The sequence below is a fragment of the Puntigrus tetrazona genome, chromosome 4 (genome assembly GCF_018831695.1).
Source record: "Puntigrus tetrazona isolate hp1 chromosome 4, ASM1883169v1, whole genome shotgun sequence".
Taxonomy (NCBI): domain Eukaryota; kingdom Metazoa; phylum Chordata; class Actinopteri; order Cypriniformes; family Cyprinidae; genus Puntigrus; species Puntigrus tetrazona.
Genome location: NC_056702.1, coordinates 16,666,118 through 16,732,119, shown reverse-complemented (window position 1 = coordinate 16,732,119; position 66,002 = coordinate 16,666,118). Strand labels below are relative to the sequence as shown.

At 36.2% G+C, this 66,002-nt stretch overlaps 2 protein-coding genes and 1 long non-coding RNA gene across 5 annotated transcripts; 1 reads left to right on the top strand and 2 right to left on the bottom strand.

Annotated features, from left to right (window-relative positions):
* The first annotated feature begins 7,325 nt into the window (after nt 1-7,325).
* LOC122343211 (protein-tyrosine kinase 2-beta-like) lies at nt 7,326-21,596 on the top strand. Of its 2 annotated transcripts, none has more exons than XM_043237521.1 (31): nt 7,326-7,450; nt 9,433-9,665; nt 9,924-10,102; nt 10,186-10,273; nt 10,361-10,440; nt 10,680-10,742; nt 10,841-10,895; nt 11,206-11,346; nt 11,449-11,523; nt 11,624-11,725; nt 11,826-11,958; nt 12,222-12,261; nt 12,451-12,479; nt 12,562-12,609; nt 12,713-12,807; nt 12,973-13,054; nt 13,848-13,948; nt 14,507-14,622; nt 15,285-15,385; nt 15,589-15,678; nt 16,648-16,852; nt 16,957-17,065; nt 17,157-17,216; nt 18,282-18,404; nt 18,602-18,751; nt 18,853-18,888; nt 19,103-19,127; nt 19,268-19,314; nt 19,871-20,005; nt 20,106-20,186; nt 20,355-21,596. In XM_043237521.1, the coding sequence occupies exons 2-31, from the start codon at nt 9,474-9,476 to the stop codon at nt 20,589-20,591; spliced, it is 3,018 nt and encodes a 1,005-aa protein (XP_043093456.1). In that variant the 5' UTR covers nt 7,326-7,450; nt 9,433-9,473; the 3' UTR covers nt 20,592-21,596. The 2 variants fall into 2 exon arrangements, with proteins under 2 accessions (XP_043093456.1, XP_043093455.1); XM_043237520.1 differs by lacking the exon at nt 7,326-7,450 and adding an exon at nt 7,750-7,935.
* Nucleotides 21,597-21,963: 367 nt separating this feature from the next.
* Nucleotides 21,964-31,077, bottom strand: chrna2b (cholinergic receptor, nicotinic, alpha 2b (neuronal)). Of its 2 annotated transcripts, none has more exons than XM_043237522.1 (6): nt 30,474-31,077; nt 26,498-26,649; nt 26,046-26,090; nt 25,810-25,919; nt 23,159-24,302; nt 21,964-22,404 (listed from the first exon to the last, which is right to left on the bottom strand). In XM_043237522.1, exons 1-6 carry the CDS (start codon nt 30,544-30,546, stop codon nt 22,279-22,281), a joined length of 1,650 nt encoding a protein of 549 aa, XP_043093457.1. In that variant the 5' UTR covers nt 30,547-31,077; the 3' UTR covers nt 21,964-22,278. The 2 variants fall into 2 exon arrangements, with proteins under 2 accessions (XP_043093457.1, XP_043093458.1); XM_043237523.1 differs by having other exon boundaries at nt 30,483-31,077.
* Nucleotides 31,078-31,901: 824 nt separating this feature from the next.
* Nucleotides 31,902-33,599, bottom strand: LOC122343214. Its single transcript, XR_006250728.1, has 2 exons — nt 33,525-33,599; nt 31,902-32,671 (listed from the first exon to the last, which is right to left on the bottom strand). It is a non-coding gene; the product is annotated as an uncharacterized LOC122343214 (long non-coding RNA).
* Nucleotides 33,600-66,002: the final 32,403 nt, after the last annotated feature.

Genomic DNA, 66,002 nt, shown 5'->3' with positions numbered 1-66,002 from the left:
TTTTTTCCCCCCACAGTTAATCAAAAACCAACTAAAGAGACCTTCAACAAAATACTACAAGTGAAAAATAGCTAAATTCTTGGTGATTATTTATTTATTTAGGACCAACGTGTAAAACAAAGCTCATAGGAGTTAGTTTAAATTTAAGCCAGTTTTACTGGACAGTGTGGTGAATTCATTTAGATACAAAGATCATGGAAGTGCTAAGACAAATATTTGGATCTCACACTATATTTCTAATCAGGTGGATTCCAACTGAAATGGCTGGAGCCAAGGAGAATCTCTGAAGAGTGGTGAATGGGACCACACTATAAAGTTTTTTTGTTGTCCTCAGTTTTAAAGAACACAAGAGTTCATTCTACAGCTATAATCATAAAGGCACGGAGAAAGTATTTAGGTAAAACCTCTACAGCATTTACTAATCTTAGTTAATGCTAATTTCAGCACTTATTAATGCATTATTAAAATCTCAAGTTTTGTTTTTTAACATTAGTTAATGCACTGTGAGCTAACATGAATTTTATTAACTAATGTTAACAAAGATAAATTATGTTAACAAATGACACCTTATTGTAAAGTGCTACCACGATATCATTAAAAATCCCTTTCAAATGAGCGATAAAAACATTGACACCCAATCAGAATCAATCCTGCTTTCACAAACTTGGTATGCACAAAAAAGTATATACTTAAGAATAAACAGACAATAACGTCCACTAGTGTGGACACTACTATAGTTATCTTTATAGTTATTCTTGGTGTAAACAGGCCTTTATGCGTCCTTCTGTTGCTAAGGTTACCAAGAACCACTATTTAGTTCCAAGAAGAAATACGAAAGTTGTGATCCTTTCCCATTGCTTAAATGTATATAGCCCCAATTAAAAAATACTTTACATAAATTTACTTTTAAGCCCTCTCAAACATTTTGACTTCCTTTGAGACCTCTTAATTAAAACTCATTTTTAATAATGCAGAAAAGAAATAAAATGGCACAATGGGGCTTGAAACTAAAAAAAGCTGATGTCTGAAACTTGTCCAAGCTTGATGTAATTACCTTGCGTAATTGCCATGGTGTTGTTATGGGGGTATTGAATGTCAAGGCAACAAGGAATGAAAAAGATGAACAGACATGCTGTCATCATTATCAAGTGATTCAAATTCATCATTCATTATTGTCTTTAGAAATAAATGAACAGCTGTCATTTCAGAAGTTTGACATCCTTAAACAAAGACATGATACACAGATATTTGAAAGTGGCAAAAACAAAAATGCTAGTAAGGTCACCTTGTAAAATACATACGAATTGGTCATGAGATAGCAGAGAAAAGAAGACAAGACACCAACAAGTTACTTCTGGTAAGAACAAGGTCTTTTCTTTCAAATTTTGTCTTTTTGTAAGAAATTCAAGCAATAAATACCTTTTTGTGGCTCAAATGTGTCGTGACAGATCCCTGTAGTGCCTCAATTCAAGTGGCATGTGAACTGGTCATCTTTTTGTATTTACTTTAAAGGTAACATATCATGAAAATCTACATTTTCCTGGTTTAAATGCTAAAATCCGGTCCCCGGTGCATCTACCAACCAAGGAAACATGAAAAAGATTAACCCAATAACTGCTGTAGTAAGCCTTTTTCTGCAAGATTTCTGTCTGATCCCCTTGTGACGTAGCAAAGTGACTTCATTATAATATTACGAATATGAATATGAATTAATCTTAATCTGTAAAATAACATAGGCTACATGTGGATTTATTGATTTATTTACTGTAATTTATATCGCTGCTGCCATAAGTATGCATTTTTTTTTACAAATCATACAACATAAAGTGGACACAGATCTAATATAAATGAGCTATTTATTTCCCAGCTGTTTACTTTCACAGCCATAATTAACTCCTGTGTTCTTAATGTAAACTTGTGTGTGTGAATGAGAACTTAGTTTAGTACACACATGCCCTTGACAGCCATTTTCTGTCTGTGTCCTTCACACGTGTACACTCAGAAAACCATGAAATATCAGAAGTTTAAACTAATACGCTTTAAAATGCATGATTTAGATTTTGTGTGAACTACCCTTTGAATTAACATGTTATTACTCCAGTTCTGATTCTAAGCAAAGACACTGTTGCTTTATTTCATTCATAGTTTCACTGTTACATTCACCGCGGTAAGAGAAGACAGCATTATTCCCACAGCAAGCATCGACTCAATCCAAACAGTGGTTTGTACAATCTGAAATCCAAACGGTGACTTTTTTTTTAGGCTGGGCAGTGATCAATGCTATTGTTGTTAAGATAACTGTACTGAATGTCTGTTATTGATCAAGACAATGTCACGATTCCTCAGGCTCAAATGTTTTTTTTTTTTGTTGTAATTATACTGCTTGTAATAAATACTGTCTATAAGACCACCTGTCTGTCAAAAACTAAAAATGTTATTGTCATGTACTATGCAAATAACACACTGAAACAATTAAATCTTTACTCACAAAACAAACATATACACACACACGTATGTGTGTGGCATTCTTAAAATGTTTTAGAAACTTGACTTTCTTGAAAACACTGTTTACTCTATAAGTTTCTTATGTAAAACAGATGCTGGCAGCTTAGAAAAAGACACCAAGTGATTGCATGTGTGGATCTTTCTCTTGCGTTTGTGGATTTGTGTGATACTGTTTTCTCTGCATAATCGTCTGTCAATCAAGCTCTTTGCGAAGGGTCAATTTTAAGAAGCAGTCCTGTGTATTGATTTAAATTACAACGGACAATTAAAAATACACGCATAAGACAATATTCTGTTGCTTAAACAGTGAAGTAATTTCTTTGTCGAGTTGTTAAAGAACTGCGCTAACGATGATCATTATACCAATTTTTTTTTTTTTTATTGTAATCTCAATTAAATGTACTAATCTGTCAACATTTATGATCAACAACACAGAAACAGATTGTTCGTTAGCTTGTTTTAGACTAGAGACATATTCTCAGCGAAAAAAAAAGTCACATGCTCCCATAGTATAAGGAGTGAAATTCACAGAAGTACACTTTGGTGAGAAGTGCGCCTCCAGGCATGCACACACTTGGGCCCTTGTGTTTTGAAGGGAGGAGCATTCTAAGCTGATATACATCAGTGAATTTCAGGTCCCCTGAGTATGTATGTGTGTGTGTGTGTGTGTGTGTCTCAAGGCATGACTGTGACGGGAGTCACTGAATCTCTCAGCCATATTCCCTCCGCCGTCTCTGAGTCCCCTGTCCCAGAAGTCCTACTGTCTAATCCGTCCAGACAGCCACCAGGACATAGAGAAATAAACCCGTTTTATATCTAAAAATTGGCCTGGTAACTTTATCCAAATGTTTGTTTTAGCCTTTGTCTTTGCGATACCAGCTCAGGGCAGTGCAGTTCCTTGCAAGCCTTGCTGCAAATTCAAGTAAGGGCCTGTCTCTTTCTTTCAGTTATGCCTGGTTTGAATACTTTCTGCATATAAAATACTTTCAACTAAAGTTTTTACCTTCTCCCTCTCTCTATCTCTGCCGTCAATCTCTGTCTGTCCTTTTCTTTCTCGCACTAGCCGTTGTGCCAAGTGCAGTTGTGTCTCTGTGCAGTGAAGCGACATCTGTAGAATTACTTTAAATGTGCAAAACAGCAACACACATAATCGGCCGCGATCAACAGTGACTTCACCCTGTGACTCCTTTCTGCGTTAATACGTTAATACGGCTCGATGTGCTAAATTAACTGTGCAGCGTGAACCGTCTGTCCATAGACATCATTAATGATGGCAACCTGTCAGCACCTCTTTTTGCCATGGAGTTTTTCTCTGTTTTGTTTGAGGGTGGTGTAATGAACGGTGAACACGTGCTGCAATAGCTGCTACATTCTTGTATGCATTTAGTCCAAGACTAATATTGAAATGTTTTTGCTCACCAAGACCAAGTATTTATTCAATGCAAAATACAGTAAAATGAGAAATGTAGAAAATAGTATTGCAATTTAAAATAAGTGTTTCATTGTTGAATAATATATTTCCAGACGTAATTTATTTGTGTGGATTTTCATTAGTCATCACTCCAGTCTTCAGTGTCAAATGATCTTTCTGAAATCATTCCCATGTGCTGATTAGGTGCTTAAGAAACATTTATTAATGTTGAAATAATTTGTGCATATCTGCTACACAACTGTTACACAAGGTTTGTGGTAATTATATATTTAGTAAAATATATCACACATAGAGAATTTATTTATCAAAACAGTACAAGAAAAAAGTGAACAGTATGTTCTAATTGATATTATTAATTTGGTTGCCTTTTAATGTACTTACCTGAGAAAGTACTGGTAATAAAAGCTAACTAGATTGAGTGGGGTTAGGTTTACCTACCAAGTACCTACTTTGTACCTAGCTACTGTAATTATTAAAAAAAGGTATACACACGAGTAACAGGACTGTAAAATATTTATTATTAATTTTTATGAATATAAACTGTCCCCCTCTATTTTAGGGAGGTTTATACGTAACACATATGGCAGATGTGATGCAGCTCTCATTATTCCAGCGATGCTTGACATTTAAGTGCACGTATGTGTGTTTGCTCAGCTCAATGTCACTGTAATAAAGTCTAATTTAATTATGACACAGAAGACCCAGCACAGCCCACTTTGCCCTCATGGTACAGTGGGAAGCAGCAGTAATAGCCGGCCTGTACTCTGATAAGCAGCGAAGCAGTAATTGGGGTGTCATGAGCCACAGGTGTGATGTCCTCCCACATGTTTCTCTGAGCAATGCAGGAAGAGCTATACCTGACTCTAATTAAAATGAGCCACATCAGGAAGAGCTGTTTGCTTGTGAATCAGTGCGTTTACTACTTTTACACGAGCAGTATCTAATGTACTGTCCTGGGCGCATGTCTTTGTATTTTATTAGAAATTAAATAAACTTTAACTAAAAAAAAAAAAGGACTGAATTTTCTAGTTTAGTTCAGTTCATGTAGCTTAACTTGGCATAAACAGACGGAAAATAAAATGGAGAAACTAAAACTGAAATAAAACTAATAAGAAGTTTATAAACATTTAAAATAATAATAATAATAATGATAAAATTATGGCACAAAATTAACAATAAAAACTGTCTTAAAGTACAGTTATCTATATAATACTTAACACCAGTTTTAATCACTGACTTTTAAGCTGTGAGAAAAATGGCAATATTTAACTGTAATATGTTACAATAAAATTCAGGCTTGACATTTATAGTATAATATAATACGATATAATATTAATATTATATTATATTGTATTATATTATACTATAAATGCCAAGCCTGAATTGATTTCACTGTAAACTCCTAAAATACACTTTAGAATAGGTAACATTTGTTACCAAAGCCTTCAACACAGCACCTTAAACACAACACAATGCATGATGCAGTGCATATTTCATCTATATCACACCTGTGAAAAACAATGCAGAAAATCGTTCAATGCATTGGGCTCTGTTCGTTATTTTTCTCCGAGTGTGTTCCCTCTGAAGTTGCTCTGTGCAGCTGCCTGTAGTAAACCGCAGAACCACTACTACAAAAATACTGTAAAGGTATACGCTGTAAATCCATGTCATCTTACCACCTTTAGAGAGAGAGTGTTTGCGTAGTTAAATGACTGCTCGACCCACTTCTGCCAATGTGGTGACAGAATGACAGCAAAAAGAGCAATAGGTGTGACCATCAGTATAATGAGCATTTAAACGTATCCCATTAAAGCTTAACAGTCGGAGTTCTTCTTGGTTGAGCTACCTCAGAACAGAACAGGCACAACCTCTGATTCAAGAACAGCTCTAATTTCACATTCATTATATAGTCGGACACGTATCAAAGGCCCAAGAACGAAACTGACAGATGAGAGCCTAATTGTGGTTCAAAAATATTGTTCATGCACAATAGAGAGTCCGCTTACCCAACACAAGCAGCGAGCTCTGTAATACCGAGTCTGCTCTTGATGTGCGTGTCTACATTGTGATTCTTCTGCACATTAAACATTATTAAGGACCGATCAGTGTGACTTCGGTCTGCCCACAGCGCCGGAGTCCCTCACGCGTGCTGCATTCATCCTGAAGGGGTCAAGCTGTCAGAGATGAGTTTAAGGTCCACGCAGTGTATGCATGTGACCAGGAAATCAACCATATTGTCGTTTTCTAGACACTGCACAAAGAATTGCATTCAGCTATATCTTCATCAGAGGATGGAGGGATGTTTTTCCATTGTTGTTGTGAATATACTGCCATCTACCGAGGCAGACAGTTTATGGTTCAGTCACTATTTGTTACAGACCTTTTTGTGGTGTTCTTCACAGACATTAGACAGTAATACACTAACATATAACCCCAAACGGTTTCAGTGCTTTAACTCCTTCTTTAAGCCAAAAATGCTGATAAAGAACAGGACCATGGCAGTGCTGCTGTAGTATGATAAACTATTTATTAATATTTTGTATTTTTTTAGCATTGATCTATTTTTTGTCCTTTTTTTTGTTGCTAATTTTATGTGCTTCTGCTATTTTTTTTATTATGTTTAGAATATCTGTATAATTATTTCATTTTTATTTAAAATGTAGTACTTTCATTTATATCACGTGCCTGACAAAGCAACATTTTAAACGTTTAGAATTAATTTTATTGTTTTTCAACAATATTGTAACATTTATTTCAAACAGCAAAGGTAACTTGAAACAGTTTTAAGTTTTATCAGTAGCCTGTCAAGCGGCGTTTAAGGGAATAGATTAACGTGAATGGGAGGCCAAAAAAAGCCGATGTTTATTTCATGTCACTCAAACCTAATAATGTTACGAGCTAAAGTTGTAGCATTGTACCTCACTGCCCCTCGCTTATTCAAACGCATTGCGTAAAATTGCAAAATGATTATTTTAAAGCAATGTAAGCATTATAAAGCAACACTGTAATTCTTGATCGTGACATTTTAATTAGCCGTATGACTTTTTGCGTCACTTTACAATTGAGGGGCAAAGTCTAAAATGGTTGTTTCTAAAGGTGGCCAGTAGATGTCAGTCGTGTCTTAAAAAAAAACAGAATAGTGATTAACGAAGGTGAGTGTGGAAAAATCTTTTAGTTGGAAAAGTTCAAAATTGAGGAAAACTTTATTATTATTATTTATTTATTTTTATTTCTTTATTTTTTTTTGCCATTAAATGTCTGTTAAAGCATATGACTTGTGTATTGCAAGTGCAATACATACATTATTACAATATGACAGAAGTGCTGTTATCAGTGGCGACCGTTTGCTCTCACCTATAACGGGAGTGGGAAAAATAGGAAGTACTCCCAAGCTCTCAAGGGAGTGGCCTGAGCAGCAGTCTCTCCGTCTGTCTACCTGAGAGTCTGAGAGCTGGACTTTGACTCAGGAACTTTAAGGAAATAGGAAAAAACCTAGAGCAACAACTTCGCAAGGTCAGTGAGCAACTTACATGAATACATGGTTGACGGCGGCGGGCGAAACATCGCACTAGCTTTTATTTTACAGCAATAGTCGCTTAATAATTCTTAATAATTCACTCATTAAAATTTCAACACAAATTTTGCCGATTGGGTCGATCCCAAAGTGTCGTGATATATGGCTTAAAACAGGCTTAAAAGGCGCAATTGTATATTAAAACACTTTAAACACGCAGATGTGTAGGCTATATGTGTTTTGGCAGGGCAAGTCTGCGCAGGTACAGTTATGTGCACGCGCATTCCTTTATGGAGAGTCTGTCTGAGAAACCTGCTATCGACGATTTAATAGTGAGATCTGCCTCGGCGTTTGTTTAGTGTTTAGAAGAAGTTTAAGGCAGTCTAACTAAGTTTTTCCACCCTAAACTATAAGTGCAAGGCAATACAGGACCTCCGTATTCGGCTCTTTTGGGTGAGATAGATTATGTTCCAGTAAACCATATGTAAGTATATAATTAAAAGCTTAGTATTATAAAGGTGCATGTGTACTTTTTTTGTCGTAGAGATGATAGTGAGAAGTGAACAAACTTGTGAACAACAGAACTTGAGAGTCTGTCCATATTGATGTGTTTATTTGCTTCCTGCTCTCAGTCAGTGCATATACGTTTAAAAAAAAAAAAAAAAAAAAAAAAACAACAACACAGAACTGCGTAATTCAATTACTAATAAATGGATAATAAAACGTTAGACATGTTAAACCAGCTTCTTAAAATCATCTTTGGTGTTTTAGAATTTAATATCGAAATACTCTCCCACCCTGCAGGTAAATATAGATGTGTTTTCTCTTTGTGCTCTTTGTAGCTGGGAGCTGGTGTTAGCTTGCAAAAACTATAGCCTCTAGAGGTCAAATCCCACATACTTGTTATCTGTGCTAGATTAACCGTTTCAGAACAAGTCAATACTTTCTGGTTGCTACACCGATGATCATTTTGTTAAACTAACCAAACTTTAAAAACAATGCCAGCTTTCCTCGAGTGTGACACTGACATTTTAGCCCTGCGTAAGACTTAAAACCAACACCAAATAAAACTAACATTAATTCCTGGCGTTCATGACACGGTTTAAAATAGTAGCAATGAGGGATTATAATTAATCTCACATTATTTAACGCACAGGTTTCGTCACATGCAGGCATTGCACAAGGTGGAATTATGCTTGAGTGAGTAAAAAAAAGACATATAGCCTTACTTCTAGGAATTCATTGCCTCAGGCAAACAACACAGCAAGACAAGCCCTAAAAGGGAATACACACACAGAAACATGGACTCACATGCATACATTCATAAACTAGCATCTTGCTGCGCCTTTAGATTTTATGTCGGACACCATTTCACCAGTATGAAACCACACTGCAAATCAATCCATATTGTATTATCTCCGCATTCCAGTAAATACAATCACACGGGCGTGAGAGAGATAATTATTTGAGCACGGAAACACTACCACTGTGAGCAAACATAGCAAAGCAAACTTTGTAACTTTGTCCCAGTGGATGCACTGAACTAGGTATGTGAAGGCTTTTTAATCTGGTAAGGTTTTAGGTTGTCTAATAGCTATTCACATTATACGGCTTCGTATATTAAAGTTTTTAAATGTATTATATTTGTATGCATCTTGATTGCTCGAGTTTTTATGTCTAGATCTCTGCCATTATCTAATGCTCACTTAAAGTTAATCTTAAAAAAAAAAAAAATGTTTTAGAAATCTCCTAATGAATATCTATTTTTATGTTGTCATTTATGTTGCGATGCATGAATCAATTTTTCACTTTTAAAAATGACTGCTTTTTGTTATATTTTTAATTTATTTAGACAAAATAATATGTGTGTATATAAACATTATTGTATTGCCATTCATGAAAAATGCCTTAGCACGTGCCGCACGTGGCTCAATTAACAGTTAACCCTGTTTTTGTGTTCCCGAACCGGTCTTTCTCCCAGATGAGATGATTATGTAATGGTGTGTGGATATCTTTGAGGACATGGCGAGCGATGCAAGCACCCTTTCCTGGAAGGTACCCACGCAGGACTGGGATGGGGGCATCAAAAGCCCTGACCTGGGTCCTGTTGGAGATGGCGGTCCCGTGAAGATCATCAAAGTGTGCTTCAGCAGCAGCAACAACCTCAGCAAAAACTTCAAACTGGTCAAATGTGACAGCTCATGGCAGATGAAGGTATACGTACACTTCTGCTCCAAATGTTAATATATTTTAGAATTAATTTACCACAGATGTGATGCTTAATATATATGTTGAGTTCAAAAATTACATAATTTATGTGAATCTTTTGCTACATAGAAAAATCGTACTACCCCCAAATGTTTGATTGGTTATCTGCATGAATACAAAAACTGAATCATGGTATTTATAGTAATAATATGCCAAACGATGGAACGCCATGTCTTAAAACCTGTGTTTTTGCTTATTCATCAGACAATAATTCAGTCTATTCTGATCAGTGGGCGTTTGGGCCCAAATGTGCAAAACCCCGGATGCTTTGGGCTGAGGCTTAAACACCTCAAATCTGAGGAGCTCCACTGGCTTCATCCAGACCTGACTGTAGGAGAGGTTGAGCAGCGCTACGAAAGCCATCACGCCGAGGCGGAGTGGAGGTGAGGGAGAATGAAAGCGGTCACCGTTGACTCATCTCACCATTATTTGAACTTTTCATAAACGTGTGTGTGTTTTATTACAGATATGATCTTAGGATTCGCTACATTCCCACTGATTTCATGAAGAGGTTAAAAGAGGACAGGACATTCCTTTTGTATTTCTATCAACAGGTCAGCAAACATCTCCAGATATCCTTTCTGTCTCTGCTCGTATGTTTTGTTTGTCAGTTGATGTAAACACTGTTCCTTTTCTGGCAGGTGCGTTGTGACTACATGCAGCATCATGCTAGCAAAGTTAGCGACGGCATGGCACTCCAGCTGGGCTGTTTGGAGATCAGGTAAAAAGCACAGGCTGTTACTCATATTGTCTGATTATCCAGCGCAAATGCAGGACTTCATGGCAGGACAAATGCAGTATACCTTTTCAATGTTATAACCAGAGCTTTCCCAGAAGTAAAATGAGCAATGTTCAATTATTCACTAATTCAATTTACATTACTCTAGTTATGAATTATTATTGAATTGTGAGGTAATTCCAGAGCGTTGCATCACATATATGGCTTGTTCTGTGTTTCAGGAGGTTTTACAAAGACATGAATGCCAAAGGTCTAGAGAAAAAGTCCAATTTTGACTTGTTAGAGTAAGTTTAGTTTTTATTTATTATTATTTTCTTTAAAAGGTGATATATTTTTTTTTTTTTACTGTTTGCTAACTGTTTGCTGGTGATTATTTATTTAGAAAAGATGTTGGTCTGGACCTGTTCTTTCCTAAGGGACTTATTGACAGTATGAAGGTTAGATTTGTTTTCCACTTTTCTTCTGTTTGTCATTATTTTATTATTGGAGAACTTTGCTTCCAGAATGAACATTTCCTGATAATTAAATCGCTTTCATCCACGGGTCCACAATATTTGTGTCTTTCTTATTTCTGTCGAACAAAAAATTCCTCCACTGGATGACATTCGGGTGAATAAATTATCAGGAAATTTTCATTCTGGAAACGAATAACGAATGAGGGAAAATGCAGGGATTATAAGTGGCAGCTTATACAGACTTAACACAGAGAAATTCTACATCTAAACGGTCAAATTTTGGTTTTACCAGCCCAAGCCGCTGAGGAAACTCATCCAGCAAACGTTTCAGCAGTATGCATTACTAAAGGAGGACGAGTGTATGATCAAGTTCTTCGAGACCTATGGGGAATTCTCCAACTTTGACGAGGAAATATTTCCTTGCGAGCTAGTGGTAAGTTCTTCAGCTTAGGTGTTAAAAATGTGGGGGTTTATTCAAAGTGGAAGAGTTAATGCGCTAAATTGAATTTACTAAAGTCCCTCTTAATCTACACAGCAAGGTTGGAGTTTAGCAGTGGATTTAGTCATTGGTCCCAAAGGCATTCGGCAGCGTACCAAAGCAGACTCCACCGTGAGCAACTTTGCACTTAATTTCCAATCAAGTATTATTTTCATGCCAGTTGTCATTGTCCAAATGTTGTTTCAAGTTCATGCTCGTTTATTCTCCCCAGGCTGTTTGCCTTGCTGAATTTAAACAGATCCGATGTATCAAGTATAACACACAGAGTGATGGCAGAACGTTGTTGCTTATCGAAATTGAGGGTGCCAAACAGGTGAGAACGTTCTCGCTGCAGTATTAGGCTGTTAAACTTTATATGCACAGTGCCACTCTCGTGGTAAACTAGCCGTGACCTTTTTTCTCCCCATTCCTAGCCTCTTTCCATCAGTGTGGCGTCTCTGGCCATTGCGGAGAACATGGCTGATCTGATCGATGGCTACTGTCGGTTGCTTAACCACACAGACTCATCTTTGATAGCTGGTCCAAATAAAAGTAAATCTCCTAAAGGTAAGCCCCAATTAACGTATGTCTGCGAATGTCAATAGTCATTTTAAAAAGAGTCATTTAAAAGAGTTAGAGATTGTGTGAACTACTTCCAGGGAATTAATCGTTATGTATTTTTAGATAAATTACTAGGATTTTTTCTGAGTTCATGGCAGCTCTCCTCTGAATTTTGTGCATTTTGAATTATGTCTTTTGTGATTAATGTGGGTTTGGGGATTGCCATATTTCTCTGTATTGAAAATTGAGATTTATATTTGCTGTCTTAGGTGTGCAGTTGCGCAACTCTCTCCCTGAAATTCCCTCCAGGTGAGTACATCAACATTCCTCTGTCTCGGTTTTCTTCTCCTCAGGACTACAACACAGAATGAATATTAATTGCTATAACTCTAAAGTGATCTCTTATGGAATAATTTACGGACTGAAATGGATTTGTACATACATTTTAGATAATTTATTTGACTGTCCTTATTGCTATTCACTCATTCCTGCTGTTAGTAAGAAGACAGAAAGCTTCAGATACAGCAGTGAGTATCATACCCTTAAGTTGATCTTCACTGTATTATGATAAGTTCATGACAACGTGACAACATCAATTCTATCTTTCAGACTCTGATATATACTGTGAAATCCCGGATGAAAAGCCGCCACCACCTGGTATGCATGGGAATTGTTTTATATATTTCAGTATTAAAATTGTGCATTTAGTGTTGTTTATTATTGTTCGCACTGATGTGCTCTTTGTGTGTTTTCACTTTAGCTAAGGTTGGACTCAACAGGAAAGATATTATCCTGAAATGTATGCTGGGCGAAGGTTTCTTTGGGGAGGTTCATGAAGGAGTTTACCATAAAAAGGCAAGCAATACTAGGCACTTTAGTCATGTGATGATGCAATGACAATTAAAATGTTTTTGCAGGTCAAACCTGGATTTGTCTTTTACAATAAATGTGGCATGATGGAGTTAGATGTCTTACAATACAGCAAATCTCATTATTGATGACTTGGTGTTATTTGTACAGAATGGGGAGAAGATCAGTGTTGCGGTGAAGACCTGTAAAGAATGTGCACCTGACGTCAGAGAGAAGTTTGTGGGTGAAGCTGGTACGTAAATGAAAACTCAGGGTACTTGTTATAGCCTATTAAATCCAATAGTTTCTTCAACTACAGACATTTTTGGATCTGTGGAATTTTAGATGATAAATTATCACAACATATTAAATTGGTGTGTACACAACGAGTGTGTATACTCATCAATCACCAGATAATTCATTTTCATCGTCACTGTCATTGTTTTCTAAAATGTCAGTTTTTTTCTGACATATCTCAAATGATATATTGGGTTTAATAACATTCCATGGTGGAAATAACATTTTAAATATTTTTGGATTTCTTTGATTTGCTAAGGATAAAATTATAAGCGTAGGTTTGTGTATTTTACATAAACACAATAAATATGATTGTATAATTTCACAAAATCACAGCCTGAATAGAAGTGATGTGCAAGAAAAACAATATTTCCACAGTATTGTTATATGATATATGAGGAAGCCTGAATTCAAAAGTTTAATTGCTACTTCTTTTTCTAGATATTCCAGGTGCAGCTAAAATGTTTTATTTTGTATAAAATGTGAGATTTGTTTTTGCTTATCCTTATTCAATCAACTGTTATAAAGGTTTAAATGGGAATGAATGTAGGTACGGACAGTTTCAAAGGTTGAGAACCACTGCTGTTGTCTCTGACAGTGAACTTTTGAAAAACCCGATCAGTTCTTTTTTATATATTTTAAGAAAATGTGCGTTCCATATTTTGAAACAATATTATACATTTGAAATGCAGCAAAAATAAACAATAAAATCTAATAATGAGTAACTACATTCTTTCCCCTGAAATCAGTAATCATGAAGAACCTGGACCATCCGCACATAGTGCGACTGATTGGAGTGATTGAGGAAGACCCGGTATGGATCGTCATGGAGCTGTGTCAGCACGGGGAGGTAAACAACAGCCCAGATGCTGGATGTTATCACTCTTGTTTGTATTACACGTCAAAACACGTCCTTTGGAAAATCGCAGGACTAATAATGTTGTCACTATGAGTGATTATTTTGGGGAGGGCGGTAATAAATTGTATGAGATAGAGGGGTTTACGTAACTTTAAAATTAAATCAATAAAATTCCCTTTCAATCCACAGTGTAATCCCATTTGCCAGGACCCCGTGATTGATTTGGCAATCTCAATTAAGTGAATGCCATAGATATGACTCTATTAACATTTACAGTCTCTGTAAAAGAGCCATAAACTGTTTACAAACTCACAGGAAGTTCAGCATTGAACGGATCCACAACACTGCGTCTCGTCAAGTACAGAATGACTGACTTGAGCAGTCGACTTACGGCCAACTCAGATGTGTGCATGATTTAATAAGCCAACCACCGTAGGGTCTGAAAAAAACATCTCAGGGCATCATAAAGCCTAGCTTTATTTCCTTCACTTTAATACAATTTATTGTTTTGCTATACTAATCCTTGAAATGCATGTTTTGTGTTTATAGCTGGGGAAGTACTTGACAAAATGTCAGCAGAGTTTGACCAGTATAACTCTGGTACTCTTCAGCCTACAGATCTGCAAAGCGCTTGTTTACCTACAGGGAATGAACATGGTCCACAGGTGCAGTATTTTTCATTCCTTTTTATCCATCTGATTTATACTGTCATTTAAAGGTTTGGGGTCAGGACAGTTTATGTTTTTCTCGTTTATTTGATTTGTGAAATTTAAATAACTGATTTCTATTAATGTAGTGTAAAATGTAATTATGGCAAAGCCGAAATTGTAACATTATTACTCCAGTCAATCTGATTTGATGCTCAAGAAACATTTCTTATTATTATGTTGAAAGCTGATGTGCTGCGTAATATATCTGTGCAAACATTCATATATTTTGCAGGTTTCTTTGAATGAAAGTTCGAAAGAGTAGCATTAAATGAACATTTTGTACCATTACTGTAACATTATATTTACTGTAACTTTTCATCAATTGAATAAAATATTAATTTGTTTAAGAATAAAATGTCTGTTAATGTATCAAAACATATTTACATTTTAACATGCACTTGCGTACGGTGGAAAGAAAAGCCTGAGACCATCCCTGGAAATAAATTGTTTTTTTAATGATGTTTTTTTTAGTGATGATGTTAAATGCACCACCTTTTCACTCGCATTTTTATGCTGATGACATCAATTTAATATAGACAAAGCTACAAAACAGAATCATTTTCGCTGGTGGTGTAGTGAATTCAATTTTTATTGTCATTTGTGGATCTGCTTGACAGAGACATAGCTGTACGAAATATACTTGTTGCCACACCTGACTCGGTGAAGCTGGGTGACTTTGGCCTTTCCAGATACATAGAGGATGAAGAATATTACAAAGGTTAGCTCAGCTGTGTTACACACTCATAAACGTTATGATTTGTTTAATCATTTTATGATTCATCATTTCATTCTCTGCTGCAACTGTAATCATCCTAACTCCTCTGTCACGTTATAAAATCTTCTAAAATATCATTTGTTGTGTTGTTTATATTCCACTTAACAAGCACGGAAATTCCTCATTACCTTGCATTATGTCTTCAGCATCTGTTACTCGTTTACCGATCAAATGGATGGCTCCTGAATCTATTAACTTCAGACGCTTCACCGCAGCCAGTGACGTGTGGATGTACGGTGAGTTTCTAGAAGACAATCAACAGATTTCAACATGTCTATGGTACCAAACAAATTTAGACAGACACTCGCTTGTTTAATTAATCAATATTGCCAACATTTTGAGTATATATTTAATATATGAGTCTGAAAGGGTATTCGGAAACCAGTATTTCTAAAATTGCCTTCGTGCCTCTATATTAGTCATCGTAAAATTCTCACAGGGTACATAATTCATTTTTATGAATCCAATTTCCAGTTTTGGCACGCTTAACCGCCCTGTGCTTACAAACATTATTCAGCACTCCAGGGCCACTATTAAACTTAATTTATACAAATTTCATTTCCTTCACAACTTTTTACAATTTGCCAGTTCGTTTTAATCAAATTTCTTGGTGCAAGAATTACGTTGACGTAAAAACACAACTGTAAAATTTTCTGTACTGTAATTTATATTTCTTTTCAATGAGTATTATTCATAATGCCAGGCTAAGCCCCTAACTAAAACACCGGTTAAATAACACACGACTAGCCAGACAGCGAACCCTGTTTGTGGAGCTCAGCTGCCATGTTCTGTGAATCTTGAGCTTTCACTTACTTTTTTCTGATTGATGGCTTCACATAAGAGTGCTGCCCCACCATTAGTACTGAAGCAAGGAGAAAGTCGTGGATCCCAGCAAAGTTACTTAAGCCTACTTAGCCTTTTTTCAGAGAAGAGCAACTCGACTATCATTCGCCCTCATGTCATTCCAAACCTGCATGACTTTTTTTTCTGTGGAAAATCATAGAAGATATTTCAAAGACTGGCATAGACGCATCTTGCATTGTAGGAAATGCAGACCGGTTTAAAATGACCTGAAGGTGATTACACAATGACGATTTTAATTTTGGGTGAACTTGCCTTTTAGCATTTACTTATCCTTATGGGATGATATGATGTTCCTAAACCCCTCACTTCTGTTTTCTACCCCTCGTGTTGTTCCTGTCCAGCTGTGTGTGTGTGGGAGATTATGAGCCGGGGTAAACAGCCGTTCCACTGGCTGGACAACCGAGATGTGATTAACCAGCTGGAGCAGGGCAACCGGTTGCCCAAACCTGAGCAGTGCCCTCCTGCCCTGTACTCTCTCATGACCCGCTGCTGGAGCTACGACCCCCGCGAGAGACCCACCTTCACCGAACTGGCCTGCAACATCAGGTTTCTCCCTTCGTGCTCTGTAATAATGTAGCCCTGTATCATTTGCATTGATGATCCTGATTAAAAATCAATGTTTTCAATATGTAATCATGTAATTTGTACAGTGATGTCCACCAAATGGAGAAGGAGTTAGAGGTGGAGAGAGAGAGAGACAAATCCCGTAACACCCGGGTCCTGGATCCCAAGCTTAACATTAGTGAACCTCCACCAAAAGTAGCTGTCAGCTTTCATACACTGTTTGTTTGCTCTCGCACCCAGCAGCACATTGGACCTAACGGTCAGTGTATTTTGTTTATACCTCCAGCCTTCCAGAGTCAATACCAGCCGTTTCGGAAATACCCTTGGTGTCGGCCTACATCTTCAGGTACCGTAGTGTGTTCATTTTGTTTAAAATATCAAGACACAAAGCAATAAATTGTTTCTATATAGAAATACTGATATTTAATTGTATATCCATTTATCAATAGTATTTAATGAATAATATACTTACTAATTACTAATGCCCCTAGAGTTTACGACACGGAGAAACGAAACCTGGCAAAAAAGAGGAAGTGGTCTTGTGAAAGAAAAATGTATCTTACACTGAAAACACCAGTTAACCGTGTAATTGCAACCAATAACGCTACATTCATTTATATAGTATACTATATATATATTAAAATATTAGTAAATATAAACATTATAGCCTCTTTCGCTCACTCTATAACAAATATTTAAAATTTACCAGTATTCAGAACAGATTAAGAATGAAAAATAAGTAGGCTAGTTATAAAATTGTATATTTAACTATAAAATAAAACACAAATTAGGCCATTGGCAGTCATTATAAACAGCATACAAATGGTTTTCATAACAGCATATGTAGTCTTTACTTCTCTTATGTTCTAATATCTGTAAAATCCGTCAAAATGTTTGTTTGAGCACTGCACTCTGATTTTACAGCAAGTGGACCTTAAAATATAGCGTTTGGTTGACTGCATTTTAGTTTTATGATGAATAGCAGAAATATCAGGCAGCACTAGAACTAATGTTGTTTGTGTGCATGAGGCAACTGTGTATCAGATGGATTCAATAAAATAAAGACATAAAATGCACAAAAACGAGTGTAGCCTATACTTCACAGATTTTGTTTTGTTATGTTAACTGTATAGCCTATTATATGGTCCTATTTATATGCTAAAAGCTAAATATAAAGCTAAAACCCTTCAAAACGATTGACTTTGGTTTACGGTCAGGAAAATAACCTACAAAATTCTGTTCCAAATCTCCAGTAGATTTAAATGCTACTCAGATAATTCAAAAACTTGCGTAGACGAGACCAGATGTGAGATTCCAATTTTTTGTTGTACGTTCGTTTTGTAAATGAAGCCCATTATGTTTTAGGTATATGCTGTATTCATTTGATTTGTTCTACTTTTATTTTCACCAGCTTAATGAGGCTTTATGTGCCAGTTCACCAGACCTGGCCAGCCCATGTGATTACCAGTCACCTGTGGACTCAACTAGCATCCTCGCCATAACCACATCCCCACCTCGTCGCCGCAGTCTTGGGGTAAAATTAGGCCTATTATTACATTGTATTATTATTACGGTTTACTAATAATTTATTTTTAGCATTTAAGATTTCTATTATTTATTTTTTTTATTTTAAAATTAGAAAATAATTGGCTTTCACAGGAGTTTTTTTTTAAGTTTTAATAACTGATATTATATTAGAAGCTATCTAATATCTGTGTGTGCATGGGGTAGGAGGCTGAGTTCAGTTTCGGGCCGACCAGTAAGGAAGATGCTCAGCGGCTGTGGCAGGTAGAGAAGGAGCGCATGCAGGATACTTTGAAGATGCAGAAAGAACAGATGGAGGAGGACACAAAATGGTTAAAAAAGGAGGAGAAGCTTCTGGTAAGGACGACAGACTATTTACCAATATCTTATGTATGATAATATAGGTTTTCCTTTATTATTATCATTATACACATTGCAAACTTGTTTTTCTGCATCAGGACCCAATGGTTCAGGAAAACACAAGCATTCCTGAGGTTTGTTTGTTTAGTTTTTGTTGTTTTTTTACATACATTACATTCCATTAATAACATTTTCAGGTAACACTTACTGCAATAATGCTCATTGGTTAACGTTGGTTATCATTAGTTAACATTGCTACCCATTTTCATTTGATATATTTTATGTATTTTTTATTTTATATATTTTTTATTGTAAAATGTAATGATTTTATTTGTATTGTATTATCAGACACCTGAACCACCACTTAGTTACGGTAAGTCTTCTGCATTCTACAGGAGTAGACAACAAAATTTAAATAATTAGTTGCATAATAAAGTTCAAATTAACACTATTATTAATATTTAATATTAATGTGTTTCCTGCTATACTGACTCTGTCATGTATCATTTAAAGCCGAACTCCGTCAACCTCCTTCAAAACCACCTAGAATTGCAGTGCAGGTAAGGACTCGTTTGACACGTACATACAATATGCAGGTCGTACATGTTAAAGTGCCCCTATTATGAGTAATGAAAGGTTTATATTTTGGTTTTGGAAGTCCCAAACAACAGGTTGACATGCATGCAAGGTCAAAAAACAATTAGTCTTCTTCTATGCATTTAATTTTACCTTGTTTTTTCAACAGCTCCCAAATGATTCATGAAGCGATTCATTTTTCCAAACCCCTTGGTCAATTTCATTTAAAGCACTGTTTGTGAGCTTTTAACGCCCCAATGCAGAAAGACAGGCAAGGGCGGGGGATATGCTAATATTTCGTATTAATGCCGACATTAAATGGCATGGGACTTGTTTCGAAAACGACTCGTTTCAATGATTCAGAGTCAACTCAAATTTATACACGTGCACTTTCAGCCTTTTAAAACTTTGCAGGATGTTTTCATTCGTTTAGAGCTGTGTTACACACTGCATGAAAGGTCATTTTCAAAAATCCATAATAGGAGCACTTTGACTCTACTTTCTTGATAAGAAGCATAATTCAGTGTCATGTGTCTTCAGCCTGCGCCTACAGCTGAGCTGGACCGCTCAGAGGACAGTGTGTACCAGTGTGTCATGGACGTAGTGAAAGTGGTAGTGCAGCTAAAAAACGACATCAACACACTGACATCTACTGATTACATATCCCCAGTCAAGGTGACAGAAACCAAAGCCTTTATTTAAATCTGATTCCGTTTATGAGCAATATTTCCATTAATACCTCCGCTTACTGTCATTTTAACATTTTTGTCTACAGACTGTGGGACTCTCGTTAAGAAATCTGATCAACAGTGTGGGTGATATACTACCAACCCTGCATGATTCCTGTAGAACAGAGGTAGTATTGACCTTGTTTGAAGGTTCTGCAATCATATAATGTCTGTACGTTTTTGTAAAATATGAAATACTTGGTACAAATCAATGCATTCAAATGTGGTGCTGAAAGTGAATTTAATCTTCTCCGTTCCGGACGAGATTATAATAAGAGTATAAATGTTTCTCTCAGATCGAAGGCACTCAGAAGTTGTTGAATAAGGACCTGGCTGAGCTCATCAGTAAAATGCGTCTGGCCCAGCAGAACGCCATCACCTCTCTGAAGGAAGAGTGTAAGAAACAGATGCTGGCAGCAGCCCACACTTTGGCCATGGATGCCAAGAACCTGCTAGATGCTGTAGACCAGGCCCGAGTGCGCTCAAACTTGGCCAAACCCAAACCTGATGACCCAAACTCACCGACGGACTAGAAGAGCATCTTGGGACATGCCGACTCACAGCTTCAGTATAGGACACTCTGATACATCCATATAAGTTTGAAATGCAGTAACAGGACAAAACCAACACCAGTGACAGACATGAAACAGCCAATAGAAATTGAGGCAGCTCTTGCACTGCAGTTATATCATGTAAAGTGCTTCGTGCAAACATTTAAGATTTAGAACACCGATCAAGCCGGAGGGGGTATTCCAGAAAGCAGGGGTTATCTTACAGTCACCTATATCCAGAACTGGTTGATTTAAATTGTGCTTGCAGTTTGCTTTTAGCCGTTTTTCTTCAATGTTGGAGTAATGTGTTGTATTTTTATAATAAAAATACATTACAAAAATGTCCTGTAGAAAAAAACACTCACATTTTGAACACATTCAAAATGTGTGTCATGGGAATAAATTTGATTTAACTAAATGTTGATTTGTTATAATAGTGCTTTAAAACATTTGTCACTGAAGCCTCATCAAAAGCGAACTTGCATGTAAGTGCTGAATACCTCTGAAATTATAACCTTTCCTTATATAATGAGCTCCACACCAGATAATGTTCAGAGAATTTGTTATAGCTACCTGAAAGTTTTTGGTTTTGGAGATGAAAGTTGAGGTTATTCATGTACTTATCCATGAACTATACTTAAGCTACCCCCAAGCATTTTTGGTTACTTTGATTCTAAATCTTCTTTTAAGAAAAGTCTTGTACAAATGTTAATAACGTAGCTTGCTGAATCCTCCACAGTACACGACCCAACATTCATCTGGACATCTTGTCTTATTAAATATGTGTTTATATTGTAGACCAAAACAATGCAAGAGAGATTCACGTCATGCACAAATATTCTTTTTTATTCTTTGAAAACAACATTAAAAGGTGCCGTTACTTGTAAACGTGACTTTTACGAGACAGAACAGAACAAGAGACACGTAAGATAACGGATGTAAGTCTTTATATCCGTGTCTTTATTAAAGGGAACATTTCCTCCAAAATGAGTATTCTGTCATCATTCAGTTTCCCTCATGAAATTCCACTCGTGTATTAATGATTTTCTTCTTTGGTATGTAAAAGAGGTTTTAAAGAACATGTCCACTGTATGAAAAAAAAAGTAAAGATACCTTGATCATGTTTTACAGAAGACAGACATGCATACCATTCTGTAACTACATGAGCAATTACTTTAAATTAACTTTTTTTTTTTGGGAAAACATGCCCTGTCATGTCTTGTGCCCTATGAATTGTATCAGGAGGTTAGTACCAAGACAGACTCCACACACACACACACACACGTACCCAAAGCACTTTTGTCTAATTTCTTCAGTGTGCACTTTTTAGATATGAAGAGTAACAAGACATGAGGAAATAGCCACCTCAGAGCTTTTATTTGTGTAATCAGTTAAATTAACGTAGTCCTTTCCAGTTGGCACTTTTAATTTTTACAATAATATTTAGGGTTATACATTCAAATACAAGCATAGACAAGCTTCCTTTAATATGTGACTTTCCTTTCAGTAACTGACCTAAGAAAATGTCAGGTATTTGAGGCCGCGTTCCTTGTCAAACATGCATCTGACCCCATGCGTGACGTTCCCTGCTAGAAGGGGCGTTCTTCCAGTGGAAGCCTAAACGTTAGAAGTCCTTATTGTTCATACAGTATACTCACTAAGGTGTTTTTTAGATCATGCCCGCGAGCCAGGGCGGAAGAAAAAGTCCGATTGTGCCCAGCAAACAAACTATGATGAACATCCACAGGAAGATTCTGTCTATTACCATAGCAACATACTTCCAGTCCTCTTTTACCTGTGAGAAGAGAAGACAAATGAGCGGATTACTACAGCAGTAACAACACACGTGACCAGAAACTCCCTTTAAGTCATATCAGGAGGGTGGTACTACACACAGGCTACACACAAACCATCTGTTTAGTGTGCACTTTAACTATAATATTTATGGTTACACTCATATAAGTGCTTTTATGGAAAAACTTTTGCTCAAAGGTACAGCATAGTTCTGAAAAGGCTGTATGTCTGGGAAAAAAATATGTACTGTAGATCAAAGCCATTGAAGTTATAATTATATTATAAATAAATATAGTGAATAAAAATATTTAAAAAAATATTTAACAATATAATTAAAAATATAATTTATAATTTAAAAGTCATTTGTGTTTTTTAATAAATTAAATTTTGGCAAAAAAATCAGTTTGCTATATAAATGGATTAACCTGCAGTAAAGACTTTTCAACAATAATAATAAAACATTTATTGATCATTAAATCAGCATATCAGAATGATTAATGAAGGAAAATAGTAATTACTGCTGAAAAGCTAGTTTTGCTATAACAATAAATGTTTTTATTGATTAAATATATAAATATATTTTCATTTTTAAGGATATTTTAGAATACTGCTGTTTTCACTTTATTTTGATAGTAAAAGTGCTTTAAAATATGAAAATATTTTCAATTTATTGCATATACTTTAGACAGCACTAGTGACTAGCACATTTATTTTTCTATTTATTTTTCATGTTGGAGAATCTGAAATAAACTTACGCTAAAGTCAGCATCTTCTGCTCTCAGGTGGTCTGCTATGTAGTGAACCCCCTCCAGAGCTTGCAGGACACTGGGGGACAGGGGGAATCCCGGGTTGTCTGGCATCATGTTGTCAGGCCGCTTTGTGACATTAACTCTTCCACCAAGCTGCCTGGAAGCCAGGCCCAACTCCAGTCTAGAGGAAGGGCCGAATTTCTGCAGAGTAGGCGGAGTCGTGGCTAGAGGGCAGGGCGAAGGGGTCTGGAGTGAAAGCGAGATCGCAGAGGACAGCGTTCCCAGTTCTAAGTCCTTATAACAGAAGCGTCTGCGGGACTCTTCCTCCCCTCTGAACCAGCTGGTAGATGTACTGAGGGTCGCGTTTGCCGGTCCAAGCACCCGTGACGTCATTCCTTGGCCCTGCCGCTGCAGGAGGAGGAGTTTCTGCCTGCGACGGCTGTCCGGTGCAGGTCTCCGCATAAACAACCACCGCGGGATCAAATCCAAGAAGACTGAGTGAACCCAACGGGGCATCTTATGAGTGCTGGGCGAGCGGTGGTGGACGTTAAGCACGAAGACGGTGATGACGATGGACAGGGTGACAAAGATCATAGTGAAGAGGAGGTATTCGCCAATGAGCGGGATCACGAGCGAGGTGGAGGGGATTATTTCAGTGATGAGCAGCAGGAAGACGGTGAGCGAGAGGAGGACCGAGATGCACAGCGTGATCTTCTCACCGCAATCTGACGGGAGGTAGAAGACCAGCACGGTCAGGCAGGAGATGAGCAGGCAGGGGATGATGAGGTTTATGGTGTAGAAGAGCGGCAGACGGCGGATGATGAAGAAGTAGGTGATGTCTGGGTAGATCTCGTGGCAGCAGTCGTACTTCTTGGTGTTGTAGGTGCCCACGGCATTGATGATGGCCCACTCGCCGCTCTCCCAGTAGTCTTTTAAGTCCACCGTGTTCTCGATGCGCTCCAGGTCGATCTTGGCTTTGTCGTAAGTCCACGAGCCGAATTTCATCTTGCAGTTCTGCTGGTCAAAGGGGAAGAAGGTGACATCGATGCTGCATGAGCTCTTGTAGATGGCAGGTGGTACCCAGCGCACTTTACCTGTGTGGAAGAGGTGGGCTTTGGTCATGTGGGTCACCGCAAACTCTCCGTCTGCACTGAAGGAGACAACAACATTTGATCAGATGCCATTTTGTTAAGATAAGCAGAAATAATTTGAAATAATTGTAATATTTTTCATGTTCGCTGTTTCAATGGCTGTAACAATGAATATGATGTTTTATATTTTTAGTGCTGGACAATGATAAATCATGATTAATTGCACCCAAAATAAAAGTTTTTCTTTATATAATCCATGTGTGTACTGATCATATTTACTATGATAAACAATATATATACACAGTACACACACACATTTATTATGCACACAAAAACTTTGGATATGATTAATTGCAATTAAGGAGCCTAACCCCACTACTATTTTTATGCATTATATAATATAGTTTAGATGTTATAATATTACATAAAAGGAGCATAGATTGGATATACACAATTTGGATATAAACGAAAAGTAAATAAAAATAATAATGAAGCCTTAGGAGTGAGTATTTTGACACTCTCTTTTTGATCTCTTTTCAAAATATGAGTAATTTTATTTCCTGCTAACAATATAAATCACAAACAACGGAGTTATTTATTATAACTAAACTTTTGACATCATAGAAATTTCAAATTCTGTTCACCAGTGTCAATATTACAAAAAGCTCTGCATATTTTTCCTATATATATATATATATATATATATATATATATATATATATATATATATATATATATATATATATATTCTTATACTTACAAAGTGATTCATTCAAAAGCAGTGAGATTTTCTAATTTCTCTTCAACAGCCATTAATGAAAGACAGCAGGAATATTAGATTGCTGTCACTTTAAGTGCTGCCTGCAATATACACGTGTTTTCTTTTTTGCTTTTTGCTTTAACACACCTAAATTACTGTGTTTAGGAGGATACTTGTAAAGACAGCATTTGACACGCAAGTGTTTTTAAACCACAATACTTAAAAATGCATGCAAATTATACATTTCTGTGTCCACGTAGCACAGCAACGTCACGTGAAGTGACCACGATGACAGTCCAACTCTACCGGGTTGACAAATTTGTACCAGTTAATGACATCTACCTGTATATCTGTATATCTACTGGTCTAATTGGATTCAAGCTAAAAGTGCTAAGCTATGCTAAAAGTGCTATCACCAGGTCCAGAGATCGGCTGAATGGGTTCAAAAACAGTAAAACTCAACTTATTAACTCTGGGGGAGTTTCCAAAAAAAGCGGAGTGTTCCTTTAAACAGTATGAACTGAAATCTATGATGGTGTAGTGCCTCATTCAAACAGTGGGTGGCAGTCTAAATAAGTGTCAATAAGTTCATCTCAGTACACTTCAGTGCATCTCTAATGGTATGGTATTGCATACAGTACACACGTATAGATCATGTCACTGCTTGTGCATAAAAACGAACTCTGCATTTAAAACAGTCCACGCAGCACTGCACAGATAACATCTCACGCTCTCTAGCTGATTTCCTTGCATTTAACTTGTGGGAATTTATGAGTGTTGTTTAGCTCAGATAAATTGTTACTCACTTGTTGTACAAAACTATATCCGGGACCCAGATTAGTTCTGACGGAACCCTGATGGAAGTCACATTGTCGAAGTCTGAAGGTTTCCAGCGTAGTTTATAGTCGTTCCACTCCTGAGTGAAAGGCCACAAATGTTCAGGAAATTAAAAACTAAATCACTACAAACAAGTCTGCCGACTTTGCTCTTATTTTGCCGTGCCAGATTCTTAACATTTTTTCAACTTTCCTGCTGCACGCACCTGCTTTAGCCAGACATTTGTTGTCATCATCTGATTCTTCTCGTCCTGTGGAGGAGAAAAAGAAGGTAGGACGGTGAGTATTAGATGAGTCAGGATGCTGGGTTTGCTCCAGCAGAAAGCTCTTGGTTCAGAGAGGTCACAAACACCTTATGATTTTAATCTTCTGATGGACTTGGAGCCTTCAAGGACCATGTACCCTAATTCATCAAAGATTCTAAGGGGTTTTTTATAATTACTGCCATTATTTATTGCTATTGACACTCTAGACACTGATCTGATCTTCCACTATAAACATTAAGCAGCACAACAGTTTTCAACATTGATAATAATATGTTTCTTGAGCAGCAAATCAGCTTATTGGAATGGTTTTCTGAAGGGTCTTGTGACATTGAAAATAGGAGTAATTGAGCTGAAACTCAACAAAATTAAATTAAATAGAAAATGTAACTTACCACATCAATCAGCTGGGCAATAGACAAACCAAACTTGACAATGACAACATCAGAGGTGTTTGGTACGGGCCTTGACCACTTGTTGTATCCATCAAACAGCTTTTTAAAGAGTTCATCTTCAGCGTGTGAATGAGTCTTCTCACAACAAGAGACTGCAAATGGAAAAGAAGATGTTAAATTCAAACAGTTAATACTTAGACATGACAAATGATATGTTTCAAGAGATCACCATCGAATGCTGCTACTGTTTGATGGACAGAACTTGGAGTTAAATGTTTAGACTTGGCATATACTGAAAAGATTTTTTAACCTGTACATCGTCTATATTGACGTCTATATTACAACATACGATGATAATAATAAAGTGGAGGCATTTTAAATTATTGTTCATCTGTCGTATCCACAATTTGGCATATAAATGGCAGCCATAAAGTAAATTACATAAGCTTGAACTTGGTTCATTACTGAAGCTATGCTTGGCTTATTTCTTATAGATTTGAGTATAGCAATGCAAATGATTAAGAAAGTGTGTGAATGTGCAGAGCTGAAGTTTAAATATCTAAATGAACTAATGGGACAGAGAGTCTATTAATTTATCTAGGGCTCACTGACCGGAATATTTGCATGTTAAATAACTAAAACATATAGTATTAAAGCGCTTCATCAGGGGATTAACTCCCATTCATTTCTTTAATCATATATAATTACACGCATCATCACTTCTCATCCGTCGACTGTAATAGATTTGCTCAAAAATATTTCCATACGGTTAAACTTCAGCAATATCACGTGAGCAGAGAGCCGCGTTTCCAAATATCAGCTGCAGTGTCGACTGCCTCAGGTGATTACAGCCGAAAACAGCATCGTTTGTGAGTGTTATCCTGCTTGTACACAGCAGTTTAAGAAGTTAATACCGATTAACTCGAGTTTCAAGCTAAAATTTTGCCTGTTGGTCGGTCTGTTGTTGATCTGAGCGTCGCGCGTGCGCGTCTCAGAGCGAGCACGTGCTTTCGCGTTTGATCGCGTGTGACGACTCCGTTGTGAATGAGCTGCTGAACTTGAAATATCACACCAAAAACACAGGCCTATATATAAGATATATTATTTTAGACTATTTGTAGCTCACACAGGGAAAAACGTTTATTCCACTCCCTCGCTTTTACACTGTTTTGTATTTAGGTGTACGGTAAACGTGCGTTCTTGTTGATCCTCTTTTAACGCAGTGTTCAAAGCTATATTATGCAAGTTTTCTATGAAAAAGAACAAAATTTGAGAGTGCAAAAAGAGAGTAGCTATGCTGTGGGTGAAGCTCAAGCAAACAACAAATACCATGCGTCATTCAAAATGCCATGTCTGTTTATTTTGAGCAAAGATCACACAAAGGTGTGTGTGTGGATCAAAAATATATAATAATATGTATTCCATAAAAGATAAAAATTGTAATTTTGAACTCTCTTTGAAAGTGGTTTATTTAAAAATAAATAAATATAACAAAATTGCATGCATATGATACACGCTTTGTTGGTGTCCATATAACCCATTTTTTGTAGTAGCCTATATATTACAGTCGCCTACCCCATACCCTTAACCTACCAATTGTGTATCATACTGCATGCATGTCAAGGTCCATTTTTGGAGTTTAAGTACGCCAAATAGAAACAATTGTGTCGATTGTACCACACAATCGAAATTTCTGAGATTGAGGCCAATGCTATCTTTTCTTTTAGCATACTGTTTTTCTCAAACTAATAAGTAAGCATGTTCAGATGCAGTGAGTACTAGTATGTTCGTAACCATGTGACAGCAACTACATGCAAAAAAAAAAAAATGTTTTTATACTGCTAATATGTTCTCTATTTAAGTTTTATTTGGACCTTAAAAATGCTCTGAAGAACATTACTTCAAACACCTGATGTGTGAGAAGCCGATAATGTTTAATGATACGCGGGCCAGTGTGGCTAACTGAATGATGACTGATTCTCTTCTTTTTCTAAGAGGAGATCTCCTGTAATCTCTGCACCTTTGCTTGACACCTCTGCAGGATAGTGGCTAGACACCATTAAGCCGGCCCACTCAGGTCTCATCTCTGAGCTGAGGAGGCATTAACACAGAACCCTGAGGACAGTGTTTGCACATAGTCTGTGTCAGGCCTGCTATTTGAGTGCTGCGGCGTGGCTGGAGCTGCTCTCTGAGAGCAGTCATTTGCTGTGTGGAGAACTGAGCTCCCTCGGGTCATGCTTGGCACAATGAGTCACACTCTGAGCGAGTGACAACATGTCATTAACAAGTCAGATTTAGGGTCTGCACCCCACAGGGCATTAGCACAGTGGGACATGATATGAAACCCAAAGCACAGCACCGACTACAGTCAGCGGAGGGAAATATTTTCTCACCTCTGGCACATTTCTTGCTTTTTTAAGCATATTATGGACAGGCCGTGCAGTTCAAAGTTATTATTACTCTGAGGCTAGGAATTTGGTATTTTTAGAAAAAAAAAGAAAAGAAAGAAAACAAAAACTGTAACGATGATGTAATATATAGTATAGCTTAAAGTTAAAAAAAAAAACTTTTAATATGCCCGCTAGAAATATTGTTTAATTAGAAGAATGTGTTTTTAATTTAAATTTCATTTGAATAAAATAAAATAAAACATAGAAATAAACAAATTAAACTTTTTTTAAACTGGTGCAAAAGCGGCGTTTTCTTGAAGAGTTAGCATATTATTATTATTATCTATATTAATTCATCAGAAATAAATGAAATTATTTAGAAAAAAATAGGTAATTAATTAATTAATAGTTTTCACTAAAACAAGGTAAACTGCGTTGACTTGGTATTTTTTATCTTTGTCAAAAAATAAACAAAATGATGGAAGGTTGATAAAACTTTTACACTGCAAAAATGTTTACAGTTGTTTTATTTTTAAAGTTAATTAAGGCTAATGAACTTATAGCCTAGCCCTGGATATAGCTAATGCACCACAATTTTACTTTTCACGTTATTTTATATAATAAAAGTTGTATTCTAAAAAAATAATACTTTACTTGTATTACTGTAGACTATATTTTTTAGTTCATATGAATATGAATTAAGTGATTTTTCTACAGCACGCACTAGGCTACAACAGAACCTGCTGATATGATGGTTTTTGTATTCAGAGTAAAAGAACATCAGAATTCTAGGCTCGTTCTCAGTTCGGCTTTGGAACGTTGAAGCGCGCGCGCGTCCGTTCTCCAGCCTGCGAGGAGCGCAGCAGGTCTCAAAGCCTCGGACCTGAAATCGGATGGCGACCTTCTTCTTCGCGTATCTCCGTTCAAACTCTGGAAACTTTCCAGAGCTCGGGATGTTCTTGAGCAAATCCGATGCAAATAGCGGCGGTAAAGCGCGTCCAGCGGCAGGCTCGCCGGATGCCCGCAGTGATATTCATTCATCAGGAGTCCGGCGGCTGCTGACAGCGAGCGGGCGCATAAATGAAGAGACGCTCGTGGAGAGTGCGAGCGTAAACGCGGAGTGATGAGCAAGACCAATAAATCTGCCTTGATTTAAGCGGCAGCTTGGCCGTGGAGAGCACATTTCATTTTACTGGCAATCGTGCGCGCCATCCTAATGCCTGCGCGTCTCTCACTGTGGATTGGTGAAAGCATCTGCATCCTAAACCAGCTCGTGGTGGACTGCTGGTTTAGGATAAACTGGTCTCCCATTGTTTGAGCTGGATGTTTTGACATTTTCGACCCAACCAGACCGATCGAAATGATCAATGCGCGTTGAGGATATATCAAATGCACAATCAAAACAATCTAATATAAACTTTGTCCTATTTTTAAGGCTCCTTCCTAGAGGAGATTCTGGTTTAGGGGGACCAGAGCTGGTTTAAGTTGACCAGCTGCTATAGCAAGATTAATGTGGTCAGTAGATGTGCCAATAGTCAGTTTGAACGAAACTAGATACCAAAAAAAAAAACTGAAGTGAAACTTACTTGACTCACATAGGATAATGCAGAGAAGAGAAATCCTCAGGAAGAACCGCTGATTCTCAAAGCGCTCCATCATACAGCCAATTACTTTCAGTACATTTCTACGCTTTCATCTGCATTTCCGTACAATTCAGTGCTTTCTGTGTTTTTCTGTCATGCTCTGCATCCTCTGCCGGTCGTGGTTAGGTGCTCTCGTCAAGTTTTTATTTTTGTTTTAAATTACATTTATCACTGTTGGCAAAAAAAAAAAAAAAAAAAAAAGTGTTGACAAAAATAATTTTCCGTAAAATGTTTCGAGCGAAGCAGCTTAAATCCACCGTGTTTATGAACTCGAACGAAGTTTCTTTCTCTCTGCGCGAAAAAGCACGGCAATGCGCTTTCTGCGCACCTGTTCAGCGAAAGATCAGGAACACGGATTCCGAGTTGCGTATTGCACAGAAGTGTCATTCATTTCCATACGCATCCGAAAATGAGGGTTTTTAGAAGAATGTGCGTCCCGGAGTAACTCCATTTGTGTCACAGGGTGTATAGATGCACTCATGACCTGGCTCCTGCTGTTTCCAGGGTTTACTCCGGACTGAGCATCTCTCTCCGTCCTCCCATCCGCTTTCATGTAAGACGGAAAGGGAGGAGGGACCGCATCGAGAGCTCACGAGCCTGGAGCAGTCCAAAGGGCCCGAAGCACGCGAGCAACAAGTCTAAATTAGTATTATACTAATACTATACTAATTAATAAAAACAAGACAATTAGCTCACGCTTAGTTATAACGTTCGCGAACTCACATGAAGGCAATTCCTGTCAAAAAAGGGCCAAACCTGTATCATAAAGTAACTGAATTGTTATTGCAGTTAATTTCCGCTAGAGGTCAGGGTAGATGAATAAATCCTGATGGGGAGCTAGAACTCCGTAAGAAGGTGAATGCAGTTTTTACTGAGTTTAGAGACATCTAGTATTAATAATATCGTGCTGATTAAACACACGAGACCTGTAATCATGAAGGCACTAGTAAGAATGCATTAATTATGTTATTGCTATTTTTACATAATACAAGCAGCCTAAAAAAATCCTTACTGTAGTTGCAGTTCAGGGTACTTATATTTTTGACCGATAAATAGCCTATGTCTTTTCAGCGACATTTACAGTCGTTTGTGGCAACTGGGTGGTATATTTAATCAATTTACAGAGTTCACACTCACAACAAGCAATTTCTAGCAGAGGAATTACTCGAAAAAAGAAAAGTTCTCTAATTGTACTTAAAAAAAAAGGAAGCCCTGATATTGACTTTTTTTGGATATCATATATCAATACTATATAGTATTTAGTTGATGTCCCTGAAATGAATTCTTTCACACAAGCTGTGTATGAGCTGCCAGCACACACACAGAAATCCCTTCAAAAGTATAGATACAGCAAAAGTGACCACAGTTGACCAGAGTTATACACTTATATTTTAATAGTATACTTACAGTATATTTTAATCATAGACTCGAGTAATCACAACATATTTCAAAATAACATTCTTTAGTCCCAAAGACATTGGATTCTTTTTTCTTCTGACTCTTTTAGTCACGTTTAAATTTTTTTCTTAGTGACATCACTTCCTTTCTTTCTTTTCCATCTTGCTCTCTCTCTCTCTCTCTCCAGCACATAAGAGTTCATGCTGCTGATTTCCAGACCCTCACACAGTCTTTTCACCATCTGCTCCCTAGCGCCAAGACAGCCAGACCATAGCTGCGGGGTTGTCTGTGCTTGGAAAGAGAATATTCTTTTAAGATGTCACCTCACTGCCAAGATTTTTTTTTTTTTTTTAATTTCCTTGTACACAATGCCATTATGTCTTCATTATGGCTCGCAAATGAACATCGAACGAGACAGAAAAATATAGTTTGCATTTCTGTCTATTCTCTGCATAAAAGTGCCTTTAAAAACATAAAATATAAAATGCAGTCAATTGGTCCACATATGGACTGTTGAAGGTGACAACATTGTTTTACTGTTTGTGGATAAATATTAATGTGACATGCCATATAACACTTTTATCTGTTTTTCCTGTCATTTAGCTTTGCGCGGCTGTCTCGTGTTTTTCCTCAGCTGTTCGATCATCTCCACATGCAGGGTTCGTGAGGAGCTCTCCAGTCGAGTGGCGATGTCTGTCGCAGTACGCAGCATTTCTTCAAAGGCAAGGGACTCCTCTTTTATTCTTAGAAAAAGACATAAAGTAGACACAACATCAGAAATACTCAGAGAGAGAGAGAGAGAGAGAGAGAGAGAGAGAGGCAAAGAAGGAAATGAACAGGGGCCTCCTTAGGGCCTTAGTTTGGTTTTTCTTGAACCAGGGGCCTCAAAGGGGCTGAAATTCACATTCCTTCCAACTGTCCAGGCTGGTGATGGAAAACCCAAAAACCAGAATCAAAGTCGCGTCATTGTGGTCTCTGTGAGGCTCTGTGAGCTACAATGTTTTTTCGCTGTGTTTATAAGCATCTATTTCTTGATTATGATCACTTTAACTGAGAATTTTATTTGGTTGTAATTTATTTTATTTATTATTATTTATTTATTTTATTTATTATTTGATGCATTTATATGTTTTACCTTGAATGAGCTGCTTTATGCAGCCTTGAAACACTTGTGAGCAGGCAATTTAAAATAAAAATAAACTCTATATTTGGATATAATAATCAGCAATTAAATTGATCAAAGTGACAGTTAAGGGAATAAATTCCCTTATTTTGTATTTTCTATTCACCAAAGAATAAAAAAAAAAATTAAGCAGCACAACATTTTCTTGAGCAGCAAATTAGAATGGATTCTGAAGGATCATGTAACACTGAAGACTGGAGTAATGATGTTTTACATTTTCACCTCTGATGTTCCTTCACCATTTCTCATGTCTAAATAGCAAATTTTACAAATTTGTAATATGTATTAGATGTATTAGACTTTATCCATTTTTCAGGTTTGTCGCCTTAGCTTCTCAAATTGTTAAAGCCCTTGGAGTTTAGCCTGGAAAACAAGGGCATACGACTGCCTTATTAAGATTCAGCTCAACTCACTTCTGAATTCCAGCCAAAGTGGCTTGAGCATCTCCCTCCAGCTGACTCTCCAACTCTTCTGCCGCTTTTGTCACCCACGCCTCACAGCTCACGTGATCCTCTCTGATTCCAACGACGTTCTCTTGGATCACCTCCTCGTAGCGCTGATCTCCCATCTCTGCTCCTACAAACTGGACCAGGTTCTCCATCACTGCCTGGTTGCCATGTTGAAGGGCTTTCAGATAAGTGACTTCTTCTCTGAAAGCTCGTAACCGCCTTGACGTGACTTGACTGGTGTGAAAGTTGACATAACAGTCGCCGCCTTCTGTCTCCGGCAGGCTGTGAAAAACGGCCCGGTCCTCTCTGGCTCATCCCGACTGAATGGAAGACCAAAGAGGAGGAGTTTCCTGTGACCGCAGGCCCCGAGACGTCCCCTGATCCCCACTCTCCATCATCGCCGCGCTCTGGCAGTACACTGGCATCACCAGAAGCGTGAAGAGCCAAGTGACCAGAGCGGAGTGAAGCCTCATCATGACCCAGAGAGAGAGGAACTCTATGACCTGGGACTCGACGGAGTGATGGATGAGAAGCCAAGCAATGACAGATGTGAGGTCCTCTTGAGCCCTCAAAGCTTTTCCTCACAATCACCACTGTTGCAAAGCTCTGACCTCATCTGTGAAGAAATAAACAGACGCTTAAATAATGTTTTGCTTTGAAAACAGACCAATGCTTTTCCTCAATGGAAACTATTCCATTATACTGGGTTTTTTTTATGTTTCCGAAAGAGTCTCATGCTCACCATGGTCAGATGCATTTAATTAAAATACAGTAAAAACTGTAATATTGTAAAAGGTTATTACAATTTAAAATATCTTTTGTATTGAATATATTTAAGTATTTAATTAGAATAGAATAGAATCTATTCCTGTGATGACAAAGCTGATCGGTTTGAATTATTTGTTCTTGCAATTGTTAGTTTATATCTCACAACTCGGTTACACTTTATTTCGATAATCCACTTTAGACACTTCTACTAACTGTATACTATTTTGTAACTACATGTCAACTAAATGCGTAGGTTTAGTAGAATAAGTTGACATGCTGTATGCTGCATGTTGTGGACCCATCAAAATAATTAAGCAGACAGTCTACTAATACTCTGATTACTGCTAGTTGACATATAGTTGCAAAGTTACTTACAGTTTAGTAGTAAACTATCGAAATAAAGTGTTACCCACAATTTTGTCCATCCCATAGCAAAGCAAGCTTCCATAGAAAATATCTGTGCTGCTTAAAGTTTTTGTGGAAACTGTGACAGATTGCATTTATGAATTTGTTTATTTATTTTATATACAGAGTAAAAAAACCTAAAGAACAGAAATATTTGTTAAAATTTTGTAACAATGTACAAGCCTTATCACATGTAATCAAATTAGTAATAGTACCAAACTGGAGTGTGTAAAGTGATATATTCAATATTAATATAATATAATACAATATGATAGATTCTACATAGATACCAAACTGAATAGTAAATAATCGAGAAAAATACACACATCTTCCAGTAATTTGCTGAAACTTACAGTAAGACGTGGAAGACAATGAGAGGTCAGAGGATGAAAGAGGTTTCTGTCTTTGAGAAACTCTACTGTCTGCCAGCTGTACAGTGAATGCTAAATGAAGCAGTAGACTTTTACAGGGTTTTCCGGAGCATGTGGAGGGGCTTCCTGCTGGTGTGTGTAGTGAGCACATTCATTTATGTGAGGGCCCTGAGGTGTAGCACATGACCTCTCTGGAAGGGAGGCTGTTTGTTTAGTCTTCCATGTACAAGGATGAGTGCCCTCCACCCTCTCTCTTTTTTCACTCTTCCAAAGAAAAAGTGTATGGCCCATCTTAGATTATACAATCACATAGGCTTCAGACTCTTTCCTGTCCTTCTGCATAGTCTCCAGCATCGTCTTGGGTTAATCTCGGAACGATCATGAGTGTTTTTAATTGGTTTTATGAATTCAAAATACGTTTGCCTTTCATGTTGTGTAATAAAATAAACACAACAATCAATAAATAAAAATAGAAACGGACGGTTCCATGGCTTTTACATTTGCTCTCTTGACGCAGTCAGGTCTTCACTTCATCTCTCATGGGTCCAGATGTGACTGAACTGACAACTCAAACAATCTCTTTCAATGTCCTGTCTTACTCCGGGGAGTCCCAACGCTCCTCTCAACATCTGGAAATGTGTGAAATGCGATATCTGTCTTCGAGGGAAGACGGCAGCTCTTTTCCACAGAGTGAGCACTTTTGGATTCTGTGGTAGCAAATCTTCCTGTGCGTGTTCTGGGCAGCATGAAATCGTGTATTTACGTTTTTCGCATTAGTGCAGAATATCAAACCTGTTGGTTTATTGCAGTCATTTTTTTTTTTAAACGTTTGATCCGTGGGGTTGCATTCGTACATACCTGTCAAATACCGTTAGTAATTAAAACATTTCCAAAAACAAATGCACTATCAATCACTATCAAGCTCTTTTAGTAAAGAACAATTTAAAGGAGTACCATCAAGAGCATCTTTGCCTCTCTGTAGCAGTAATTTGTTGTTCATGCTCGCTGATTGGCATTTGTGCTTCATGGAGGAAGGATAATATCTGTAACTCAACAGACCGACACAGCCCGTAATGAACTTCTGCTCTGCTGTGCATGCAATGATGAAAGCAGTGATTTATTTCTCATTTAGTCCTGAAGCACGTTGAGAAAATGAACGAATCTCTTTTATTTATTTATTTATTTATTTTTTGCATTAAACGCTGTAATGTTTTTGCAAGGTGTTTTTTTAATTTTTTAATTAAGTCTGAAAGTGTCAAATGTATTGAGATGAGAAAAGAAACACGAAACTGTTTTTCGTGTCTCGAAATGATGCATATTGCTCCCTAACCAAGCAGAGCAAAAGGCCGTCATATGCAAACATTATTTTTAGATTTACTGATCAACACTGTAAACGAACGACTGCACAGAAGTCTTGATTTGATTAGTCGCTTCGTTTTGATTCCGCACAACTGCTCGTACTGCCAGTCCAGAGCTCGTAATGTTTTACAACGGAGAAAACAATTAAACCTTTTAGACACTCAAGTGATATTACTGGAACCATAAAAGCCTATTCAAACAGCGCTTTTGACCTTTACGTTTCCTTCCGGGGCACCTTTTAGTAGCATTGTGTCATTTCGAAAAATACATGCCAAACCAGTTCAAAGCTGTGGAAATGCAGTATCTTTTTTTATGATGACTCTATCTGATGCCGAGTCATGATTAACCTCGGGTAATAATGCCAAGTGTCTGGAAATCGTCGCGTTCACTCTTGTGCTGGAACTCAACCTTCAGAACACATCTGCAGCGTTGGACGACTACGCATATAGGCCACGAGTCTTTTCAAGTTCTGGTTTTTACTTTTGCATTAAAGAGAACTTCGCGTGCAGCTAAAAAAGGAAGTGTTATTATTTAAAGGTTGAGTGTTGTGTATGTTAAACTGTAAGGCGGTGTTCCCATAAATTTAAAAAATAACAGATATATATTTACACCAATCACTAATTAGTCAATCAGTGGCCAGCTTAGACCGTGAATGCAGACAAAAGAGCTCTGCCATATTAATCAAGACAGGTCTCGTTTTTAAAGTAGAAACATAAATAAAATACTTGACAGAACTCACCAGAATCTTCTGCCATGTCACAAGGTAAAGCCATGTGTCTGGTCAAAATGTTCAAAGTGCTGTTCTTTGCTTTGCCATTCAGAGGCAGAGAAGTGGAGCACACATAATCAGCCTGCCTTAGACTTCTTTTCACTCCTTCCAACAAAGTTTGGGAACCTGAAAGTCTGTGTCCCTATTTGGAGACTACTGGAAGGGGAGGGAGTGTTTATAAAAAGGGAGAAACTCAATGATTTCTTTCTTTTGTGGTCAGGAGAGTGAAGGAGAGAGAGAGAGAGAGAGAGAGAGAGAGAGAGAGAGAGAGAGCAGGAGAAGAATATTAGGGGGAGGGGGAATAATCTAGTTCACATCTGTGCCCTGATGTCTGATAATGTATGAGAGTTTCGCAGAAAAGGGTCTTTTCATGACCATACCAGATTTTCACACAGCTATTCATTTTAAAAGATGCGACAAGATATGAATGAATGAAAGGAAAGCAAGCAAACCAAAAGCTCTGAAAAGTACAAAACATGTTTTTATAGCGGGTGAAAACCAGCTATAAAAACATCACATGAGCTTTTCAAACCTAAATTTTATACATCATTAACTGTCAAAAGATATTAATATAAATGTGTCTTGATTTGACACTTATTCAGGTGTTAGTCAGATGTTATACCACCCTGATATTAAATGCATTTCATCTTACAATCTCACGCCACTGACTAAGTTTCACTTATACGTTTAGTCTTACGTTATACATAAAGTCAAATTGACATAATGCAGATTCCAGTAATGTAAGCTCCTGAAAACTCACCATGCATTTTCCCAGCTTGTATCTGATTCTTCCACGGACACAGGACACATATAAAGAGCTTCTTTATGAAAAACAGACAAAACAGAACAGTATGTCTTGTGGAAGTATTATAATATTCCTGCCTTAGATTTCACTCATTAGAACTCACTCAGAGACGGTCATGACTTCAGTTTTTAATGTTTTTTTTCTTTCTTTTTTTACTTTTGATTCATGCGTAAAATATGAAATAAGAAGTTAAAATCTTTATTGCACAAAGATTTGAAATGTTGCAAAAAAGGAATTCTCAGATTATAATCTTTTTCTCTCTCTCTCTCTCTCTCTCTCTCTCTCTCTCTCTCTCTCTCTCTCTCTCTCTCTCTCTCTCTCTCTCTCTCTCTCTCTCTCTCTCTCTCTCTCTCTCTCTCTCTCTCTCTCTCTCTCTCTCTCTCTGCCTCTCTCTCTTTCTCGTTGATGTTATATTCATTAAAGAATCCTGAAAAAAACTGCTGGTTTCTACAAAAGTATTGCATAGCAGAAATCTTTTTAACAATGACAATAATAGCAGGTGTTTCTTATTAGGTGTTTTGAATATGAGGTGTTTGGCAGAAAATCTGCATATCAGAATGACTTTTTGAAGGATTATGAGACACTGAGGACTGGAGTTATGATGCTGAAAATTCTGCCTTTTCACCACAGGAAGAAATTATATTTCAAAATGCTTTTTTAAAATTAAAATTGTACAATTATTTCACAGTATTATATATTTTTGATCAAATAAATGCAGTCTTGGTGAACAAAGGAGACTTTTTTTAAAGAGATTAAAAAAACCTACAAATAGCAGGCTTTTAAGTGATATTGTGTTTCAGTATAAGATCATAAAAACGTATTTTTAAAAAAGACCCAAGTGACTGTGTGTTTACTGCCAAACATAACGACAGACATGCACATACATTATAGAGAGAAAGAAGAAAACAAATACGAAAGTCCATTAAAATAATTGATTTCCTTCGATGAACGACCTCACTGGGCCTGTGAAAAATAGGAAGAGGACCGAATCGTGTTATTTTTCTCCTCATGGTTTATATTTTGTCATCACTCTGATTGCAAAGTTGTTCTGGCAGTTTGAGAAGTACACTGTTTATTCATTGTGTAAACTTGCCAGTGCGCTTTAGATTTGGATGAGAAATACATACGAATGTCATTAAATACAGTAATGTTCTCAGCACAAAGAATTAAACAAATGAAACTATATTATGTAAACGGCATTCTTTCGACACAGTTAACGCAGGTCAAAAACAGGACGCCTGTTAGATGAACGCTGGGAAAAAAATTACCCAACACACACTTAAAAGCTTGACGGTAAACTGTAACTGTTTGAAAACTTTAACAAATCATTTGTAGGTCTGATGAAAGATGAGGATTACTTTTTTTTCGTTTGTTTCAGAAGACTGACAAATCTGCAGAAATGAAGCAATAACACTGGCTAAAGGTTTCATTTACAGCACAGCCGAACTTCAGTGAACGGCGAAAGTCATTGATCAAACCAGCTAAACATATCACGTTTGGCAGACACTATTATCCAAGTGTTGACAGAGTTGCTTTAGGTTGTATTTTGTATGTTTACCTGGTTGAGTTCAACTGTATTTGTTCACTGGTGTAACATGGAAGGACACAAAATATACACGTTTCTGATGTGAAGTGTGGACCTCTAATCATCTCTGGAGAGCAAATAAATAATGTAGTGATATTTTGAAAAATAAAATCGAATAAAAAAGTGACCTGGTCTCATGAGATCAAGTTACATAAACCATATCCTTAAACATGAATATATTTACTGTGAAGCTTAAAACAGAAATTTAAATAGAGTATGTGTGTGTGGGCGGGGGAGGGGGTTTCTTTGACCTACATTATGCTGCTTAAAGGTATTTTTACAGAAAAACAAGGAAAAAAAAGTACAAAATGATACTTTGTAAGTATCTTTTATGACAACACAAAAATATCACAATAAATATGTACTCAGATGTACCCAGCAGTTATTATTCTCTTTAATATAAACCTATATAACACCATGGTAGTCTATGTAGTTATGATGTTACTACTATGACGTTCTATACACACACACACACACAAACACAAATTTGGTAACTCTTTATTTTTACATTCATTTCATTTTACGGTTACACCTACTAATTGCTTATTAACATGGCTCTAATCCTACCCAACACCTAAACTTAACAACTACCTTACTATTATTAGCACATTAAGAATTTATTGAGGGAAAAGTCATATTTAATTGTTAACAAGTGTTAAAGATTCTTAAGTGTTACCATGAATTAAATATACTTCATTTATGTGACAGAATTTGCTTGTTATTCTTATACAGACATACTCCATAGGGATGGGAGAAAAAATGCATCGTGATTCTCTCTTTAAAAATTCTGAACCGATTTTGAATATTTGAGAAACGATTCTGAGCTTGTTTTTTCCCCAGCATATAAGACAGGCTTCATAGCACAGAATTTGTGATAAAGAAAACCCCATAACTAGCACTGTAAAAATGTACTGTTAAATAACAGTAATTTACCGTTAATTTTAAAGCTCTTCATTTTGACAGCATTTTACTGTTATACTACCATAGAAATGAACTCTGCTCCAATTGCTTTAAGCAGTTTGAGTTTAGATTGGTATTCATGCAATGTTAGTAATGTGAACTTATATCATTGGAGTCCACTGAGAAAAAAGATGTCTTAGTACAAAACAGCAAGCATTTTAAATTACCGCACACATACTGTCTTTAAATAAAGCAGCAGAACATCTGTGTTTGTGTCTCTGCATTGACTGAAGCACAGACTCTACTCTCCAGCACTATGGGGGCCAACAAAACACATTAATACAATTCAGTTAAATATTCACTCTCATTATCAGTCCACGCCTTTCCATAACTGTTTTCTGTGGATCTTAACCAATATTTCATTTAAAAAATTTGTTAGTAAATTGCTGTTTTTCATTGAATTTACAGGCAGCACAGTTGCCACCAATGAACTGTTTTTCTACAGGTTGTTGCAATAAATTACTTTTAAATCACATTTCATGCTGGGTTTTTTTCATCTTACATCTTTAACCCTTTAACCACGCAAAAAAAATACTCATGAACACTTATAATGTGCACACTACAGAGTGTTAAAACACTGAATCAGTGAAGTTAATGAGATAATTCTGTGATGATTCAGCATTAGTGATGAACGGCTGCAGAAACACTTTTAATCTACTTTTAAGATGGCAATAGACTACCGACACACAGATATTCCAACTATAAACAAAAAGGAGCTCAGTTTCGGTTAAGACGTAAAGTTGCAAAGATGCATCTGCACAGCAGAAGAATTATTTGGGGAAAAAAGTGGATCAAGAATCGTATTGGAATTGGATCGTGACTCGCAGAATCAGATCGAATCGTGATGGTTTCTTTTATTTAGGAGCCAGTCCCTCTGCCCCTTGTTATCTAAACTCAATTTTAAAACTCTGTGTAAATCTGTTTCATATTGAATTTACTTACCATTTTCCTCAGAGGGGTGCAAGCAGCAGAAACCAGATGTTTTCTGATTTGTAGATCCACCGCAGGATGCATAACGTCACATAATTGTCATTACCTCTGAATTTAGCCAAACAGATGTGCATCAGAGCAGCTTTGTGATTCTAATTCGATCATAAGTGTATCAGTTCCTGATCTTTCTGAAATAAAAAAGATCATTTTGTCAGTCATTTAGAACAGAAGGGTTTGGAATTGGCCAAAAGAAAAAAAAACCTGGTAGATAAAAGGATTCAATTTAGTCAGTCTCCAAATTTAATTTGAAAGCCACATATATTTCAGTTGGGAGCTCTGTTCTCTGTCTGGGAAATAATAATTTGGCCCACTAAGCAGTCAAGCGCCCAGTGGAGAGTTATAATTGGCTGCTGGTCCTGACTGCTCTGAGCATGTATGACTCATCATATCTTCTCCATCTAGAAACAGTATGATCAAATCTATCTATAAATTACTTATGTTTATTTCCTGCCCATTATTTCCATCTACCTGATTCTTAAACAGTCCATGTTTACTGTGTGATGAGAAATATTTGCCTCATATTGGCTTGAATACATGCGATTAATCTAAAATAAATAATAGTAGTAAAATAATACACTAATAGAAAAATACTGAAGTGAATTTAAATGAATTTAAAAGTGTAGATGTCTCTTCATCACAACAGATTCTGAGAAATTTAGCTTTACATCACTTGTTCGCCAGTGGATCCACAGTAAGTTCTTCATTACACATCATACAAGTCCATAGATATTTTTTTTTTTTGCATGCATGATCAGTGTATATTTCTCTCCTGCTTGACACAAGATGTCTTCTGCACAGGAGAAATCATCTTAAAAACATCTTGATGGATTAGATTGTTATAAACATGACTTTTTTTACTGAGTTGTGTGTATTACTCGTGGATTATTGTGGTGTTTTAATCAGCTGGTTGGACTCTCATTCAGACGGCACCCATTCACTGCAGAGCATTTATTAGCGATGCAACGCTAAATTTCTCCATGTCTTTTCAGATGAAGAAACAAACTCATCTATATCTTGAAAAGGCTGAGGAAAAGTACATTTTCAGCTAATTTTCAATGTTGGGTGAACCATTTCTTGGTCCTACAGTGAATCTCTCTTGCAGCTGATGCCGTCAGGTGATGAAAACGTCTCTTAAGACGCAATTATAAATAGACAGCTCACCTCAAAATAGTACATATGCCTGCTATGGTGTGTAAAAAATCCAGTGGGTCAGCATTGTTCCACACACACATATGGGTGTCACATCCCCGGCTGTCAAAGTCAAAGGGCGTCCCAGTCAGCATCCTCTCCTCTAATGCTGAGGTCGGGGGGTGGAACATGAGCCAGACAGGATCTAATAAAGTCCTGCGTCAGATATGATTCACATTTGTCTTATGAAACTGAGACAGGTTGTGTTTTTAAAAGTCACATGTTCACTATTCAAATGTCCTTGTCTGCAGTCAAAAAAAGCATCTGTGAACTGAAATTCGGATTCAGTGTTATGAATGCATTTAAAGCAGGGCTGACAATTAAAATAAAATGTGGAAGTAAATTAAAAGAGAGTTGTTTAATTCTAGATTAAAATATGTTTAATCATCCAAATGTTTCAAGGTTTTGTCAACCCTAGTGAAAAATAAATAATGTATGAATGTATTTATATATGTACTTTCAGTATACTAAACTGGTGTAATTAAACTCTCCTAAATTGGAAGAACAAAGTTTGTACTTTTCAATTGTGTGGAAGTTGAATTTTACTTTTTATAGGAAAATGAAATCAAATGTAAGAATAATTAACAAGTGAATGAATGAATAAATAAATATTCAAATGTTTTATTTATGAGTTTAAAAACGGCAAAAATAATCATTTTAATTGAAATTATTACATAAAATTATTAAAATTCAATAATAATTAGAGTTTTGATTAATTAGCTTAAATGAATCCCAAATTAAGGTAATTCTACAACATTATGTTACGACTTGGCAGGGCAAAGCGCAATGAACAAATTGTTTTATTTCCATATCATTGAATATAAACCTGCAGTCCACAGCAATCCTTCCATTTAATTAAATGAACACATTAAATTGACGGTCCTAAATCAAACACACAGCTTCTTAGAGCGGCTAACAAGCAGCAGAAAATATGACCAAACCAAGCATGTACGCTGACGTAATACACTATTGAGCGCAATTATGCTGCAAACCAGCACCCCATATCCCTTAAAGCAACGAGTTGGCTGCTTAAATGCAGTGTAAGAACTTCATATCTAATTGCTGGCATGCTAATTGTGTCCCACTTCATTGCACAGAGTGCTAAAATCCTGCAATGCTCATAAAGCACAAGAGATTGAATGGGCTGATTGGCTTCTGTTCATGATTTCATGGCTGCTTCTCTCTATCCATTAAGAATAATTTTATTTATTTATTTTCTTTTCAATCTGTTTTTACGTGACTCTCCTCTTAAGACTCCCAGACTGAAGAGGCCCATGGTACCACTTCAACCTGAAATTCAGTACCATTGAAAACAAGCGTGTTGTGGGCAAAATTGAATGGGAGCTTGATTGTGCAAACAGTTAGGTAATCCCATCTCATTTTGTAAACACCAATTAATTGCGTTTACCCTTGGCCCCTCGCTGTTAAGGATCAAAGATGTTTAAAAGACAAGAAAATCATTTAAAATCCCCAAGTGCTGTTGGAAGGAGTCTTCAAAGCTAAATCTTTGGATCGCTATATGGCAGAATATCCCTGAACAGGACACCCTTTATGCTTTTCACATGATGAAACAGCTGCATATGGCAGAAAAAGAAGTCTGCCAATAGAAATAAAACTTATTAGGCAGAGATTTATGTCCTCCTAAATCAGTGCAGGAGGTTAAAGATGCTGTGTAACATTTGAAACATAAAAAGACAGGCTATACCTCTCTTAGACTCCTAGAAACCACTAAACTGCTTTGCTTCTGTCAGTCTTCTTCTCAAGGACAACTAGTTGCCTTTGGCTAGCAGTAAAACCTTTTGCTGAGATTGGAAACATGTTTATGGTACATCCAGTATCGGTCAACGGATTATATAGCAGAACATCTAATATTTATTATATATATATATATCTTCCTCACATTGAACACAAGAGCCTAGTAAAGAATGTCTCACGTGTCTCTTCAAACATTTTGGACATCTTAACTACAGGTCTATAATATTTTTTCTTTCACTACTGTAACTAGGTAACACACAGAAAAATCCAATCCAAAATCCAAATTCTCAGTGCTGTTACATAACTTTGAACACACAATTCCTATACTTGAAGTGCTACTGGGACAGGTGAAAGAGTGGAGACAGGTCACCGTTAGCTCCGCCAAGCTGGTCCACCAGCTCCTCCAGACTTGGGCAGACCTTGAAGACTAATTTTACAAGCTAACGAAGACTGAGGGAGACAGTAGATTCATGTGCCGGCTCGTTCATTTATAGTAAGTTTGCTTTAGATTAGTTTCTTCATCGCAACAGTTTTGAAGAAATGTAGCTTTATATCACTTGCGTACCAATGGATCTTCTGCAGTGAATGGGTCCTGTCAGAATTGGAGCCTAAACCGTTGGTAAAAACATCGCAATAATCCACAAGTAACCCACATGACTCCAGTCCATCAATTCATGTCTTATGAAGTAAAAAGATGCATGTTTCTAATAAACTAAATCTAATAAATAAAACATATTTAAACTATTGCTTCTGGCTAAAATATTAAATGGCTAAATGGCCATTTCTTACAAAAGAAAACAGTCTAAATGGTACTAATCATTTATGTTGGTGGATTTTGATGTGAAGGGTGAACAGGGGGTGAACACTTTCTGGGTCATTGACTGGTATTTTGGCCAGAAGCAATGATTTAAAAGTTAAAATGCCTTAAGGATGGATTTGTTTCTCTACAAACATACAGTTTCACAAGATGTTAATTGATGGACTAGAGTCGTGTGGATTACTTGTGGATTACTGTAATGTTTTTATCAGCTGTTTGAAGTCTTGGCTTCTATTTCCCCCCCTTTTTTGTCATTTTTTGTATGTTTTGTCCTAGAGCTCTTCCTCCAAATGTTTACATTAAATTTTAGCATTTGTGGAATACTTTATTATATTATATTATATTATATTATATTATATTATATTATATTATATTATATTAGATTATATTATAATTTACAGCTGTTAAACAATTAATCACAATTAATCATTTGACAGCACTAATATAGTATATGTAAATATAGTAAATGCAATAAATATTTATATAGTAAATGTATTTATATATAAAATATAAGAATATATAAACGTGTATATAGATTTTTTTATTAAAATTGTTCAGATGATATACTGGCGTGTATTTATATATACATAACTATATATATGCAGTATACACACATATTTTATATTATTATATACATATATTATGCAAACGTATATTATTTTGGATGTGGTTAGTTTCTTTGACAACAACTATATTATGTATATGTATGCCATGTAAAACACACTCACACAGAGAACAGTCTGTCTGCTTGGGATCCGACTCACTAGATTTGTGATATTAATTGTTTTAAAGTGCCATGGCAACTGTTCCGAATATTGATTTCTATAAGCACAGAGGAGCAGCTGCTCAGCTTGAACAGAACATCTTCACGCTTTCCTCTCAGCAGATCAACTCTGTATCATAAAACCACAAGGATTCCCAGAATCAGAGTTGAGCAACAGGAATCTGAGTTGGGCTGTAATACATTCTGGCTCACAAAGCATATGGAAGTCCACTTCACCTCCAGAGTATATTTTACAGTGCGGTCAAAGCACGCATACCTTGTCCTCTACTGGGTGTATAGCATTTTGTCTGGGCGCAGGGTCGATGGAGTAAATGTCCAGACAGTGTCCTTGTTCACCTTGGGGATGTGTGGTCTGCTCAGCCATCATCAGAACGTATTTGCTTTTAAATTGAAGGTATTGTGGGTTCAGTTGCGAACAGCCTTGTCTATTGAAGCAGCTCACATTACTATGCTGGGACGCAAAATTAGCAGATGGCAGCGATCTGCTCACAGTCTAGCAACTATTGCAAATCACATTTAATTCAACTGGAAGGATCAACCGAGAACATTTTAACCTCCTCAACATTTCTTTGCACTAGAGAGCTTGGTGTGATATTTCTTAATTCAAGCTATTTTCTCACACAGAATGGAAATCAAGATAGCTTCCGCTTTGCATCTGACGTCAGAACATTGAAAACACAAGATACACATGCAGATACACTAGCTTTTAGATATTTTACATAAATTATGCCATTTACTAAATGAAAAATTACTTATATACTAGATAACATAATGTGATATAATAGATTTACACGTATACAGACATAATACATCATTTGATACAATAATACATTTCCATAAATAGAAAATAGTGCTTATATTTTTTCATTATACTGTAATACTCATAGATCATATTGATGCATAAAACATATAAATGAAGACACCATCTGCACTACATTTTTACATGTTTTTACAAATTGAAATAATTAATTTAAAACATATAAACACATATTCATGAACACATTTCATATATAAAAATATGTGTGACAGTAGCAGTATAAGCAGTATATGTTTACTGGAAAAATATTAGGATTTTTATTTATTACAATTGGATGTTAAAGACATGTCAACATGGTATATTGATAACTATACATCTGATATTTATAACTATACTATATACATAGTGCATATGTACAAATATGAATTATATTACGTTTAATGTTTATTACCATAAACATATATTATACTATGTAATGTAAATATTATTATTGTCACATATTTTTCAATATATGAAAAGTGTCAATTCTGATGAATTATTCACTATTTTTTTTTATTGTGTTTATGCATTATTTTCAAACAATATGTTACATTTAAAAAATAATGTATGTATTATCTTTGTGTAAGGGTACAAACGAAGTGAACCTTCTTTAGGACAGTAGACAGATCAATCATACAGTTAGACTGAAGGAGAACTCAACCTACAGTAACCCATTTTTCTAGAAATGTCTGTAAAGAACAATCTCTCGATGATGATAGATTCTGGTCGTTCATGTTAATGAGGGGTGTTTCTACTTGGGAGATTGCTGAGCTAATGCTTCGGTGAGAAGGCTTTTTATGTGCTGGACACACTCGAGTACACATTAGGCTGATTGCCGTTCCTCCATTTATACGGGACACTGGCAGAGGCAGCCGCCTCAAGCATAAAAGCGCTAAAAACTACCACTATCAAAATCCTATTCTGTGCAGGATGCTTTTTAGTTGCTTTGTGTTTATGACATTGTCTAAAATGTGTTTTATTCTGTTGTTGGTTGGTGATGGATGACCGTAGTTTGATTGACACAGCCGGGGGTTCAGCTCACCATTGTTTATTAGAACGTCAATACAATCAATCTCACCAAAGTCAGCCAATCTGTAACATTGCTGCCTTAAAAGTGCTATATAATGCAGTAGATCTCATTTAGTTTCATATTGATTTTCTTTGTATATCCTCATATATAGGAACGACCATTTTCGCACTTGAAACCACTCTTAACATCAGACACATATGTCACAGAGGATAAGTTTGAAATTTGTCACCATCTTATTGTGCTGTGGTAACCTCACAGAGCCCACAGGTTTAAAAAGCTTTAGATTGTTATCTGGGCTTGCCAATTGAGAGACAGACTACAAACAAGGCTTTAGCACGGGCCGTACATTGTTTAAATCTGTGGCCGTTTATTGAGTGGCTCTAAGACTGATGGATAGAAGGGATCTTTTATGTTCAGACACACCTTTTATTGCCAGACAATGGAGTCTAAGATTAATGGGGTAGGCAGGCTGATGCTCATGAGCGTTAGGACCACTGCCGCTTTGGCATCCAGCCCTGACAGAGATATCGCTTATGCAAAAAGGCAAACATGGCCTCTTGTTTGTGATAATTACAAATGATGTGCTAACACTGAAAGTGATAGTTCACCCAAAAATGAACATTCTGTAATTTAATTATCACCCTCATGTCGTTTCTAGGCCTCCAGTTGAACCATCACTGATGTCAAAATGGACTTTTAACAATGTCCTTACTACCTTGAATATTTCTTTCGCATCGCAGTCCGTAGAGGATTAGATAGCTCTTGGATTTCATTCAAAATGTCCCAATTGTTGTGAAGATGAAATAAAGTCATCTTAGAGCAATTAATAACATATTTTTCATTTTTGGAAAATGTTCCAAACTGTTAACTATGTTAAATTGCTGGTCAAATAAGTTGTATTGATTGACATTGACAACTAAATAGATGAAGTAAAATTTAAATATATAATGCATATTTTCATATTTCAGATGTTTATAGTGTTTTAAGCATCATAACACTATGTACGTTTGGTATGAAGAATTTAGATTTTTTTCAAAGCTGCAGTTTTGTATAAAAAATTTACAAAATGTATATAATTTGGCTTGTCCTGAATCACTACTGTGCACCTATAATAAGTGTCTATATATTCACTATTTAGGCCCGTTGTGGAGTTGCCTGGTACCTGCGTGATTTGTGTTAAACAGAGAGAAGTAGTTCTGGCTACACAACAAGCACGCAATTCTGAGCACCCAAAAAGTTACAGACTGCTGCTTTAAAATGGATTATGACGGTTTATTTATTTTAATTCAGGTAAAAATTGTTCCTTAAATGTAACCGCTTTTACAGCGTACATAATGACTATTAGTTAACATGCTGCTTCATTGATTGCCAGGTAGTTGAATTCTGGGTCAGTGACCTTGTGAACTGCACTCATTTGATCATATTAATCATATTAATTAAGACCATGAAATTGAATTTAATTTAGAAATAGGTTTATTGACACTATAGCAGACAGCACACACAATGTGAAGACGCGGACAGGCAGCTTTACAGATGAACAGCAGATGTTTTGTCATTTGCGTTGCAAACTTGCTGATTGCTTCATGCTACATGCTGTTAAGGTGCCATTGATTTCACACATCCGAGCATGCCTTTTAATCCATCCTCATCACAGTAAGTGATAGAATCAAGACGCTTTACTGTCCCTATGCGGGAAAATTCATTAGGAATCCAGGATGATTTATATTGACCCGCCTAACTCCTGATTGCATGTGACATGACTTTTACAACTGCTATTAAAGTAATTCTCTCCTCTTCCAACAGCGAGAGCCATAATACTCAATGCTTTCTGGTCCTCTCCATTTTAAGGACCAGTTTCTGCGTTTCAGTAATTTTAACTGTTCATCTTTTGAGCATCAGTACAGATAAGGTTTTATAGAGTACTTATCTCTGTTTGTGTCAGAATCTGGCCAAAATCATCATCAAAATCTAATGAATGTGTCAAAAAAGCATAAATCTGTTGTAAATGAGATTAAAAGGAGCTCAAAACCATGCAGATTAAGGGCAAAAGTCATTGTTTTAAGCATTATTTTTTATTGCAGATTTTGTGTGTTTGCATGCTCTGGGGATTCGATCGTTTCTTAATTCACTCACATGTACAGTATACACTTATAATATACACACACTAATGTTGTAATTTTTCCAACGGGGGTTGAAGATATTTATTTCGTAACATCGACTACGCTGCATTAAAGCAGTTAGCTTTTTATAGGCTTTCTCTAAAAACAATGACTATTCTGTCTGCTTAATCAGGCTCTACCTAGGAAGCTTTCCACCGTGAATGTGAGAAATGGCTCTATTAGGATCTAATTAAGTCCAGATTTAGGTGATTGGGCTGGGTGACAGAGTGAAGAATTGTCCCTGTGTTAAAGGGACACAGGGGAAAGCGAGGAATCATGTTGTCAGGATTTGAGGCGCTTGATTGCTGGGATAGGCTTGTGGTGCGACGCAATTCCTCAAGAGCTCAGTGGGCTGGCGTGACAAATATGGACAGCAGGAGTCAATAGGAAACAAATGTGTCTATTCATCGTAATCAGGTTGATGGTAAACTGCAGGTTTGATCACAAGATTGCTGGTTTTTAGTAGTTCTTTCTTTGTGAGCCAAGGTTAATTGCTAGGTAATGGTGAGTTACTTTTACAAAAGAACAATAGCTTCAAAAATAATAAAATATAGTTTTGTTTATTAAAAGCATAGTTTTGTCGTCTGCCACTTTAATGCTTGTGCTTATGGTTTTATCATACTAGCAGAAAAAAAAAAATTAGTCCAACAATACTTGTTTCTTTGTGTCATTATCATTATAGCTGTGATGTGGACTTTCTATTCTCATAGAATTTGAAGGATAAATGAAACAATAGTTTATAGTTATTTTGATATATGCAAATAGGAGAAACATCTCTTGAAAACTTTTTTCATTCAACAAAAAGAACCTTTTAATTGAAAAAGGTATGTTAAAAGTTCTTCATTTTATATCCTTTTATTTTATGTTTTTGAATATTTATTGATGTAAATCTTCATGACACTGTCTTTTTAAGCCATTAGACTTTGCTCAGTACTCTGAGATTCTTCTAAAATTAAATCTTAACCTCTGGACATGAATTAATTTGAATAATGAAATTAAAATGCCACCCGGCTTATACTAGGCATTTTATGTGTGCTATGCTTTTGAAGTCGAATCTCTCATTATAAAAAGTCACAAGTACAATGAAACTCCATGCGGCATACAAAAACGGGTCTCTGGGGATCTCGACGATTTAGTTTCTTTTAATGCATGTTTGCATGTATCGAGAGAATAATAATGTCAGAAATGACACTCTTTTTGCTTCCACAAAGTAAAACTTGTGTTACTGATTGCGAGGATCTCAAGAGATCAAAGCGCCCTGTCCTAGTTGTCTGTATGGTGTAATGTTAGGTATTACACTGGTCATGTCTGGTCATTTTGGCTTTTATGGGTTTTACAAAGTGCCATGATCAAGGAGAAAGATCAAAGGGGACATGAGCCTGTGCTCAGGCAGTATTCCAGGTCTTTGGCTATCTTCACTGTGTACCCTCTGCCTTCATCATCCTCGGCACCTCATTACCTTGTCTGAGCAATGGATTTTCCATCAAGTGTGCCTTCCATTGACACACTTTTCACACTCTCTAGCCTAATCACACTTAAAAGTAACTATACTCGATTAGCTGCCATGTTATTGGGCAATTACGACTGGATTGACTAGTGACGATGGACGACTTAAAATATGCATTCACTGAGTGAAAAATACTGTATTGTTAGTGTGCTTTATTGTATCACCATACCATGTAAAGTAACGTAGACACGGATGGGACCTGATGTGCAGGATTTTTCTATAACACATTTAATTCGCTCCCAAAAAGAACGAGACAAGAAAGGAGATGATTGCTGACAAGATAAAAAGCGGCCTTTTGTCCAGCAGCTATTTTAGTATTTGAGACCATTATCAAACAGCTTCGCTCGTGTGCCTTGTTTCAGTATCAGTATTGATAGGTAAGTGAGATATGCTGAAAAACATTCCTGTATGTATTGAACAAAGGATTAGAGACACGTTGCTGTGAGATACAAAGCTAACCATGACTGCAAAACCAATTTCATTAGCATTGCAATGCATCATTTATAGTGTCTATTTTACACAAACGTCAATACGAAGGCATCACCCACACACCTCAGGTTAGAAACTCTCCGGTAGGCTTTATTGTTGCTCAGATAAAATGTGCATATGCACGTGCAGACCCCAGGCCAATATAATTCATTAAATGGAGAAATGAAGTTGATATATGACCGGAATGCAAACTTCTAGAGAATGACCAGTGACTGATATTGATAAGCATGCTTAATAACCGCTGCTCAAGCTGCTCTGAAAGCGATGCAGGCTAACACGTGCACATGTGGTTTATTTATTCAATGCTAAACAAGCAGAGAAAAAAAGGCATTATATTACAGAAATGGAGAGTGAATATAAATAATAGAATATAAAAAGGGTCTGTGCTGGTGAGAGCATTTAACGTGACACCAAATCTGTGCCTCAAGCAAAGAAAATGGAGAAATGCATATTTCTTATTAGTTAGCTGCTTGTGCAATGTTGACGGAATGAAAATAATAATAAAAGGAAAACAGATTAAATTTAATTATGAATAAGATAACTCCTTGCATACTGCCATTGTCCTTCATATTAGTTTCATATCTCATATTTGCAGCCATGGCTTACTCTACAATCAATCATAACTTTGTAATTATTTTATTCACCACACTGTTCAGAAAGTGTTTATTCCAGTGTAGTGAAATTACTGGCGACATGCAGTCATATGTGTTTATAATGAATGATGCAGAGGATGCTTATACTTTGGGTTGAGGATAAATGTACTTTCAATATGAGCACAAGTCATTGTTTCCCCATGGATCCCCGGGTATTCGTTAACTGGCTTTGTGCTCTGCACATCCATAGTCCTTTTACATGCCAATGAAATCTGGGTTCAGGGTAGACCACTTTTAATATATTATAAGAGATTTGAAGAAGGCTTTCTTGGTTGGTCACGTGACCATCGCAAATAACTTTCTTACATTTATCATACTTATTTTAATAATATAAAATACAAACACTCATCCTCGAATTTGATTGGTCTAGCGACATTCACACTGATGACTTGATCAATGTATGGTAAATATCCTTAATTTCAACATCCATGTGACGATTTACATTTCCGGCGCTGATCATGACTCGCTGTCTACAGAAAGTCAGAGAGCTCTTAATTTGTCATCTGAAGATGAACGAAAGTCTTAAAGTCTAGAAACGACATTAATTGAAGAATTTTTCGTGTTCGTGTGAACTAAACCTTTAATAGCAGTGCTTTTTGTAGGTTATATCATGTGACCAGTAGGTGGCAACAGTGACTATATTTATGAGTCAAAAATCATTTATTCAACCGATTCATTCAGCAACGAATCATTACTGTGTTGCTTTTCAGAGAAGTTCCTGTGTGTTTTTTTTTTTTTTTTGTTAAACAGATATGTTATTTATTTCAATATCAAGCTTTTTATATCAAACTGTTGTTAAATATCACATACGCATTTCGCTCTGCTGGTCTTGAACCGAATGTGCGGTATTATTATTATTATTATTATTATTAAGATTTAACTTGGTTTGACTGTTTGGTTTCCATCCAAGTTTTATTTATTTAAATTAATGAAACAGTCATTCCTCAGGAGATCCGAGTATAAAGTGTGACTGGAGACAAGCATGCTGCAGAATCCTAACTGACACTTTAGTCTATATTATCGACATTAAAAAGCGTGTCTTGGATTTATATTTAGAAATGACCGTGAGTCGCCTCCACTCAGCTCAAGCTATTTATTACATATGGCTGTCAGTAAGACTTTTGGTGAAATTGGCTGGCAGAGGAGAAAGAAATCACCCGCTAAAGAAGTAAAGGTGAGATTGAGTGGTCAGAATCATCTCATAAATCCTTTGATTTAAGGTAAAAGAAAATAAGATGAGCTCCAAGGGCTGTTTGTCAGGTCGAGGCCGCATGGCACAGCTTTCAGGTGCTGTTCCTGATTTATGGTTATAAGTGTCAATTTCCTGCAACGTCTTCTGTATAAAAGTAAACAGGAGCGGTCTGCAATATGTGTTTTTTAACAACTTAAAACCTATGTCTGTTTGTTTCTTTGCATAGCATATTTATTTATTTTTCTGGCAGGGCACATGCTTAGAAGCACCCCCAGTGGAAACCGCTTTCCTGTCAGCTGCCTGACTCGAGGTGGCTCAGGCGTCCTCTGTTTTGACAGGTCCTGACATCGAAACTGCTGTGATTACAATTAGAGGTAATTGAGATTTTTAAGTAGATGCGGACGCAGCAGTATTGATTAGCATGCGCTTCATCTCGGGCACATCGCAGCAGTCAACGAGACAGATGGTGGCGTGGATTGAATCCACACTATGCAGTGAAGGGGGTGCTCAAACATTTCCGCTGAGGGACACTTTGCAAAGGTGAAATGTGAGCTGTCAGATACGCAGATGACAGGAGGAAATGGAGTTCATGTAGGTTCATTCAGAGACAGTAATCCTTACACTGTTTGACATGTTCTTTCTGCTCGCTACTTCTAAAGCATTTTCCGATTAACCGCTTTTGTAAGATATTGTTTGTTTCCATGCATTACACTATCATTTTATTTGGTGAAATAGTTCATGGTGGGTTTCTTGTTGCTGTTGTCACACTATAGAAGGAAAAAGGTATTCTTAAGGCTTTTTCTTTTTGTTCACGTAAGTTTTCGATTGAGAATCGTCACAGCTATCACACAGTTATGAATCTTGTGCTATAAAAAGCTTTGGATGTGGTGGAGATTAACTGAGCTCTTTCAGCCTTGTTGTGCCAAGGCAGAATTTGATGGGAAAACTATTGAGATGGCAATTTTGTATTCATTTTTGGGCATAAGCACATTTTCTATTGGTTGAAAGCAAAGCAATTGGTTATGAATGCAGTTCAATTCACCCAGAGCATAAAATATTTGTGGATTTTCCACGAGACTGTGTTGTAATATGACATTTATTATTTTTTCTGGTTCATGTATTATACTTGAGCAACTGTTCATTATAGAATTATCGTGTTAATTATAGAGTCAACTAAATGGAACTGACAGTTACTCATAGAATTAACAGTGATTGTATCTCAGATTGAAATAATGTAAATCTAAAATTAACTCAGTTAATCCAGTTGAATATTAATCACGGTCTCTGATGTGATCTGGGGATGATAAAATAGGCTGTGACAAAACTATTTGAAATTCGAAAGATTGACAAGTGTCATTTAACAAAATTGAATATTATATTAATATTATGCATATTATATTAACACTGATTCAAACAAAAATACAGTAGTCCTAAAAGAGGGTTTTATGGTAGTCTAGTAATAATAATTGTAGTAAGGTGTCTCTTGTAAGAAACTTTGTTTAATGTAAGATGGCGTCTATAGAAATAAAACACCTATACTGGTTATCTAAATTGAATCTGTATTATTAAATTAAGATCTTATCCAGCCGTAACCTTTCCATTGGCATTATAATGTTAATAAAATAATAAGCGCTTTTGATTAAGACGATGCGGAAAAATCGATTATCCATTAAGAAATGTGTGGCTAGCTTTAGCAGAACTCCGTGACCTTTTATCAAGTGAAAGTCATTTGTGACAGTGGGTAATTAGCACAACGATGAACTTGATTAGTGTTTCATAGGCAATAATCAATGATAAGAAGAAAGATTTACATCTGTTCTGGGACAGATTTTATACTGCATGCACATACACACCCACTCTTTGGCATCCAGAGGGATGTATGACACAGATCATTGTCCAGAAAAGTATTGTCAAGTTGGAAAAGCATTTAAACTTTGTGTCTTCTGAACGTCTGCTGGTAATTGAGTTGTGCTGTTTTCCATTTCCTCATTCTGTTTTAAGCTGTCTTTCAGTCATTGTGGCATCACTAACAGTCAAAGACTCGGATGGCCTTTGTAAACAGGCCTGAGGGATGTTGGCAACCGCTACTGCATTGCTTTATAGTTCCATCCATATTCTCAACTGGCTTTTCACTGGATTCACACCAGATCTAATTGAATAGGAGCCGGTTGCTGTAACCTTGCCAAAGGCAAAGAACTTATTAACCTAAGAAGCAGCTTCTTTAGATCTGTCTAATACAATCAGAGGAAGGATGTGGCTTTTTATTTTCAACATGTACTTCAAATACAAGTTAAACAGAAGAAAGATTATGGATTAAGAATACAGTTGTGGTGCATTTGGATCAGTGACTGTGCATTTTTTAATATGTGAAATATGCTATTCAGACATACAGCGCCTTAAATACTGTACAACCTCTTTTATGACTCTTAGCATGTTTTCCCACAGTAAATTTCAACTTCACTTGGTGCAGACCAACATGCAGAAAAAGCAGAAAATATGAAATTATATAATTTAGGGCCTCTCATGCAGCAGACATTAATGCTTGTGCATGAAGGTCAGAAAGTCTCCCAAATATGGCAGTATTTGCAGTTTTATGACAAGGCAAGGATATTACTTCAGGTTGTAAAGTGCCATGTGGTCTAATCTCTAAAAATGTGATCATATTTTTAATATACTGTATACTGCCGATCAGTAGGTTTTCAGATGTGTCCGTGATATCAAATAAATGATATACACTTTCTATTCATCAAAGAATCCTTTAAAATGTATCATGTGACACTCAAGACGGAATAATAACTTGCTGAAAATGTATCTTTTGCCTTACAATATTACTTATTCATCTAACAGTCAAATTTTGCAATATTAGTGTTTATTGTATATTGAGCATATAAATGCAGCCTTTGTTTGCATTTAGTGAGAGACATTTTAAAATCTTACTGACCCAGTCCTTTAAATAGTAGGTTCCATATGTATGTACATGAATATAACATAGAACAACTACAAAGATTGTTTCTAAGAACTAGCATTTTAAACCTGTAATAGCATATTCTGGTAGTACATAACAGCAAAGAGGTGTTTTCACCACCTGGTCTAAACTCATTATACTGAGGGGGATAAGAGACACTTGAAGTGTGCAGTTTTGATATATATTCAGCTAGCCTGAATAATAAATTATGAAACAGGGTGGATTTCATCCTGACGTTATATCTGTTTACACTTGAGAACAAATATGTAGTTCATGATGAAATGAAACGAAAAGTGATTTTGCTGATTTATTTGCGATGTGAAGGATATTATGGTGACAACAGCGTAATATCCAATCCATAGAGATATGCTCCCTCTCTGTCAAGATTGGGACATGACATGAGAAATACCTGCATTTACTTTCTACATAATGACAAAGATTTGACGCTGGCAAAGCTAGCAAAGCACATCTATTGTGAAAGTTGCAGCATTCGCTACAAACAATCTTATCAGCAGCCGTCGTCCACAAAGCAGTGATTATGTGTGAAATATGATTAGGTGGAACTGGCAAGTGACTACCTGCCACTGATATTAATAGAAAACCTTGAATATGATTTATATGCTATTGAATAAAATCAGCTCATCGCTTGTCTGTTTTTTTTTTCAGGAAATATATCATCAGCACGAGTTTATTCTGATACAATTTACTCATATGTTTGTACTGAGCTTCTGACATCTTCAAATGAATGATTGCTTTTAGCACTTTATATCCATTCCTCATTGCAGAACATGTCATGGTAAATATAATGAGGAAATTATTGTCATTCCAAATGATTGTCTTCCAAACGGGCTACATCCTGCTCTCTCCAAAGGCTTCCCGTGATTGTTCTCCCTTCTGTCCCTTTGTAGTCATTATTTGTGCCGCTTGAAACGCACTATAACCTCGAAATCACCTACTAGCTGTGCTCTGCCTCCGCGCCATGCAGTTAATGTGTTCAAGACAGATCACGCTTCCGTGAAGCCAGGCGAGATGCAGAATGCTTTCACAGCCAAAGCACCTCTTCTTCCAAAATTGATTCATATTTTCATAGGTCAAAGAAATTGCACCTTAAAATTATCCCATTACAGATCTCTGCCATATGAGATTGCTCTGGCACATTCGCTGGAATCAGTCGTTATACAAAGAAAGCCAAAGACAGCAGGAAGTCACTTTTTCATGGGGACTCATCAAAACTTCTGTACTTGATTCTCCTCCACCACCCTAATTTTTCAAAGTTCAACCGTGCTTTGCTCCTGTGTTAATTAGTCAGCAAACCCCGCGAAATATGAGAGCTTAAATTATTTTACATTAGTCTATGGCTGCATTTAGCTGTTATTATCCAAAAATGAAATTCTTTTTGCCTGCATGAGCTTAGATCAGCATCTCTAAATGAAGTCTTGACGATTCGGATTCATTTCTGATCTTTTTATTGGAAGAGTATCTAATGACATTGATTTTCTTTGTCTTAACTGGACATTTACTGGCATGAACTGTGCATTCGTAAAATTAAATTCTGTAAAATGTACAGTGAAAAACTGTCAGCTTCGCGGATGCAATCGTAAATTGTAACCAAGTTAAAAATACGGTTGCTTTTAGCTTAAAATGTACAGTAAATACTGTAATTTCATTCGATGTTTATATACCAACCTATTAAAGTACTGAAATCTGTTTTGTACCTGAAACACACTGATAACCAGCAAAAGCAGTGTAGTGCTGAGAAAGTCACATGATGAGCCAAAGCCCATCACAAGCAGCTTTAATTAATAACATATATAAGGTGCTCAGTGTCATCTATACAAAATACTAAACATCACTATTAGGAGACCTTCATAAACTGAAATATGCAATAAAATAGAGAGATAATAGACGTGATCAAAAAGATATATACAACCCTGATAAACATAAAATGATAAGAAAAACTAAGAAGAAACATAGTGGATTTTAAGGAAAACATTAAACATTAAATTCAAATGCAATGGTGCACTCCGAACGCTAATTTACTTTTTTTTCCTGTAAATTTTAGCAGGAATTTACTGCTAACCATTTAACCAAAAAAACAGGTTTTCTTACTGTAGCATTTTACTGTTCATTTTTATACAGCATCAGTTAAAAATCCTGGAAGCCACTTTTTTTACAAAGTATATGAAAAACTACCTTCTTCTCAAACTACCTCTCTTTTGAAATAATCTAGGAAAGATAGTAAATCAATCTCATAATCCAGTGCCCATATGTCAGAGCTCTCCAGGCCACCTGTGAAATTTGTATGTTAAACATGAAATACTTGCACATTGATGGAAGATCTTGTTTTGTCTCAAGCCCTATTTCTGATGCAATGCATCTGGCATGGCACTCCAACACTGCAAGTTACAACTGCATGATATATATCATGCCTGAATTTCTGTTACTTTAAATTAGATATAGTGTAAAAAGTAAGAGTAAAGCACAGTAATTACCCTTCAATTTCTCTGAGACTGCAAGAACATCTAACTCAAGATGTTTTATCTATAAAGGAGCTTATTTTAACTGGCTTATGCATTTATTCTTGCTGGAAAAAGTTATGCATTTTAGGTTTATGTTTCATGGTAAATATTGCTTTTAATCTCTAATAAAGTCAAGCTTTAGTTTCCACATAAAGCATATTTTTAGGTTACATTTTGGCTTGTCAAATAATTCAGTTAATACTCGTTTCTTGCCTTTTGTATTTTTTAAGGATCTGAATTCACTCTAGAAGTTTGAAAAAATGGACTAAGTAAGCAGCCTGCATTTTACTCTTAATCAAATTTGCAATATAAAAACAAACAAACTATAAAAGGTGGCTTTTCAGCATACAAATAACATCCAGTTCAATTTTCTTACATGCCTGGTTAGGAATGCTGAGGTTTAATTTGAGTCATCATTGCCTGAGCTGAGGAAAACAGGAATAAATAAATACGGTGGTCTAGGTGACAATCAAAACATTCTACCTTTGAGTGCAGCGCAGCGTGGTATGGAATGAATTCGTTGAGAGGAACAAAATGAGATTGGTGGATAGAGAAAGGCAGAGCCTTGTGATTGGACAGACAGATGAGGATGGTTCGCTGGTTTCCTGTCTGGCTTTGGATTGTGATGGATGGCAAAACCAGTGTCACCTGGGATTGCCTCTTCCTTACCTCCCACTCACGCCTCTTCTGCAAATTTGCTCTGTCTCAGCACTCTCTTAATCTCACACAAACAACCTCCCACACACACATACACACACATACATGCACACACACTATTCGCCTTCCTTTTTTCTTCACCATCTGTGTTCCAACTTGTTTGTACTGCAATATATGAGTAGCTAAAATGTAATATTGTAACAAATAAGAGTAGAAAAAATATATGAATTCTGTCTAAAAGTTCTTCTCACATATACAGTTCTTTGCTGGAATATATATGAATGTGTTTCAATTCAAAGTAATCCTATCCTTACAAAGGCTGCCAAAAATAATATAAGAAATATATATATATATATATATATATATATATATATGTATATATATATATATATATATATATATAATTTTGTTGTCATACACAAAATGGTTCTTTTTTAAAATCTGTTTGGAATATAAATTAAATTAAAACAATAAATTTTGTTGCTTAAAATAAAATACATAAAACAACTTTTGTATTAAGTGTCCCTAATACCTGTACATCTGCTAACAGCATAGTATGTAACTACAGTTTAAGTACATAATGGTATGATAGTATCTGCAGCTTTAATGTTTGCATCACTTTACGTATGAACTACCTGGAATGAGGTGTGAAAGTACACTTGTGTAACAGGACATTGGTAATAACACTTGTGTAGTGTCCCACTTGAAGTATAATATTAACTACTATGTACTGTATACACTAAAAGGAAAATAATGTAATTTCTATTGTGTCTATAGTACATTGTAAACTCATTTTGCTGTTACTGAGGTGGGATGGAGTTACACAGGTTTGTAAAGTGGTAGGTTTGTTGCAGTGTAAATGTGTAAGGGATGGTCAACAGGTGCTTATTAATGTAATTACAGAAATTTATTATATATGTATTTACATGCAGGTATTTTTCAAAGAGCATAAACAAACAAATGGCACAATATGCACTATCAATGGTTAATTAAACATATGTGCTATATAAAGGTTGCACTCTAATATAAAGTGGACTGAAAGGGCACTTTATACAAGTAAACAATGCATTTACTATGGAAGTACCTGTGTTATTTAAGGTACACATTCTACAAAAATAAATAAATGACTAAATAAATAAATGACTTAAATAAAATACTTACAATAAAAATTACTTTTTGACCAAACTTACCACAATAAAAATATGATCTCAGTGGGATACTCAAAATAACACTCAAAACATGAGAATGACTCAAACTACTTACATTGTCAGTGCTTTAAAGTAATGCAGTTTGAATTAGTTAACAACACACCCACTGAGCACAGAGAAGCTGAACTATTTAGATAACTTTCTAATATTACACACAAATCTGTCATTCGAAGAGCAAGATTAGTCCCTCATGCACTAAGATCCATCCAAATGGATAAACATTTCAGAATCACTTAGGTTCCATGACTACAGGAGAAAGGTCATTTTTTTTTCAATTATTTTCCAGGTCTGTGTTGTAATGGATTACTGATTGTTTGCCCAAAGCTTCTGGATTGGGACAGTAGATGCACTTATAATGCTGCAAGGCATGTGAGTGAGCTTTATTTTCTTGGGAATTCTTTGCGGATCAATGTTGTTCATTGGCAGATAGTAAAAGTTAATATTGCCACATTGATATGTAAATGCAACTACACTTTTATATAATAACAGCTGCTGACTAATTCTTGCTTTCATTTATCAAGCGACGGCATGCAAGTAAATTTATCTTAATTTTCATAGAATACATTAATCTCACGTGGAGCGGCCTTTTTAAGCGCGATCTTTGTATACTTCAAAAGACTTCAATACAATGATATCTCAAAGCATCGCAAGAAAACAGGCCTTTGACGTTTTCTGACGATAAGATGAATGCCGCTATATTTCACGAGAATTAACAATGTGTGTAAATGTAAATAACGCGAATGGGAATTTCTTCATATAAGTTTCGCTTTTCATCTTCAACTCTTTCTTGTTCTCTGGTTAGCCTTTTAACTCAGAACATGTATAGAAGAGATATCGTGTTTCTGTGTCTCTCTCAGATCATTTGTCTGGCGTGCCATTTCCAGTAGGAGGTGTGGAGAGAGAGCTGATATCCACGAGGCATCATTTGCTGGGCACTGTTAGGGCCGTTGATGTGCAATGTTAGGTGAGGCGCGGAGGGCAGCTCCCGCACACCCTCTGGCAATGATGATACACTCTGACATCTGTTGGGTTACGCCCAAAGTCATCTGACCCTTTCATCTCGCTTCCCTCCCATCTCCTCTCCTCTTCCTTCGCCTGCACTAAAATCAAGCAGTATTGAGGCCTGCCAATAGCAAATTGCACAAATGGCTTATAGAAGCCACTTGTTTTAATATTTACTTTAAAACACTTATAGTGCCTGGCCATATTTGGTGAGTTGTAAAAATGATTAAATGTTTGTAATTGTGACTTTAGACATTTAATATTGCAATTTTGATTTAGTATGTCTTAGGACTAAATAATTGCAACTTTGGTTTCTTGTGAATTGTGCCTGTTTATCAGCATTGCAGTTTTTCATTAACGACTGGTACAATATAAAAGCTGTAAAGATTATAAAGCCGACACTAGGTTAAAACTGCAAGAAGTTATGTATAATAACCATTGCAATTTCATTTTTTCCTAATTGTGGTTTTTATACATTATAGCAATTTTATTCATCATAACTGTGCCTTTATATATCACTTATAGTAGTTTTATTTTATTATAATTTGACTTTATATATCATAATTGTAACTTTGATTCTCATTTTAACTATATATCATTGTGGCAATTTTTTATTTCTTGGTCATTGCGCTCCTAGCTTCACAGACAGGGCTAAGAATAAGCCAGGATTAGGCTATGAATTAATTGAATTACTTTAACTGATTTTTGATGTTAAAATGCCTAAATTTCTTACTTGCCTTTGAAAAAAAAAAATTACTGTGTGTATGTAATGGGTTGTCACAAACTAAAATAAAATGCAATAAATTCCTTTTAGTAGCGCTAAAAATTTTTATAATTGTTATAATATATTGTTTTTATTACTTTTAATATTTTTAATACAGTAATAGATCTTGTTTTATTAAATAATTTATATGAATTCATTCATTCTTAATTACACTGTTTGTTTAGACTATAAGTTTGTTAGTTTCATTAACTTGAGCTGTCTAAACAGTGGTGCCAGCTTTTGTTTAGTTTTTTTATTATTTTGATAAATTCTGTTAAGTGTATTGTTTTGAATGGTAGTTTCTCAGTGACTGGTGGTATACAACTGTGATGGGCTGGGGATGCTCCCTTTAACAAGCATCATTTACTCTAGAAGCGCAGAGAGCCGAGATGGGGCGTGTAATTGCCATCTGTGGGAATTGCCCAGCAGAATCTCATTTTAAGACAGCAACATACGCTTTTATCACTGCAAACTGTTTATATGTTCAGTTGCGTTTGCTGTCTTATATGGAAGAAGCTTACTCAACGCTTTCGCTCAGTCACCCTCAATCACTGGTATGCACTCCCTGTTTATTTGGCTGGGAGTGTGTTTTGCCTTATGATTCTAATAATTCAGGAGAAAGTACAGAATAAGTTAAGGAGGGAACATTTGACAGTTTTGTGTTGACTCAGATTGATTGGGTTTATAGAGTTTCCAGAAACGGATTGTCTTGTTTTGTAATCCATTTAGAGTCAGCATTCAGCTGCTCTGTCGCTTTGTTCTGTCTCTAAACTCTGAATACGATTTTTTTATTAAAGCCCTCAAATACAGAGAGATTGCATGACTGATGACATTGCCTTTGACTTTACTACAAAAGATAGTATATTACCTAAAATAGCTGTGCTTTAAGTGTTTCTAGATTTCAAACAAGAACATTTACTACCTTATATTAAGCATTTATAACTTCATTTCCTGTATTTAGGAATAATCCTTTTGATATATTCATTTGATATAATTATATCCTTCTACCTAGCAATTCATCCAAAGAACTCTGCTATCTGATGTTTCAAAGGTGTCATTAACTCAACTATTGGGACAGAATCCTAAAGAAAAAATTATTACTATCATTCACTCAACTTGTGATGCTCCAAAGCTGTATAACTGACTTCAGTCTGTAAAACACAAAGGTATATGTGGAAAAAAATGCTGGTTGCCCTCTCCATGCAGTTACAGGAATGAGGGTTCAAATCAATTAAAATACAATAGAGCTTAGATATTAATTTATCTCCATAAAAACAAACCAAAAAAAACCCAATGCACAAATTAAAATACAACAAAAAAAAAAAAATTAACTAAAACTAAAATTAAACATATATTTAATATTAATGCAAAAGTTATTCTTGATCCATTGCCCGCTTCTTGTGTTAAAATGTCTAACTTTCTGTTCATAGATTTATTGATTTCTTTGTAAATTGATTCTTTAACATCGAATTTTTAAAAATTCAACCCTTCTAGGATCGAAAGTGCTAGGCTCACGCCGGATCGATGATCAGAGGAGGAACAGGCAATTGGTCTGGCTGACAGGAAGTCGATGGCTGTGCCTAACTAGTGGATTTGGTACAGAGGAGACTGACATGACAATACGGTGGACCACGGCCGTCTTTACTGCCAGCGGCTGGCTGGTAGTGCTGCAGGCCCTGCACCGTCAACCGCCAGATGAGTAATGGGCCGTGAGGGGCTTTGGTGGACTGCTGAACACCGTGAATTATTGTTGCACCCAGCGCCTAGCTCTGGAGGTCCCAACTCGGGTCTAGCTAAAATGAGGTGACAGGAGCTGCCGCATGGGAGGGCTTGAATCTGACACTTGCGATACCCTGTGTCCATGTTGGTCACCTGGCCTCTGGCCTAAATCAGGATAATTTTGTGCTCTGGAGCTACCAATCAATGCACTTATCTTGCTCCAGAGTTGTCATTTGAGGTATGAGCAAGATAGAGGAAGATGTCTCAAGAACATTTAGCCTGTAGGTTTACCTATTAGTAAAAAAAGGTGTTGGAATTTGTAATGCCTATTCTCATGGAATTTTTATCAATATGTTTTGTTTCAAAGGTCTAATCTTTATCTAATAATAATAATAATAATAATACACACAATAAATTGGGCTATAATTAACTAAATTTTTTAATCCTCAAATCTAAAAATGTGCCTGCAAATTCATCATTAACAAAAGGCAAAAAAATCTTTGAGGATTTTAAACATAATACAGCTTCATAGTTTTCTCCCTAATCTCCAGACTCATATACAAAGGTAGACTAAAGACCTCAGAACTGTTTTGACTGCCTTAACCAGGTCTTGATTATTCTGTATAGTTCATGCACATCATGTTTTGTTCCGTATATTACTTTATTATTGAGGAAAATGGGTTATTCAGATTTCTATAAATGAGCTCCAATATACTTGTTATTCATTGTTGTTTTTCACTAAAGTGGTAAATTCATTACATTTTGTTTTATTAATATTTGTTTTAATATTCTTAAAATATATATATACTCAGTGTATTTTAGTTCCTTTTGATTTTTAGCCTCACTACTTAAAAAGTGAGTAGATTTTATTTGGAAAGATAGTTTAAATTTAGAATTCCTAGAAAGAAATTTCCTGGTATATATAAGTAGCGCATTGTACAATTGGTGTAGGCATGACTTAATATTTATCTCTGGGCTTACGACATTGTGGCATAATGACAGCAGCTTACCTGCCAAACTGCTCTAAGTAAATATTTCTAATATGATATGTAAATGGACGTAAGGTCAAATAAATATGGATTCTGATTTTATAGTATAGTTTTCATTCCCTTTAATGTAATATAACATATGGAATCTGACTGTTGACTTGTCGCGTGAAAAAAGTAAATTTGGCTTAGATTTGTGTTAGTGGGTTCTCTGTGACTTTGGCTCTTTCAGTAGATAATA

What these genes read in the sequence shown, in the direction of transcription:
- chrna2b (XM_043237522.1), bottom strand. Translation starts at nt 30,546, where the DNA reads ATGATGGAGCGCTTTGAGAATCAGCGGTTCTTCCTGAGGATTTCTCTT. An exon ending in GATATAGTTTTGTACAACAA is followed by an intron (nt 24,303 to 25,809) that starts GTGAGTAACAAT and finishes TGTCTCCTTCAG; the next exon opens with TGCAGACGGAGAGTTTGCGG. An exon ending in CAGAAGATGCTGACTTTAGC is followed by an intron (nt 22,405 to 23,158) that starts GTAAGTTTATTT and finishes CTCTTCTCACAG; the next exon opens with GTAAAAGAGGACTGGAAGTA.
- LOC122343211 (XM_043237521.1), top strand. Translation starts at nt 9,474, where the DNA reads ATGGCGAGCGATGCAAGCACCCTTTCCTGGAAGGTACCCACGCAGGAC. An exon ending in ACAGCTCATGGCAGATGAAG is followed by an intron (nt 9,666 to 9,923) that starts GTATACGTACAC and finishes CTTATTCATCAG; the next exon opens with ACAATAATTCAGTCTATTCT. An exon ending in CAGTGACGTGTGGATGTACG is followed by an intron (nt 15,679 to 16,647) that starts GTGAGTTTCTAG and finishes GTTCCTGTCCAG; the next exon opens with CTGTGTGTGTGTGGGAGATT.